The 68,798-nt window shown below is 42.9% G+C and overlaps 5 protein-coding genes and 1 pseudogene across 15 annotated transcripts; 3 read left to right on the top strand and 3 right to left on the bottom strand.

Moving 5' to 3' along the window:
- Nucleotides 1–446: 446 nt before the first annotated feature.
- On the bottom strand, nt 447–6,171 carry C18H17orf67 (chromosome 18 C17orf67 homolog). The gene is made up of 4 exons (XM_010121744.2): nt 6,064–6,171; nt 5,296–5,396; nt 2,079–2,218; nt 447–940 (listed from the first exon to the last, which is right to left on the bottom strand). The coding sequence occupies exons 1-3, from the start codon at nt 6,116–6,118 to the stop codon at nt 2,102–2,104; spliced, it is 273 nt and encodes a 90-aa protein (XP_010120046.1). The 5' UTR covers nt 6,119–6,171; the 3' UTR covers nt 447–940; nt 2,079–2,101.
- A 2,012-nt stretch (nt 6,172–8,183) lies between these two features.
- Nucleotides 8,184–41,807, top strand: DGKE (diacylglycerol kinase epsilon). 8 transcript variants are annotated; one of them, XR_015260537.1, is made up of 15 exons: nt 8,184–8,877; nt 10,463–10,622; nt 11,128–11,247; nt 12,175–12,318; nt 14,261–14,418; nt 14,715–14,766; nt 14,918–15,031; nt 15,525–15,596; nt 16,133–16,260; nt 18,341–18,452; nt 18,756–19,609; nt 26,147–26,365; nt 27,182–27,259; nt 31,388–31,447; nt 41,734–41,794. XR_015260537.1 is itself a non-coding variant. In XM_086762149.1 (11 exons), exons 1-11 carry the CDS (start codon nt 8,420–8,422, stop codon nt 18,945–18,947), a joined length of 1,710 nt encoding a protein of 569 aa, XP_086618275.1. In that variant the 5' UTR covers nt 8,184–8,419; the 3' UTR covers nt 18,948–20,321. The 8 variants fall into 8 exon arrangements, 1 of the variants encoding a protein (XP_086618275.1); XR_015260539.1 differs by lacking the exon at nt 26,147–26,365; XR_015260538.1 differs by lacking the exons at nt 31,388–31,447; nt 41,734–41,794 and adding an exon at nt 27,546–27,799.
- On the top strand, nt 28,375–32,734 carry LOC104484179 (meteorin-like protein; annotated as a pseudogene).
- On the bottom strand, nt 35,687–45,974 carry TRIM25 (tripartite motif containing 25). Of its 2 annotated transcripts, XM_086762144.1 has the most exons (9): nt 45,327–45,974; nt 44,102–44,197; nt 42,931–43,164; nt 42,275–42,431; nt 41,564–41,647; nt 41,104–41,169; nt 40,387–40,413; nt 39,942–40,037; nt 35,687–39,251 (listed from the first exon to the last, which is right to left on the bottom strand). In XM_086762144.1, the coding sequence occupies exons 1-9, from the start codon at nt 45,948–45,950 to the stop codon at nt 38,725–38,727; spliced, it is 1,911 nt and encodes a 636-aa protein (XP_086618270.1). In that variant the 5' UTR covers nt 45,951–45,974; the 3' UTR covers nt 35,687–38,724. The 2 variants fall into 2 exon arrangements, with proteins under 2 accessions (XP_086618270.1, XP_086618271.1); XM_086762145.1 differs by lacking the exon at nt 40,387–40,413.
- Nucleotides 45,975–46,245: 271 nt separating this feature from the next.
- On the top strand, nt 46,246–66,960 carry SCPEP1 (serine carboxypeptidase 1). Of its 3 annotated transcripts, none has more exons than XM_086762152.1 (14): nt 46,246–46,669; nt 46,824–46,942; nt 57,366–57,511; nt 58,480–58,569; nt 59,460–59,615; nt 60,098–60,172; nt 60,381–60,453; nt 61,233–61,270; nt 61,432–61,560; nt 63,045–63,129; nt 63,959–64,069; nt 64,688–64,825; nt 66,320–66,483; nt 66,607–66,960. In XM_086762152.1, the coding sequence occupies exons 3-14, from the start codon at nt 57,437–57,439 to the stop codon at nt 66,670–66,672; spliced, it is 1,200 nt and encodes a 399-aa protein (XP_086618278.1). In that variant the 5' UTR covers nt 46,246–46,669; nt 46,824–46,942; nt 57,366–57,436; the 3' UTR covers nt 66,673–66,960. The 3 variants fall into 3 exon arrangements, with proteins under 3 accessions (XP_086618278.1, XP_086618277.1, XP_086618279.1); XM_086762153.1 differs by lacking the exons at nt 46,246–46,669; nt 46,824–46,942 and adding exons at nt 55,321–55,338; nt 56,402–56,497; XM_086762151.1 differs by lacking the exons at nt 46,246–46,669; nt 46,824–46,942 and adding an exon at nt 55,241–55,338.
- Nucleotides 48,450–55,155, bottom strand: COIL (coilin). The gene is made up of 7 exons (XM_086762146.1): nt 54,905–55,155; nt 53,142–54,336; nt 52,725–52,811; nt 51,629–51,676; nt 50,960–51,035; nt 50,134–50,222; nt 48,450–49,627 (listed from the first exon to the last, which is right to left on the bottom strand). The coding sequence occupies exons 1-7, from the start codon at nt 55,153–55,155 to the stop codon at nt 49,538–49,540; spliced, it is 1,836 nt and encodes a 611-aa protein (XP_086618272.1). The 3' UTR covers nt 48,450–49,537.
- Nucleotides 66,961–68,798: the final 1,838 nt, after the last annotated feature.

Below are 68,798 nucleotides of genomic sequence, written 5' to 3'. Positions count from 1 at the left end.
AAATTGTTTTTTATTTTGCTACCAGTCCTCAGGCTCTTAGTGTGACTGCAGTGAGGAACTCTGAGGGTTACTTTGGTCCATTCGTAACTGATTCTATTGCCATTACAGATCATAACGGTCATGTAAGAGCAATCAAGACATTTTTTGTGTTGTTTTGCAGATATCATAAGTTTACCATCTGACTGTACAAGTTGTTCTATACCAAGACTTAAGTTACAAAGGTATGCAGGCAGAAAGGGGTGCCTGACCTGGCAGAATTGCAAAGGAAAGGAAGAAGTTGTGGAGAGAAACTACAGAATTATTAGACTGCACCATAGTGCTTCCCAGCTGCTGATCCTAGAAAGCCCTCTGACATCTCCTCAGTACTTCACAATACTGAGCCTCACTTCCGGTGATTTTTGTTGGCATGTAGTATAGGAGATTAAGGTAACAAAATCATCTGAAAATGGATTTGAATCAAGCTTTTATTATGAAACAATACATGAAATATTCATCAGGGAATTAAACATAGATTAGTGTTGCATAAATGTTATATCTTCATATAATATTGTTATTTAACCTACAAAACAAAAGATTTCCTCCAAAGTCCATTCTCCAATTTCCTATGGACCTCTCCCTCCTTTTGCTTCAGTCAGTCTAAAGCTGTACCCTTAAAAAGCATACTCTAGAACTGCTCAGTGATTTATTCTTGCCGATACCTCATAAAGCAGTAGAAACTTTTGACTTATTTAGTCATGCATGCAGTCGTTACTGGTAGAAAATATATGGTGGCTGGTAACATATCTAGGCACATATAGTTGGAAGCTTTGCTGTATCGCTAGGATTGCACTGTATTGCAAAGAGGTTCAGCTCTACAATGAGCACATAACCGATGCAGGAATAATCTTGTCCTCATTAACACAATCGTAGTATATATCTTCTTCAGTGCCTGTGAAGAGATCTACAGAAGAAAAAAAAAAAAAAGAAAATAATATTTGAAAGCATGCTGACATTGGCCATACAAATAACATACAAATCATTTAAGCGCTTTCCTAACATTAATTCTTCACAATAGCCTGTGAGCAGGGTAGAAGTGAGCCAGCTTTCAGCTGTGTCTCAGCTGGAAGATTTTTTGAAAACTGCCAACTTACCTCCTAGGGCTAAGGTTTGGGAATTTTACGGTTTTGGTTTTAAATAAGTTTCAGGCCTTTGACTTATTGCGGATTAACACAGCTCCATTGAAGTCTACCCCAACATCCAGCTTTTCAAAGGTATTTAGATATATAGAGGTACAAACAGATCACAGAATTTTAAGCAGATGAACTTCCTGTCTTTTGAAACAGATCACCCCTGGCATCTCTGTATTCTACTGCTCAGATGCTTTTGAAAGTATGGAGTGAATCTGCAGCTTCTGTGTTAAAAAGTTACCTGAGTGTTAATATATCACTGTTATGGTGATGATTCAGATGTATCCCAGATGACAAATTTCATGTCTGTTTAATGAATGTAAGTAGAAAGGCTTATCCTGTTATAAAAATGTACAGATATAGGTATATCTTCTTTTTTTTTTTTTTTGGCATCACAAATGGCTATTGGGTAATTGGAAGAGTTTATAATTAATACTTCTGTTTTACAATCCTATACATTCCTTAACTCAAATCACCACATTTTTTTAAGATAGTGATAAGTTGATAAAACTGCATGTAAAACACACAAGGGAAGAAATGATGACCGTATCACAGACCTAACGCACACTGAGTACTATTGGGGTGTGTCATTTTGTCACCAATTGGCTTGTGAGTAGCGCTTCATTTGTGAGCTGTGCTTTGGAAGTTATTTTCCCATTGAACTCTATTATGCATGTGATAAATACTTGCAGCAATAAAGCAAATGATGCTACTATACTGATGTTGAAAATCATAAACAGAACTAATGATCCAGGCAAGCTCTGTGAAAATGTTCTATGTTAATGTTTACCAGCATTATGTATTAGATAGCAAATTCCATTTTAAAATGGTTATTCTCTCCTCTTCCAGTTTGTGGCTCCGCCTTTTGTTACGAAGAAAGACATATGCACTGTAAAATAAATATATATATACCGATTGCAGAATAGGCAAAACCATTAGACTGGATGGACTAAATCCCTGTTGCAGTGTGGGAAGCAATGTGGATTCAGCCAGTGCTCAAGGAACTGTTCTTCTGATCTCTGCTCCCAGCGCTGGAGGTAAAGCATATACTCCTGTTTAAAGAAAAAAAAAAATAAGTAAATTATCACTCAAGTCCGATGTCAGGCCAATGAACTAGAAGAATTTTACACTTATATAAGAGAAATTAATTTACCCATTAAAATTACCAAATATAGTGAAATGGTGTTGCTAGTCAGCTTGCCCCAACCTAGCAGTATTTAATGAATGACATCACTAGCCAGATCAGTAAAGGTGTTGAGCAAGAATTTTGCAACAATATTCATAAATTAGGAATTCCTAATACACATTTCTTATTTGCATATCGACACAGAAGCCTCTGTTGGTCCTGAGAGCACAAGCGGTTTCTCATAGATAGGTCTGCTGGTAGCCTCTTTTGAAAATTGATTCCTGCTGATTAAAAAAACATTAACCCCTTCTACGATCATGAGGCAGTACTCTGAAAGGTTCTAGTAAGTAGTATACATCAGTGCTGACTGAGCTTTCTGTGATGCATAAAGCAATGTGAATAATGTGAAATAATTTGTAGGGGTTTTGGTGTAAGCAACAAGTTATCAAACTAAAGTGGGCTGTGTACCAAAAACTTGACCTCCATTAGGAACACAATTTACTTTTAAAAAGTTACAGTCCCAGTGCATGCAGGCTCATAAGCTTTGTGAACACTGGATAATTTTTTTCAAAATGTACCCCCATTGCTTTGCACAGAAGGCACTGCAGGAATGGAAGCTGTAGCATAAACCTTTTGCGCTGGCCAAGTGTTCCCGCTGTCATCCAGTTCTCTGCTCTTTGTGCTGCCCAGAGGGCTGGCACACTGGGTGCCAGCAGGAAGCATTAGTATCCTGCCTTTTACTGTGCTTTTTGTCCTCGCTGCGCAGGGAGACTTGGCTGAAATCCCTCTGTGAGACTGCATTAGGAACTTGTGGAGAACAGGACTGTATGACTGAGAAGATGCCACATGATAAAAAGCAGGGTCTCAGTCAAAGTACGATTAGAACATGTTGATAACATAAATGACATTTTTAAAATAATTGAAGATGGCAGATCTTGCTGTATGTAACTAGCTTTTTGACTGAAACAGCACTGTGGAAGTCAAACAGTGTCACGAAGAATTGCAAATTAAATTCCTCAGCTCAGCATGATCTGGCCTAGTACAAACAGCTTTTGCTTAAAAACAGAGGTGGGTTCATCCCAGCATTCATTTAATTCTGCTACAAAGAACCCATACAGAAGCAGTTTTTCTCCTTGAGCTGGTGGTAGAACTGCGCACAGGGATAGAGCAGCCACGCATCTTCATGCACAAGGGAACATCTCCATGTTCCGTGTGGTGGGGGAGCGTAGTATTTTAATCAGAAGATATTTCCTTTTCTACTGAAAACCTTGACATTTAGTGAGAAAAACAAATATTCTTAGGTTTGGATTTTCTTACAGAAAGGCAGCCGCGCTATATAGGAAAAAAAAAAAAAGAAATAAAAAGAAAGTTGGAATTTCTCAACAAAGGTTTGCCACAAATCATGGTAGGATGGAAAGAAGCAAGGACAGAGCAGCACAGGTCAGTAATCAAACACTTCTGTAGTCTTCGCTCCCTCTACACCCCACGTAGAATCACTGAATATCTCGAGTTGGAAGGGACCCGTAAGGATCATTGAGTCCAACTCCCTGCTCCTCGCAGGACTACCTAAAACTAAACCGTATGACTAAGGGCCTCGTATGTATGCATGTAACTTCCTGTAATACAGGATTTAACTCAATCCAACTTCTTTGCTGTTTTATTTATTTGTATTTAATATATGTTATATTTACTACATAACATATTATATAATCTTGGTGGTACATTAAGCATAGGCATAGGAGCTGTATTCCTGCTAATTTTCCCAAACGACAAGGCTCATTTAACAACAGCTTAGGAATCAACTCAGTCCTGAATGTTTTGGGCAGCAGTGGAGCCCATGCCTTCTGGTTTTTGGCTCTGTTGTGGGGTCTGTTTGGCTCTGTGTACCAGATTGTTAACAAGCACGGCGCAATATTCTTGCGACAGCTTTCATTTGTTGTGGCTGTCACACTTGACAAAGTGGTGTGTACATTGGGAGTGGGGTATGGCCAGGTGGATTCTTTCTGGCTGGCGTGCAATAACCATTGGAAAGGGAAAACCGCGAGCTGCTTCCACAAGCCTGGCACGCGCTGAGCGCGGTCCCGCAGGGTACGTAGCACTCTTTGTCTCCTTCGGAGTTCAGAAGTGTTCAGCGCTTGCTCAACTGAGCCCCTTGCATTCGTCATACCTGCACAATCTATTGTGTGCTTTCTAGCTTCTGTGGGTTTTGCCTCTTCAGAACCATGTAATTTTAGCACAGTTTATTTACTTTGGAAATAAATAGGCAGTAATATTAAAATACTTTAAGTACCTCTTGAGAAGTGCAGAATTATATGTTACATCGTCTTGTCAAAGCAAGTAAAACAGAAGGCTCCTTAATTCTTTTATTTTTTTCTTTCATGGCAATATGGTTTAAAAGTAAATAAATGTACATATTGCATGCAAAAACAATGCTGTTGCATTAAGCAAGCGACTAAAAACTTCTACAGCGTTATAACAAACCATCCTATCTGTAGCATTCCTAAATAAGTGAAGAAAGTAAGTGATTTTAAACGCTAGGTCGGAACTACCTCAATCTCCACGCTGACCACTGACACCTACATCTCCTTTCTGCCTTGAGTGCAGAATGTTCTGTAAGCAGAAGACATTTCCTGTTATTTTGTTTTTCAGGAACAACCTGATGAAATCCACATTTCTATAAATGAAAAGCCACTTTCTTCTCAATAATTTAATCGGCAGTTTTGAACTGTGATAAATAATTTCCACATTCTGCAAGTATACATTTCCTGAGCAATATTCGGCACTTACACAATGCTACTTAACAGTAATCGAAAGAATGTAAAGGGAGTTTTTAATATTTCATGGAAGAACTCAGCTGCTTAAAAGGGTGACATTCATAACATATTGCTTGGAATTAAATCTCTAGAAATTTAATAGTAAGCACAAATGTTTTGTGGGGTTGGCTTGGGTTTTTTTTGTTTTGTTTTTTTTGTTTTTTTTTAAGTAATTGAAAAAATAAATCACCCTCATTGGCTCATCAGGGAAACCAGCTTTTCTTGGTCTGTCTTCACGACGAGTTCTCAGAATCTGTTTGGCATCTTTTTCAGTCAAAATTGGTGAAGTGTCTCAAGACAGAAAAAGCAGAAATTAGTTGTGAAATTACCAAAAAGTTAATATTTTATCTGTCAGTTGTAAAATGAAATGTCTCCAAACCTGATTTTTGTCTGTATACAAAGTGTTCTTTCATTACAGCCCCTTCCCAGGGGATATTACATTCCAGGAGATATGAGTGGAATTTTAAACCGCTTTTATACTTGTGCTTTCTATAGTTCTACCAGTATGAAGCAAACCCTACATATATTCACGTTACTCTCTAAAATGAGAAAATATAACAGCACCATCTAACCACTGGGGTTAGTAACTCTTCCAGTTCTTTGTTCTTTTCTGTATTGCTTTACTTTTTAGGATTATTTTTCAAAGTAATGAGTTAGGAGAGATTGCATTGAACATTTAGCTTGGAGGACCTTGGTAAAATAATGTTAAAATAGTAAGCTTATAAAATTAAACTTTTTGATTTTACAATGACTGAGTACAGTGTGATAATGCAGAGAGTAAAATATCTAATACAATAGCATGATTGTTAAAAATCAAATCATGTAAAGCCTGCAATATAAAACCAGTTAAGTATTAAAAATTAAAGATAAAGAAACACAAGGGTAGAGATCTAATACCATTATAAAATGCTCTGCAGCTCTACATGCATACACAGGTTTGTTGTATATAAACTCCTACCTGTAAAAGTGGTCATCAGGACCAAAAAGAAGACCAACACAGGTAACATCTTCATTTTGATTCTGCTTTCTCTCAGTCTGTTCCAAAATGAGTAACACTGTCTGAGGCATTAGCCTATTTGAAGTAGCTACGTCAGTCACAAATGTTTGTTTATGCTTTAACTAATTTGAGTGATAGTATGATTTTGAAGACATCTGGCCTGAAGTTTTGAATATGGCTATTATCTGCTTACACATTCTCAGCATAACTCTGTTCCTGAGGGAAATAAAATAGAAGACTTTTTTTTTTTTCTACTTCAAGCTTCAGAGTTACACTGGATATTTTAAATTTGTGAAAATAAAACACATCATCTTACACTTAGCATAGCAAGCAATGGTTTCAGGTGTCTAAGATAAACAATTGGTTTTTAAAAGAAACAATTGCTCACTCCTGAATGTTAATGTCAAAGGCAGCTACAAAGGGGCCCCTTTTTCAAAAATTGTCTCTAACTTTACTCCAGCACAGAAGTTGCATATTAATGTGTTTTAACTCTAGCAAAGCCCAATCGTCACTGCTGAAAAACACAGCAGAGAGACTGCTATCACATTAATAGAACCATACAAATGAAAGCTCACGTAATTCTTCTATTTTCAGGACAGTTTAGTAGAAAACAGAATTATAAATGTCCTTACTAGCAAATACAGTGTCAGGTAAGAAAGTAGGTTTAAGAAATGTCGTTGCAAACAGCTAGTTTCTGCCTTGAGAAATGCGACTGCACCTCTGCCGAGCAGCGCTGTGCTGGATGTGCAGCACCAGCAGCACCAGTTTGTAGGGAAAGAAATAGGTGTTCCTTTGAATATAGCATACAGGCACTCAGAATTCATCAGCGGCTCTCGCACTAACGATGTGAGTAATTAGGATTTCCCCTCCGAGGGAAAGGTGCAGCAGGTCCCCGTACGTCCCGCAGCACAGGGATTCACCCGGGGTTTGCCAGCCTGGCGCTGAGCTGCCCTTCTCGCCTGTGAGATTCTTATTTCCTAACGAAGCGGTGTTTATTCTGCCTGCGCCGTTATGTCCGCCAGGTCAGCCAGTTTCAGTGAAATTTGGCAGAGAACTCTGAGTCTCTGAAACGTTAAGATGCAGAAAGGTTCAAGAAATCCAACAGCAGGTCTGAGAGAGGGGCTCTGCGAATGCCCCTCGGCCAGACATCTCAGGGTGGGCTTGGCCTGGCAAACCCCAGCGAGACACCAGCCGGGCTGGGGTAGCTCGCACAGTTATTTATGGGTTTATAAAAATCTGACGTGGGCTAAAATGGAGAGTGCTGGAGGTGTGAGGGCTTGCCCAGAGGGCAGGCAGGTGATGGAAACGAAGCAGTTCAGGGGTTGGGTGGTTCTGATGTCCCATTATGGGGCTTTTCTTGGAAATGTAAGCATTGCTGACCTGTGGGGTATTTGCATTTTTCAAGGTACCGACAGCCTGAAATGCAAGAGATTTTATGTATACTCTATGGATTTATGTAATTCTTCAAGATACTGTTTCGAAAGTGCAAAACCTGTTGTTTCTAGTAGCGGCAACTATTTATTTTTAGAATACACTGTAATACGCTAGGAAACACTAACCTGTGAGGGCAGAACGAAATGAGGGGGGGAGAAGCATTTAGGGCTGGGGTAAGAAAGGAACAAACAGTCGGACAGTTTGGGCCGGGGCCCTCCGCCTCGGCTCTGCCGCCCCGCTTTGCGGCGCACTATCGGCGATAAACACAGAATCGCGACAGACGGCTGAGGAGCCCGCCCGCCCCGTTTCCGGGCGGCGCCCGTCTCCCGGCAACCGCCCTCGGCCGCTTCCGCTTCCGCCGCCCCGCGCATCCCCCGGCGGCCGCCCCTCGCCTGCTCCCGCGCTGCAGCCGCCCCTGGGCCCGGCGCTCGGGGAGCCGCCGCCGGGAGCCCGCGCCGCGTTGGGCGAGGCCCGAGGGGTGGCGGTGTGAGGGGCTGGGGGGGCCGGCCGGCCCCGTGGAGGTGCCCGAGTGGAAGCGGGGCGTCGCGGGGCAGGCAGGGCCCCGTACCGGCTCCCTCCTGGAGCCCGAGGTCAGCGGGCGAGAGAAGGCCCGGGCCGGGAGGAGGCCGCACGCCGGCCGGCCTTGCGCTAGGCCCGGGCGGGCAGCGGAGGAGTCCCTCGCACCCGGCCGGCAGCGAGGGCCTTCTGGCGGTTGGTAGGTCAGATGTGGGGGCAAAGAGGTGCTTAGCCCTAATAGGGGATTAAAAGATGTTTCACGAAGCTGCGCGCCGGCTCATTGAACTAGGGGCCCGTCCCCGGGCTCGCCCTGCCGCCGGCCCGGCTGGTGCGAGGGGTTAGGCTGCTGCGGGTGAGCCGCTGAGGGATGGAAGGGACGGCGAGCGGAAGCGGCACGGCCTCCTCGGCGGTCGCGGACTGGAGTTTGGTGTTTTGGACGCTGTGCTCCGTGCTGCTGCCGGTGCTGCTCACCTTGTGGTGCAGCTTCCATCGGGCCCGGCGGCAGGGGATGATACGAGACATCTTTCGGAAGAGCAAGCACGACTGGCACTACACGGACCTCTTCGGCCAGCCCTCCTACTGCTGCGTGTGTGCTCAGCACATCCTTCAGGGTGCTTTCTGCAGCTGCTGCGGGCTGCGCGTCAGCGAAGGGTGCCTCAAGAAGGCCGACCAGCTTTTTCTCTGCAAGGAAATTATGATGAGGAGCAACGGTGGAGCCCACAGCTCTATGCCACACCACTGGATCAGAGGCAACGTCCCGCTCTGCAGCTGCTGTGCGGTATGCAAACAACAGTGCGGCACGCAGCCCAAACTCTGTGACTACAGGTACTGCAAGGGAATTCGGCGTTGTATGTGAAAGTATGATGCTGTCAGTATTGCATTTTCTGTAGGGTCACTGGAATGCATTACCCTGAAGGGAATCCTGCAATAGTCAAATATGAAACTGTTAAAACAACTTCAAAGAGCTGAAAATGGATGCTTGTGGGTAATTTCAGTCATAGATTAAGGGAACGGCATTGCGTCTCATGTCTGCTTGTTCTCTTAATTGCATTACTCCAGCATGATGCGTTAGCTACTGTATAGTTGCATATATGTCCGAGAGAGTTTATATTTTAGGGGGTGACCTTAAGAAGGTTCTAACGCATTTATCGTTTGTACAGTGAATAGCCTGAGCAGTCTGAGTAGCAAACAGCTCACTGTTCAGAGCACCAAAATGAGTGCGCAGCTCTGCAAAATTGGCATCCACTCAGTGTAACTAGAACAAAGAACTGTCCTGTAGCTGGTTTATGTTGTTCATTATGTTGTTCTGCTGTTGAAGTTTGTGGCAAGAGAGATAAAAAATTTCAAGGAACCGTTGAATGGCCTTGCACTGTCATCAGTAAGGCTCCTTGCAAAGTTGTCAGCATGACATGTAGTGGCATGTTATGCTAAAATATAGTGCTAGTGTGTTACTTCATTCCTCTCAAAGGATATTGCCTTTACAGCACGTACTTCTGCTAGCTTTTGCTTTGCTTCTGTGTGATACTGTCAAACTGCTTGGTAAGTAAGCAGAATTACAGTGTAAATGAGCATACTATTGGAAACAAAACCTTGAGAGAGACTGTGTGTGGGAGAGGAGGGAAGGACAGGATTTTGGAGGCAAAGTGGGAAGGAAGAAGAGGAAAAAAAGTCACAGTACAGGGCAAGTATCATTGCTGCTTTAGTTGTGTGCTGGATTAGTCAGAAGGACTCCAAAAATAGCTTTCACAGCTGCTTAAACCAAGGCTTTGGATGCAGCAAATGAGGATTAACATTCTGCAGAGGCTGGCAGTGGATATTGCAGTATTTCCTTTTGTTCTGGTCCATTTTCCAGGACAGCTTTTAGCATAGGTCAAAAGGCTGGGCAGTTTTGCATAACAAAATCCCATCAGTACAGTACTTTGTAACCTTTTAGGCTTCAGACTTAAAGGGATATTATCAATCTTAAGAAATTTATGAATGTTGTTAGTAACACTTTACTAAATTGAACTCTAGCATTTGTGCTCTTTAAGGATGGATAGGAATTCAGTTTCTCATACAAGCTTTCAGTGTCACTGTTTGTATTGCAGACAGTGCAAGAGAGTATTTATAGCATTTAGTTTTGGAATTAAGAATACAATTAATTTTGAACTGTTGGGGTTTTTTTTTCCACAGAATTCAAATACTTTTCTAGACTTGCAAGCACATGACCAAGTTATATATCTCTCTGTAGCCAATGCATAGTCATGTAAAATTCCAGGGAATGCTTAGCGTCTACTTAACATATTACTTATCGTGGTGCGTGGAAACATAAGTACTTTTCAGAAAGTTAGTCTATCTAAAATAAATTGGCAAAGTCAATGTGCCTGTTGTTTGGGGATTTTTTTTCCATGTCTTTTGGTCTTTTTTCCAGATGTGTGTGGTGTCAGTACACTGTACATGATGAATGCATGATGGACTATTTAAAGACTGAGAAGTGTACATTTGGAGAATTCAGAGACTTAATTATTCCACCATACTATTTATCTACCATTAACCAGATGCGTAAAGACAAAAGAACTAATTATGAAGAGGTAATTGTCTACTGCTTCTTGATTTTATAAGATGTTTTTAAAAAACAACAACAAAAAGCACACATTAAAACATGAACTCAGTGCATTGTGAGGTTAACAACTATCAGGTAAGTGTTCAGTATCTATATGAAGTACTTGCAGTGTTAGTTTGGAGGTGTTTGTCATTTTATTAACATGGTAGTTGAAGCTTGAGCAGACATTTGAATTTTGTTATTCCAAAACAACACTGAGATTTGAGTACCTTACTTCCTTGAATATTTTGTGTTTGGTTTTTTTTTTTCTAGTGTTGTGTTCATAACATTGTAGTATTTGTTGTCCTAGGCACTGTAGAGCAGAAATCTTCAACCTTGATGTGTCAGAAGTATTTGTTACTGTTTTGACTACTTCAGACTAGTTGGTAACTTCCTCATTTCAGCACTTACAGGGAACAGGTTTTGGAGCAAAGCTTTAAAGATTTTCAGACATTCAGTATTTGTGTGACTGACTTACTCTTATCTTTTTGCAGGTAGTACCTCACTGCAGAGAACACTGGATGCCAGTAATCGTACTGGCTAATACTCGTAGTGGAAACAACATGGGTGAAACTTTACTAGGAGAATTTAAAATTCTGCTGAACCCTGTTCAGGTATTTGCAGTGAAAAGCCACTATAATAAAATAAAAGTTTTAATTAGAGTAAACATCACTTTGCTTACACAGTGGCAGTAGGAGTGGAAGATCAATAAAGGAAACAAATTAATGCAGCTTGATCTTTTAGTTCTTTTAGAAAGAATAGCTTTATACAGAGAGACCAAAAGTGCAGAGGCTCCTCCCATCCCCAAGTCTGTTGTGGTTCTAATACTGGTCCAGTTTTCTCTGTGTAGTAATAGATGCAGTAAATCTGTTAATGAAAAGTATCTGGCTCTTGAAACAGTGTGCAATTTTTAGAAAATGAAATAATTAGATCTTCCTTATTTGAAACCTGTGTTTGTTTAAATTTTCCCTTTGCTTGTGAAAATGTCAGCGTTTATAGTTGCTGCTTTGTCTGGTTGCTTTCCCTTTAAGATCCACTGGGATGGCACAGGATGTTGACGTAAGGCAGTTGTTCCTTGGATTTCCTGGCTGCACCTTAATAATCTTCCTTTGAAGTTCAAACCCCAGCCTTAGAATACAGCCTAATAAAAGTCACTGTGTGTTTGTTTTAAATGCATCCCAATCAGGCTTTAGAGAATAAACCTCTTTGTATGCTGAGTATTTAAAAGTTAACTTTAATCTGAAGTCTTTAATCTTTACAGAATTCATCATAATGCCTCTAGATACAGATTTTTATTAGTACTCTATCAGTTCAACTTATCAATGGCATTTATTCCTAGTGAGGAAACTGGAGCTCTGTTGCTAATTTGGGAAGTCAAATCCTGCTCATAAAAGTCAAGACAACTCATTTGCTATGTAATGCTGTAAATGGTGAATCTTTGTTTTGCGTTAGAATGAGCTTCCTGAAGTTATTACACTGTGAGGCAAATCCTGATTCATGTTTTGTGAACTTACAGAACTCCTTATTTTCCTTTCTTCTAGGTTTTTGATCTGAGCAAAATTGCACCTGCTAAAGCACTCCAACTTTGTACCTTGCTGCCTGGCAGTGCGGTCAGGGTTCTTGTCTGTGGTGGGGATGGCACAGTAGGCTGGGTCCTGGATGCAATCGATGAAATGAAGATAAAGGTATTGTGTTTTAAATTAAAATATGTCTTACGGTGAAATGAGTTTTGGAGCTGCTGAAGTGCTACACCTAGTTTCTTACCTGCATTTATTGTTTTTATCTTCCCAAATAAGTCTACAAAGAAATATTTGCAGAATTGCTTATTCATATTGTGGAGTGGTGGGAAGCGCATCTTGTTATGAGTCCTTGTAGTTCAGGAAAAATAAGAAAGCTTTAGGTTTTAAATTATATTTAAAGTCATTCTTTTCTGTAGAACAAGAAAAGAACAAGCTGCAGAATATTTTATGCATTGTTCTTTCGTCTTTGCCTAAACAAATTTATTTTGGTGTAAATGGCATCGCTAATAATGGCTGATGTGCTCCGCCTGCTTATTTCTCCCAGCATGCTCAATCTTTTATTATAACCTCATAATTTTTATGGCTGTTCTGGTTATGTTGCCAGTGCATGAATGGGTGCAGTAATTTGCTTCTGCTCCTTATCATGTATTCTAAAAACTATCAGTTTGCAGCTTCACCTATTAACAGCAAGTAATGAAGGAAAAAATAAGCTGTGTCTTTACTGTTGTTTTGAAATGGAAGATATTCCAATTTACAAGGTACTACTATGAACTCCTGAGAATAAGAATGAAGAATAATTACTAGGGCTTTAGTACTTTACCTAAAAAACTTTTTCTCTCCTGATAGAAGGAGGAAAGTTACTCTTCTTGTTTCAACGTCATCGTGTTTTTGGTTGGTTTTGTTTTTTTTTTTTTCTGCAACTTTCTTGTTAGTACATGAAATGTTGTAGTTGAAGGCCATAGTTACAACTTCATGCGTAGTGAAACTGAGTGTCTTTGAAAATCTTTATGTACTGATAAAGTAGAAATGTAACAAAATGTAACTGTAAATGTTAATGAGTATGAATGTATGGCTGCTTGGTCTTGGACACTTGATAGTGTCCCTCAGAGCCAACATAGCTGATGAAATCTGGGTGGTTTTTGTTGCCAAGTGTTCAAATTGAGTCATTGGAGTTATATAAATACTACTGAGATTATCAGCAAAACCTTTTTATTATCAGCAGTAGGTTATTTGCTCCCTTAATTTATCTGGACTCAAATACAGATTACCTGGCTGGTTTCTGTTCTTGAAAAAATAGTAACTATAATGCCAGTTATTGCAAGTACTTTCCACAGCGGAATTTCGAAGGCCATAGTGCATCTGAAATAACTGTTCACCCTTCTGTGGTAAAGAGAGCAAAGACCTTTGCTAAGGTGGCCTTTTTGCATGTCTGCTTCTGTCGCTTACTCTGTACTCGGCAGAGGTGATTATCATCTGCTCCCTCTGTTGATGCCAGTTGAATGTGTGTGTCTGTGTGGCATTTCTGAAACTGACTTTCCTTATTTGAGTATGTGAATTGCTGTCTGTGGTTGAATACTCTAGTACTACCTGCATCTGTTATTTTAAACCTAACCTCACTTCAGTCTTCTAAGAGCGTTTTGGTGTCTTGTTATGGTTCACAGCCTTGTGCGTTAGGTCTCTCTCAGTGTTCACATCACCTCCCAGAGGTGTGTGCAGTAAGCGTGTTAGTAACTTACCCGTGACTGTAGCGAGTCAGCAGCACATAATCAGGAAATCCGATGAGAAGTTCAGGCTCTCGCTTCTAGATCCAAAGCATCATTGTTTGAAAGGAATGCTCTGCTCAGTATTAATAATACATTGTTTCCATATTGTGTTTGTATTCTCTTTTCTTCTCACAATGGTTTAACATTTCCTCCCTGTGCATTATTCCTGTGATAAGTACTTAAATGTGCCCTCTGCTTTACTAGCGCTGTCTGCTCTAATGCTCTGCACTGTGTAACAAGCTGCTGTGAAGATTAATGATATTAATCTAACCTGAACATCTGGGATAAAAGGGAGAAAATGAGTGCTAAAGAAGGAGCTAATACGCAGTGTTTCTGTATCCTAGGGGCAAGAACATTATATTCCACACGTTGCAATTTTACCTCTGGGAACAGGTAATGACCTGTCTAATACACTGGGCTGGGGTGGAGGCTATGCTGGAGAAGTCCCTGTAGAACAAATCTTACGAAATGTCATGGAGGCAGATGAAATCCAACTAGACAGGTAAGTACCAGTGAAAAGATAAATTCTCTAGAACCAAATACTAGAGTCACTCTACTGGTAGGCAGTGCAGCTGTATATGTAAAGAAACACAAGTACTGATGAAGGGAACTGCAAAATAACTGAGGTCCAAAATTAGTCTTCATTTAGTTGTTATACAAAGCCGAAGTCTTTCATAATTTAACTACAATTGAATCTTTTGACTTGATCCCAGTATAGATATTTGATTTCTAATGACAACTTTGATACTAAGTGAGACCAGTCTGTCACGAGTCTAAGTTGTGGCTGTTGTTTTTCAGATGGAAAGTTCAAGTGACAAACAAAAGATACTACAACTTAAGGAAAACACAGGTATGGTTTACAAGTATAAATATGGATTCTGTGGAATACCTGTATGTTTATACTTACTTTTACCGGTTACCTACTTCCCGTTAAACACTGTGACTTTTAAATCTTAATAATGATATGTAGTAAGACCATAACTAGAAGTCCTGTCTTGCAGGTATTCACAATGAACAACTACTTTTCTGTAGGACCTGATGCTCTCATGGCTTTAAATTTTCATGCTCATCGTGAGAAGACTCCCTCTCTGTTTTCCAGCAGAATTATTAATAAGGTGTGTTTTGGTACACTGACATTTTCTCCTTGTAGCTGTTGACTTGACTGAAGGCTATTTTTTGCTTTACATTGCTTTACTCCCCTACTTGCTTTTATGCCATTTTAGAGTTTGAACTCCTTTTTCTTGGAGAGGCGATTCCACGGGTAAAACGTGTTTCCAGCCTATTCACAAGTGTTCTGCCTTGTCTCTTGCTTACAGAATATACTGTTTGTTAGATTTTTATTTAGAATGTCTCATTCCCTTTGAAACTTAATGGATTGAGGACACTGACTATTTCTGTTTAAAGTGGAAAGCAATTTTCTCATGGAAGTTGTAGCCTATCTCATGAAGTAAGCTTAGTTGAAGGATGTGCAAATGTATTACATATGAATTTTAGATAGGTTTGCAGAACCATAACTATACATGAATATTTCAAATAGAAAGAGACAATGTATACAAAGACTAACAGTGTTTTTCATTCCCTCTCTTTTGTTGTTGTTTTTTTTTATAGGCTGTTTATTTTTTTTATGGAACCAAAGACTGCTTAGTACAAGAATGTAAAGATCTTAACAAAAAAGTTGAGGTAAGTTTTTTTTGTTTGTTTTTTTTTGTTTGTTTGTTTGTTTGTTTTAACCTCCTTGTTCTCTGTAAAAGCTTAGCTTGTGCAAGAAAAAGGGAAAAGCTTTACAGTTTACATCTATATGATATTTGTATAAGGATGGGTCTGGAATTGGAGTATTTTTTATGTTCCTTTTGCTATCTGCAGCTTACTTCATGGAATTCATGTCTTTGAGCTTACTGAAAATTCCTAAATTTTTTTTCTGGCCTTGACGCAGTTCTGTGAGTTTAAGTACTGATATTCAGATAAAATTTGCCTTTATACCGGAGACTTACGTAAGTGAGAGTTCCTTTTACTTTCTCTATTAACAGGAATTTATTACAGCTTAGGATATTTTTTGAAATCATAAGTCATTTTTTTAAAGTATGAAAAGAAAACATGTTCTGTTTGTACAGTTTTTCTTCAAGTGGAAGCCTGTTAAATGCATAAAGAGAATAACTAGCTTGCACTGAAGTACTGAATTTGATTCACAGTAATGAATGTCTGTTTGTCTTTTAAAGCTAGAGTTGGATGGCGAGAGAATTGAGTTGCCCAACTTGGAAGGGATCATTGTCCTGAATATTGGATATTGGGGAGGTGGCTGTAGGCTCTGGGAAGGAATGGGTGATGAACCTTATCCCTTGGCAAGGTACCCAGTGCATATTTTTCTTTTTTTCTTCCTTTTAACAGTTCTTGTAGTATAAGCAATTCCCTCCAGCAGGCTGTGCTTGTGTAGCCAGCCTTGTCTGAAAGTCAGGATTCCTTGTGACAGCAGGCTATCTCAGATTTTTTATTTTCAACATGTTACAGACTTGGACTAAGTGCATCTGTCGTAGTTCAGCCCCGATCGGACCAGACTACGCAGTCTCTCTCTCACTCCCCCCACCTTCCGAGAGAACAGGGAGAGAAAATATAAGGAAAAACGGCTCGAGGTTTGAGATAAGGACAGGGAGAAATCCTTAAAGTTACCGTCACGGGCAAAACAGACTCAACTTGGGGAAAACTATTCATTTATTACTACAAACAGCAGGATAATGAGACAGAGAACAAGATAACCTCCCCCCACCCCTCCGTCTTCCCAAGCTTAACATTATCTCTACTACCTTCCCCCCCCTCCGAGCGGCACAGGGGGGAAGAGGGAATGGGGGTTGCGGTCAGTTCATCACACGTTGTTTTACACCGCTGCTTCATGGTTAGGGGAAGAACTCCTCGCATTCCTCCCCTGCTCCGTTGTGGGGTCCCACCCCTACGCCACAGTCCTTCATGAAACTGCTCCGGCGTGGGTCATCTCTTCCACGGGTGCAGTCTCTCCAGAACAGCTGTCCCAGCGGGCCCTCCACAGGCCACAGCTGCCTTCAGGCATCCACCTCCCCCCGGTATGGGGTCCTTCACGGGCTCCAAGTGGATCTCTGCTCCTCCGTGGACCTCCATGGGCTGCAGGGGGACAACCTGCTCCACCATGGTTGTCACCACAGGCTGCAGGGGAATCTTGGCCAGGAGCCGCATTACTCCTCCCCCTCCTTCTGAACTGACCTTGGCGTCTGCGGCCGTTCCTCACAACAGGCTGGTAGATGTCTCTCAGGATCTTTTTTACATCTTATTCACTTCTCATCTCCTCTCCACTTCTTGCAGCCGGGCCGGGCCGAGTTGGGCCCAATCGGCTGCCTGGCGAGAGGCCAGAGGGTGAGGCCTGCAAGGCCCATGAGGCCTGCGCCTCCCCCTCTGCGCGTCTGCCCCCGCTCAGCTTCTTCACATCTTCTCTTCTCTTTTTTTTCTGTTTTCCCCTTCTTAAATACGTTATCGCAGAGGCGTTATCACGGGACATTCTGCTACCAATCGGCTCGGCCTTGGCCAGCAGCGGGTCCGCCCTAGGCCCGGCCGAGTCCACTGAACAAAGGGGAGCAACTTCTAGCAGTTTCCTACAGAAGCTGCCACCTTAGGCCCCCCCTTACTAACAAAACCACGACAGCATCCCACGCATCAGATTTTTTTTTTTAAGATCTCAAAATGCCTGGCATGATTAAGCAATAGCATTGAAGAGGCTATTAAAAATAAAGGTAGCCTTCAAAAAGTAGAAGATACATCCATTTCAGAATATAAAAGAACACATCATAATAGAGGTTAAAATATAAAATATGAACAAAGCAAGCCAAAAATTTTAGTCCCATGCTTGAGTAAGTTGGCTGGAGCAATACTAAAGAGGAGAATAGGTGAATACATTTGTTATTGCATCTTGTGACTTCCTTCTTCAGAAGCCATGTATAAATAAATAAACTTCATAAATCTGTTACAAGGCTTATAATCTTGTATTTCTAAAAACTAATTGGGCAAGGTCCTTTACAAAAATCTTAAAAATTAAACAATTAAAAGATTTTCCTGTAGATTAATAACTGAGTGAAAAGACAGAAAAGTGTATGAATTTATGGAAAAGAAATCCACTGTGTGCCTTAAATATGCACAGGGAGTCTTGGAAAGTCATATATCCATAATTTCCAGAAGCTAGCTAGGGTGTACCAGCTGGAGTATTGCTCCATACTTGTGTTTTCTTATGGCTTCCTTTGCCATTCAGCGTCGTTTGTTGTCCAGCACAAATGGATAGTTTAAACAGATTTGTAGAATAGCATTTGTCTTCTCTACGGGAATGGCCATAAAAGGACTGCGTAAAATTTGGACAGGTATTCTAGAGTTTATGAGCATCACTAAAAAGAGTGTCCTTTCTTAATTCATAGGCATGATGATGGACTTCTGGAAGTTGTTGGCGTTCATGGTTCTTTCCACTGTGCCCAGATTCAGGTGAAACTAGCAAATCCTGTTCGCCTAGGGCAGGCACATACAGTGAGGGTAAGTGGTGTTTATGAACCCAGTTTCTTTTTTTTTCTTTTAATACACTGTATAGAATCTCAAGCGCTGAACTGCCTGATCTGAAGTTGCAGTTTGCATTTGAGCGAGATGTTTCTCTTGCTTAGTAAAAATTAATTATGTCATCATTCAGTCCTGTGTTGCTGTGGTTAGTGGCCTTTGAGTGCAACTAATTATATACTAAGTTTTTCCAAAATGTGCAGCATTGGTATATGGTAGCTGTAAAAGGTATCTTCAGAGCTACTTTGAACTGCTATGATTATGTGTTCTTCTATTTAATACTAGCTGATCTTGAAGAGTTCAAAGATGCCAATGCAGGTGGATGGAGAGCCATGGGCTCAAGGACCCTGCACGATTACCATAACTCACAAGACACACGCACAGATGTTGTATCACTCGGGTGAACAAACAGATGACGACGCTTCCAGCTTGTCTGAGCAAGACCGCATGAGAGAACAGTCGGATGAAGATATATAAACTTTGTGGAATTTCACGCAATACAGCGATGAACTTCAGCTGACTGAAAACGCTGAGAACACCTAATCTAGATTAAAGTTTATGCTGTAAGGTTCATGCTTGTGAGTGAACTAGAGCTGAGGAAAAAGCCATGCTTTCATGTTCCTGAAAACTCCAGCCCTTCCTTGCTGTGGAATCAGATCTTCTGCACATACCCAATATAGTATGCCAAAGGTTTGATACCCTTGGAAAGGGGAACAGCTGGGAGTTTGGCTTGCTTCCACTTGCCCTCTTCCCCAGAACAGTTCCAGAACAGAAAACCAGACCAAGTCAGATGTGGGCTGGTTTTCTAACAGCAGCCTGCTTCTGCCCGCCGTCTCTTCTTGGGAGCAGGACAAATACTCTTTGGTACACCTGCCTCTGAAGTGCATAACTAATAGGCTTCACTGGGAGAGCTGAGAATCTGGGGACTCTTGGGAAGGTGGTTAGCGAGAAAGATGCTTTTGGACCAAAGGTTTCTGGAAATGTTCTGTTAGCGAATGACCTTTTTCAGTGGCTTTGTAAACCATAGATAGAGCACTGCTGAAGTCTCAAGTACCCAAGATACAACTTCAAAATAATTATACCGTGACTTGCACTGAATGATCCTGTGACTGACTCTGCTTCAGTTCAGTGAAGTTTTTGTAAGTAGCAACATCTAAGTTCTTGAGGAGGCTTTTTGGAGGAAAAATTGGACAAAGGAGCTATCTTTTTTAGCTATTTACAGGAGGGGTTTAAAGATAAAATGATGGTTGGCAAATGTATTTTTTAAAGGTTTGTTAAAGATCTTGCTTCATAATTGCCTGAAAATAATAGCAAGTCAGTCTGTTAACTGTTTTAAGTGTGGAGGTTGAGAGCTAAGTCTGCAGAGGTTAGCAAGTTCTGGTGTTTTGTGAAAAAAACATGGAAGCATTTGTTTTCTGAGTGGCTCTTAGGGGTCAAAGATACCTTGTTGGACCTGAAACTTCATTTCCCATATGAATATAGGGCAAGAAAAAGATTGGTGGGCTATACTGATAGTAAAGGTTAAGAACACATACAGCAGTACAGGGAAACTGTTCTCAGGTTAAAAGCTTCTCAGGTGAAAACATCTTCATGGTTAACAGAAGTAAAGATCTGCTTCCTTTTCTGTTCTCTTCTGTTTCCTTTTCTGTTGTAGGTATTTTAAGCCTGCAGCCAGGTGAGAGCTATGAGTTGAGGTTTAAAATTTGTCACTGAGTTAAGTCCAGTTGAGTTACTGAAGCTGATCTTCCAATTAGGAAGATAAATTACGCTGAATGTATTAGGCATAAGCCAAGATTATAAGCGAAGTTGAGAGCCTTGGCCTGAACTTTGAATGTTGCTGCTTTTGTCAGGAGTCCCTCAGTCTGTCTGTCTTTTTTTTTTTTTTTTTTTTTCTCCCCTTTTTATCTTTGTTAACTGAAAGTGATACCATGGGGTAAAGTAGGCTATGTTTCTAGGCTTTGTAAAATGAAACTGTTTTTCAACAATCTATAAAATTACATTTGCAGTAACAGTGAATGAACTATTTATATTTTAAAATAATGTATTGAAACGTGGGCAAAGTCAGTATTTTTAAAACCTTAAATTGTAATCCTCTTTGGAGAGCATTTTTAACTTGATGGTATTCGTTTTAGAAAGTGTATGTACCAGATCTTAAATGCTACTGATTATCAGTGAATTTATAGCTCCCTGACAATGTGATTAGAGTCTAATGAACTGTGAAGCAGAAGCCATTTGTAAATTCCATATTCATTAGCCTCTTCTTAATTATTTTAATGTATGTAAATATAGAGAACAAATTAATAGTATAAAAAGTGTTTAAAACACCCCAAAGTATACTGTGTTAGATAAATCTATTACCCCTTTTTTTATATAGTTATCAGGTTCAATTTGTATTAGCTTAAAAAAAAAACCTTACCAGGCAAGTTTTTTGTTTTGGTTTTTAATGTTTTTTTGGTTGGTTGTTTTTTGTTTGTTTGGGTTTTTTTTTAATACCTTGTAACCATCAGCATCCTAAAAATAGTCAAGTTCTTTGCTATGGTTCTTACATGATTATTGTTTACAAACAAATGACAAGTCTGGAAAACAGGGTATGTGCTATGAAAGGCAGTATTTTCTCAAGAGAAATTACCCCACTGGCTACTTGATCTAAACTATTCATAATACAGTTTAAAGAGTTACCTGAAGTTGATCAGATGATTATTCAAATTGTTTTATAGCCTAAGAACCTTTAACTGTTCAAAAATATCACCCTTTGAACTCCTAACATCTGGGGGAAAAAAAAAATTGATGCCCAGACTTTGAAAGCCTCCCTTTTTTACAGTAGGGGAGCTGACTTCTCCACTTGTGCTTGACCTCAGTGAGTACCGGTGATGATGTACTGTGTTTGTGCAGGCAAGATCCTTCCGCTTACTGCAGCTTGCTAGAAGTCCAGCCCTAAATGTGTAAAATCCTCTTTGGGAAGTGTAAATCCATTTTTCCTTTTGGGGAAACAAAAGAGAATTAGAAGTGAAAGTAGCATCTAATTGGGAGCTTATTTGGAAAACGCCGTGGTAAATGGTCCTGTTTGTATTGGACAGATCATCCCCTCCTTGCATGTGGAAGTGAAGAAGTTTGTGTTTCACAAACTCACTGTTAGTGATTGCAGGAAATGCTAGGTAGCAAATGTAGCCATTGGAAGCATGGGGAAGCCTCCTGTGAAACTGTATTTGTGGTATGGAGGGTATTCTGTAAGGCTGAAGTGTCCAGTTCCCAATCAGACATGGGGTCATCCTGCTATTGTAACTATATGTAGCTGTCATGTGCATGACACAGTTCTTTTTAAACATACAGTGTTAGCGGTAGAGTCTGATGGGAAGTCTTGCTGTTTCCAACCTGCTGTCCTTTGACTTCAATGTTGCAAATTGGATTAAATCCTCTTTTGAGTTACTTTTATGGAACTGTTTTCAGTTTTAGTCCAGCTGCAGAGAGCGAATGTCAGCAATGGGCTCCCAGATTCTAATGCTAACATAAATGAACTTTTCTAATTTAGCTGTAGCTGCTTAATGTTGTCATGTGTGTTGTGACTGTAAAACTGCTACGTGCTTTTTTATTGTTGTAGGTGCATAAAGCACCAGTACAAATAGCTACTCCGTAGCTCTTCTGACAACAGATTGGGAATCTGAAAAAAACCTGCAGACCTCCTTGTCTGTCCAGGAGAGGGTAGTCTGCAGCTGGACAGCGTGTCTGCACTGAAGACTTTTCCCTTACCCTGGTGATGATTAACATTGGAAAAATAGTGAAAGCGATGTTTCAAAAAGACAGATAATGAATAGTTTCTTCTGGCAGTCTTCATACAGTATACCTGTTGTGTAAAATGCACAGGGTGAATAGTAATTGTCAAGCACTTAAAAGTGAATTCACAAAGTATATTTTTAAGTTTCCTTGCTGCATGAACTAGCCTAAGTGAAGTTTGGTCAGATTCTGATATCTTTCTTTACTGTAGGTCCTCAATCCTGTGACATGCAATACAAAAAACTTAAACTTGTATGGAGAGCCTTTCTGGGCGTCGGCTTCCTGCCTTACTCAAACTTCATTTGTTTACACGCACTTTGAGAGTGTGTACGCATGTTTTCCTGTGTGTAGAACTTCTTGGCATAGGCTTTGTTTTACTTTCTGTTTTCACTTCAGCAATTCATAACAGGGTTAAACTGCTTCAAATGTCACCTGCATTTTGGGTCTTTCTCCATGTGTGGACTTTTTTTAAAAGGTGACTGAAGGCCAAACTTGCTTTCTTCATCTTCAAAAACAGTTGAGGTGAATGGCATTCACTGACATTTTTTTTTTTTTCCTAAGTATATCTGTTGCTCCTAGTGTTTACAGCAGGTTAGGGTAGTATTTGGAGCATACTTCTAACAACGCTTTGGCATTATTGCAGTTATTAAAGAACATAGTTTTGTGTTTTCTTTCTACCACAATGGTGATATTTCTGTTTCAAATTAACTGGGAATTATATTTGAACATTTTTCTCAGCGCTGTTATGCAGAACACTGTTATGAACATTTCATGTTCATAATTTAAAGATTGTATAGTGCAATTTGATACTTTTTTAATATATTCACTTTGGATGTTGCCCCTTCATAGGGTGGTTGTTTGGGTTTTTTTTGCCCAAGTCTATCTTTTCTTAGCCACTAAGTAATTTGAAACGCTCTTTACTTCAGTTAGAAGCTTTAAGTACTTGCTCTCTGAAAACAAACTTGAATTTCTGCCGGTTGCAAAAGAAAATGCTACCATGTTTGAGCATACTTGGAGAAAATAATCTCATTGAGTCAGTGCTTATGGCAAGAGTAAGTTAAGTTTCTTCTGTATAACCTCAGCTGATTCAGACCGAGAATTTGTTCCCCTGTACATTTGGTCTTGATAGTGTTTACAATTACTCAGTAAGTACTTCTTTCCCTCAGTCATTTAATTACTCATTTTATGCTGACTCACTTTCAGCTAAAAATGTTGGTTGGGACAGTATCAAAAGCTCTGCTGAAATCAGGATAGTGAGCTTCTCTTCCATCCACTTTATCCTTCATGCCATCTAGCTTGTCAGAAAGGAAAATTGGAATGGCTTCACACGGTTTATTCTTAGCCCAGTAACCCACCTGTTTGGCTTTTTCAGTCAGCATCACCACACTGGAAGATACTAGAAAGGATTCCAAAGGTTCCCGGTCCCCATGACCTATTTCGAAAGTACAATTTTTGCTTTTTGCTGCTGGGAGGAGGCTCCCCATTCTGTACAGGTTCTGAGAACTGATAGTTAACGGTTCTGGTTTCAGTTTGGCCAGTTCCTTCAGGTTCTGCATTATGTTGCACTGAAGCTCACGGCTTTTATAGTGTATGTTATTGTATCTCACGGGTTTGAAAAAAAAAAAAAAACAAACCCAAACATAAAGCACGATACCTTAGCTGTGAACAGCATAATGGTATCAGTGTTATAATTTTTTTTTATTTATTTATTTTTTTTTTTATTTGGCAAAAAATGCTTTTTGGTAGAGCACCACTGTATCCTAGTTAGTTAATCTATGGGTAAGAGTAGGACATTTAGGATTCTTTGCATGTGTTTTAACTGAAAATCCTTTCTTGTTCTGTGTTTCATACCAACTACTAGCAGTTTTCTTCCTTTTGGAAATGAAAGAAGATTTGACCCTTCAATTAGGAGTAAACTAGAATATCTTCAGATTTAAAAATACTGGTAGCATAACTGATCCTGTTGAATGTGAACCACTTATTTAAAGATGCTCTGACTTTTTTTTTTGAGAAATGATAGCTGCTTCCTGAACACAGGAATGAGACAATAGAGACCACTTGTTCGTTCAGCAATTAAGTATATTGAGAGAATTTACACGTTCTGTATTTCACCTTCATTTAGGCCACAGTTCTAAAATGATCAAAATGTCTTTATCTCACTAAGAGTGTTGAATACCCAGTTCAGGTTTTGGGCATCTCAGGGAGAGACTTCTAGATGGAGTAAAGCCACACGCCTTGACTAAACCTAGTGATGTTGTGTAGACTTATGGTAGCTGAGGATGCGGCCCTTAACTGTTCAAAAAATATGAATGTATTCAAAATTTTACTTTGTTTCTCGTTAATACTGCCCTGTTTACTGTGTTGTATACCCATATTACTGTATGTAATTAATTTTTTGCATTATTTCATTTGCAACTTGCTTATAGATTTCAGCATAAAAATAACTTTCTTGTTAAGAGTAAGTGGGAACTTATATTGTGAGTTTATTGCATTCTGTATCTTCAAAGTTTACATCCCTCAAAAGCCATTTTATCTGCTACCAACTGTTGTAATCCGTAGAGTACATCCAGCCATCTTCTCTTTCTAGGATTTTTATAGCTAAACAGAATGGATTTTTATTTTTGTAGCTTGTAACTTCAATATGTATAGTAGTTATTTCTATTTAGTAATTAGTGATCAGAATACTGTAAAAATGTTACTTTTAAGAGCTGTAACTTTAAATTAGTAATAACTACTTACAAGAAAATACCAGCATGTTAACAGTTTAAGAAGAAAAGTTATTCTTTAGCTTGGAAATCCTGTGACGCTGTGACTTGGGATTTGTATTGAATATGTTTATGCATATATTCTGAAGTTGCACTAAATAGGGAAAAATAAGCTTAAAATGCAAGTAATAGATCAAAAAGTAGAATTTATAACATCTTTGGTTTTTTTTTTTTCGACTAGGAAGGTGACATTTGAGTTTCAGGGTTTTTTTTATTTTATTTTCTCACAGAACAGTAAGGAAGAAGTGATCAGTGTGCTCTTGACAGAACAGAGATGAGATATACGTTTGAGACAGCTTTTGCGTGTGTTTGGGCACTAAATAATAGGTATCTGCACCATTCTCACCTCTCTTCTCAGAAAACAAAAACTCGGAGCAAACCTGAGTGCTCACAGCTGTAAGGTACATGAGATCTTACTTGCAAAGAAATAACCAGCCAACATGATATGGAACCTCCAATATAAATGTTTAAAGTCAAAATTTGTTTGTTTCTTCTTTACATCAAGTGATGCTTTCAAATCCCAAATTGCTTTTCCTTTGTTATTTCAGAGAAGGCAGGCTGAAATGAGAGGGGAAGGGGGTATTACTGTAAAACTCTTAGTCATAAAAGCTAGGACCTAAGTTCTTTATTTGCTGCATAGGCACAGGAAGTGTGCTTGTGGACATCTCGAAAGTCTGCTTTGTTTGCACCCTAATTGGCTTGATCCAATATTTATGAAGTGGGTGATAATACCATAAGCCCCTGTAATTGTGATATTTGCTCAAATTATTATATGTGAGTGATATGTATTGTATGAGTACTTGGGCCAGGTTCTGTCTGTAAGAAGCTGCAACTTCAGTTCTGTGGTGATACTCCACGTTAACTCAAGTGAAACTGAAGAAAACTTTTGTCTTCAGTTAGTTGTATCATGGTGTGTTTCTTGTGACTTAAGCTCCCAGAAGGCTCTTTTGAGAAACATCTGCTCCATATTCTTCATAGAAGTTTGTAAATACAGATTTTTCACAGCACTGACTCTTACTGAATTTCCTAATGCATCTTTTTGTTGTCTTGTTATTTGTACTGTATTCCTCTGTAGACTAAACTGTGTGGATTAAAGTATTTAAACTCAGTTTTTTTCCTGTTCCTCACTATGCATGAAAGCAAGCCTGAGTTTTCAACTCCGTAACAACCTCATGATGACAATAGCTGCCTGGCTGTTAGAGGGCTGCAGTATGATCAGCTTGGTCATTTGGAGAAGAGCTGTGTTTTGTTGAACACGGCAGATGTGTTCTGCCTGAGATCCCTGCTGCCAAGTCCAAGCATTTCAAACCCTCAGATAAATGGAAATACTCCTAGATGATACGGCAATGTCATTCAGAGGTAAAACCAATACTATTCGGTAGCCTACAAAGATGTCTCAGCAGCTGCTTGCCCACTTTTGGTTCATACTTCTCGAGATACTCATCCCTGGGGAAAAGCTGAGTTTGTATGGCTTTATAAAAAAAAAAAAATGTGTTTTTAATGGTTTTAAATCCCCAGGCTTCAATAGTAAGGTGAAATGTCCAGATTGTTCATTCTCACTGATGTTGTCAGTGATTTGGGATCTTAAAAGTTTGTGATGCATAACCTTTATTTAGTCTAAGGGGGCTAAACAGGGCTACAAATGTCTTACTTGTGAAGAGCAACTTCTAAATAACATTTTAAGCAGGAGATGTTTTGCTGTTGTGTGGTGTTTAATATAAACTGGAGAGGGGAGCATCAGTCAGCAAAATGCATGCAAGGCTTCCCATAGAAAGGGGGAAAAACTGCTGCTGGAAGACGTTCAGAGATCAAGTGGCTCAGTGCTTTCTCCTGATGACAGCAGATGGGTTCGTTTGGGCTTTTGGAAGTGAATAAATCCTCCCGTGGGGCCACTTCATCATAGTGTCAGTTCCCTCTCCAAGTCCTCTCCTCTGTTCCCTGATCTCATTTGCACAAAAGAGAGAACGAGTTCTGGCTTCTTAGTTCCTATATTATGCCACAATCAAACCCTTTAAAGACTATTTATGTGGTGTTTTCCATTCAAGGTGGGGTCAGAGTATTCAACAGTTTTTTTTTTCTTAGATGGGTAAGACAACAGTTTCACAGAGCTTTGAGCATTACTAGCACTAATGTTAATATAAGATCTAATTTTAATGTGTTTTTAAATGGTTTTAGAATGGTTGGAGTGAACTGTGCACAGCACCAACTTGAGCCAGACTTTAGCCTGAAGTTGTGACAGAAGTCACACCACAGGTATGTGTAAGGAAGAACACGGGATCTTAAAAAAGCGCAAGTCATGGCTGAAATTCTGTCTTTTGGTAATTAAAAGTAAAAATGTAAAGTATTTGGTGAATGAAAAGTAAAGTGGTTGCGTGGGGGTCCAAAGAAGATGCAAGGAGTCCAGCGTTGTGCACTTGAGGGCTAAAACTCTGATTTCAGGCTATTTTCTCTAGCAAATATTATGTTCCTCTTAAGGAAAAGCCCTAATTGCAGAAATGCAACGGACAGACTCTGCTTCTCTTTCCTTGTGCATCTGTAGGCAATGTGAGAACACGCTGCTAACCACAAGGTAACGGATGGCCAGGGAGTCCTGGTGACCACGGGCGCTGTCGCGCCGAGCGGGGAACAAAGCCCTGCGGATCTCGGGACGTGCCCCCCAGCAGTGCCCAGGGCCGTTGTCCCCGGCCTGCTGCAAAATCCCGATTCCACGCTGAACAGCTGCAGAAAAGAGCCTTGCTCTCTCAGACCTGCAGAAGAGCAGCTCCCCATGTCGTTCATTGAAAATACGGAAAGGGCAATGCATACAGAAATCTAATTATCGGCAGGCACAGCCTGGCTTTTAGCACGATAATTGCAGGCCCTTGCGCTTTCTTGTGCGGGGACCCCTGAAAGGTAACCGTGAAAGCAAAAGTTAAAACTATTGAATTTCCATCCATCATTCAACGTTTGCTTTGATGATGTTGACACGGTTTTCGTTTGTTCCTAAACTGCGATGAGAAACTGTTATTAATCACTTTTAAATATTTTACAGACAAGAGGGGGCTGCCTGGCCCTCGTCATGTAGAAAGTGATCAGAAAACAGTGAAATGGGGCGATCGTGATGGCAAAGCATCGCCCCCCGCCCTCTTTTCGAATTCTGTGGTGCTGCCCAGGCCCGCGCCGTGCACCGCGCCCGCCCGCGCTGACCGAGGGGGCTGCGGGGGGGGCGGCTCCCCCGCCTCGCGCCTCCCGCCCGCCCTTGCAGCCCGCCTCGCGCCTCCCGCCCGCCGTTACAGCCCGGCCCGCGCCCGCCTCGCGCCTCCCGCCCGCACGCCTTTATAGCCCGGCTCGCGCCCGCCTCGCGCCTCTCCGCGCCCGCGAGGCCCGGTATGGCGGCGGGGCGGGGCGCGCCCGCCCTCCTGGCCGTGCTGCGGCTGCCGGTGCTGGTGGGCGGCGGGCAGCGGCCGGGCGCCGCCGACTACTGCAGCTGGAGGGGCAGGTAGGCGGGGAGGGGCCGGGGGGCTCCGCGGGCACCGGGGCGGGCCCGGCCCTTTAACCGGGCTCACTCAGCCCCGCCTCGGGGCACCGGGGGCCGGCGGCTCGGCGGGGTCTCACCCGCCGCGTAGGGAAGGGGAGCAGCCGGGTACAGGTAACGAGGGGGCAGCTCGGCCTTGGTCTTTCTTTTGCAACTTTTGACAGGAAAATAGACAGCAACGCTTTATCAAAAATTATATCCTTTTCTGCTACATTTTGTTGTCTTTTAACTAATTCTGCTGTTACAGATTTGATTTTCCTTTACGCTGAAATAACTTTTCTAAAAGCTGTGAATTTGCACCAGCTTGAGCAAGAGCTCAGAGGCAGGGTCAGCCCAGCCTGCTTTGATTGGAAACATTTTCTTGAGAAGTTCTTACTGGAAACATTGAAAATGATTTTAGAAATTTAGGCTCTTACCCAGTTTTTCAGACTAATGTCAGTACTCATGCAGCTGGCACTGCGAGTCAGGGGCTCTCACCCCGACCCGCCGACAGGTGGGATTTTCCAGAGAGCTGAGCACTGACCAGTCTGTTACACAGACAGTTTCCGCTGCTCTTCAGCAGAGAGAAGTTTCCCTCTGTCCTTTTCCTGGATGCTGCAGGCATCCAGGCATGTATTTGCAGGTAGGCAGAAAGGGCTGAGGCTGTTTTCCATGCATCCCAGTGCAGCACCAGGTGTGAGCAATCCCCCTCCCCATGGCACCCCAGCTGTGGTCAGAGGGGAGGGAGGGCAGCCCAGCTGGTGGGAATTAACTTAAAAGCAGTTAGAGTAGAGTCAGGGTTGGGAGTAGGACCTGTTTCTCTGGGCAGCCAGTGTGGCAGTGGCTCCTGTCCGTCGGTATTGTTAGTGACAGACTGATGGTTTTGTCTTGGCAGCGGTTTGAGCTGGGAGCCCCATTCCCGCACAGTGGCGCAGGTCCATCTGCGCTGCACTGAGGGCTTCCTGGAATGGATGTACCCAGCATGAGCCCTGCGTGTCGTTCTGGAGCCCAACCTCTCCAGTGCCCCGCACACCACTGTCTGCATCGAGCCCGCCAGTGACTTCCAGGATGCCAGCATCTACGTGGAACGTGCTGGGCAGCTGCATCTGGTGGTAAGCGAGGCAGAAGGGGCTCGACCCCACCACGTCTCTTGCTTCAGTGCCCACACACCGCAACGAGTGGCCCTCTTCCTGCAGGCCAGCCCCGCAGAGGGACATCAGCCGCCGGACAGCCAGCTTCCAGTATGAGCTGCTGAGCAACCAGAGCGCTGCTGGCCCTGACTTCAAAAAGATGGCACTGGTTGAAGGTAAGAGCAGGGCCAGCCCTGGGGCTCCGCTGCCGGGGCAGATCCAAAGTGGCATCCGATATCCATGGACCTTGCCAGTGACTCTGTAGTGACAGAAGCTGTTTTGGGCTGAGGCGTTTGTCATTGTAATGGAGATCCTTTGCTGACTGTTTAGTGGATGCATTTTGTTTTCAGATTTCCACTGACTACAGAATGCCCCTCTGTAGGAGGGAATGTTGCAATACAAAGAGAAACTCTATCCATTAGCAGCTGGCTTGGTCCTGGATGAGTGCACTGCGATTGTGGGTGTGCCCAGCCCCTGGCAGTACCATTGCTGAGAACACCTGAATGGGTTTAGGAGCCTAAATACCGTATACAGAAGTTTAAATTCATCAGGAACCGAACACCTCAAGACAGTCACTGGCAATCTTTTGAAAATGCGATTAGCTGTCTAAATTGCTTGAAACGTCATTTACCTTTCTTTCCTATTCTTACAACATAATCCTGCTCCAAATAACACTTATCCGCCCCACACACACATTTGTGTATCTGAGGAGCACTGAGGTTGAAGAGGGGTCTTTTCCATCCCACTTCTGAAAAGTTAGGACCCACCTACTGCTACCATCGTACCCCTGCTGCCCCAGTAAAGAAGACTCTAAGCAGACGTGTTAAAAAGGAGAGTGTTCAAGCCATGTTGCAATGGCAAGAAGCTACCCTTAAAAGGGAGAGCTTAAATAAGAAGAGCAACTGTAGCACTTTTAGGTTGTCCTCTCCTCCCTGTTAACTTGTCTGAGGTGCTGCTTTCCATCGATTTGCTGTTTGCTGGAGCTTCATGGCATTAACTCAGGGAATATGCTTATTTTAGGGAGTGCTCGAGAGGATCACTGGCCAGATTGCCCAGTAGTCAGGGCGGGAGCTTTTGATAACAAACAGGGTGTATGCCAAGTGTGTGGATAACAAATTACATTCGTGGGGGAACAAAGCCCAGTTGATTCAATGAACCCTACAACCTGGTGTTAGACTCACGAAGGCTTCAGATGTGGCATGGGATATTTTATCACTAATATATTGAATTACTTATGCTGCTACCCCACACTTAGGATAAAATTCAGCCACATCTATGCTGGCTAACTAACGTTTCGGTAGGCGATACTGGAGTGTTCCCTGGTCATGGAGCTGCACCTTGTCTAAAGTTATCGTAGCTCCCAGCACACACAGATGCCTGTGTTTATTCTTGTCTTTTGTAACCAAGAAGTAGTATAGGAGGATTTTCTCCTCTTTTTGTCAAAACAGAACCAAATATGAAAAGGCTGAAAAATGATGGAGGGTAGGTATGTGCCAGGTGCTGTGGCTTCTGCTATATTTTTTGTATGCTTCGTCAGTTGTTAAAGGAATTAGATGCTGTCAGGCCTTGTTGTTGCTCAATGGCTCCTAGAAATCCTCTGCTTGTTTCTTTGCTTTGGTTGTATTTGCATAACAAGAATTTTGGTTTGCTCTTTGCACAATGCTCTTTAAGCTGCCCCATTTCTCTAGTAATTCAGCAGTCCTTTAGCAATAATACATTGTACAGGATTATAAGTAACTAACTGTTCTTTTTTTCTAGCTGTGTGCCAACCTTGTGACAACGTGGAACTTCTTATGGCCATTTGCAGCAGTGATTTTGGTAAGCTGACTAAAGGGAAGTCATTCTGCCTTTAACGATGCATTGATTATTTGGATTTATTTGCTTCTTTTCTTAAAATAACATGACTGTGCTCTCTGATCTGAGAAAGAAACTAGCTGTGTGAAAAAGAATTTGAATGGGGGAAAAAATGGAACCTAGAAGGAGGGAGTTTTCTTTCAAGGTCCTCATTTGTTGCGGGCAGAAAGGTTACAATCTAAAACTGAACTGAAAGTAATGCTCACAGTTGTGTTGCTGGCTCTCTCACGTAGCGAAGTCACGTGTGTGTAGACACACATACACCCACAGGTTATACATGCTTGGTATGTTCCTTTTTTTTTCCCCCTTAATCTGCTCCCCCCCGCCCCCCAGTGATGAATATACCCTCTCTCTTCCCTCACAATTTGAACACTTCCCAGTTCTTTTTCTACAGAGGTGGTGAGTTGTTTGTAACTTAGCTAAGGATTTCAGGTTGTTTAAACTTCCATCAGTGATACACTGTTTGAGTTTCATACCTTATGAGAAAACAGTGCAGCTACTGTCAGATGCGATGTTTCATTCTCTGCACGGTTGATGCAAAGGATGCTTTCAGTCAGAAAGAGGCTTATTATGCTTTCACTTCCGGAAAACAGCTAGGATCATTTTGGGAGAAGGAAGTACATGTATGCTATGTGATTTTTAAATAAGGCTTCAAATAAAGCCACTTTAAGAGTTCTGCATGTGGTTCATCAACTCCCAAAGTATCTTTTGATGGATGAACGCCATTTTATTTTGAGGGGAAAAAAATCTCAAAACTTTAAATGAAAAATGTTTAACAAGCTCCTATTTTTTCAAGTCAAATCATATTCTAATTCTTCTTGGATCGACTCTGTTACTGCTATCAAAGGAGAAACTTGTTTAATTCAGTGAGCTCCTGGTACCTGAACTACTTTCCTGCTACTCCATAACCAACTCCTGTCTTCTTCACATCTAGTGGTGAAAGGATCTATCCGAAATGTTTCCCATGATTCAGAGAACCACATGTCACAGGTTGATGTCAGTGTCCAGAAAGTCTACAGACAGAAAAACAGAGTTTTCCAGCAGGATGAAGCAAGTGGTGAATGGCGAGGCCCTATCCGAACCCTACTGCAATGCAAGGTGAAGAAGGGAGGCGGAGACTTTCTTTTCACTGGAAATGAGCATTTTGGTGAAGCTTGGTTGGGCTGTGCTCCTCGGTTTAAAGATTTCATGTTCATTTACCGGGCAGCCAGAGAAAGAGGAGCCAACCCGTGTGAGTTCCAGCTCAACTAACAGGAGTGACGCTGAAGTTAAGAGTTGAAAAATTTCCGCCCAGCTTTTGGATGCTGAGTCCGAAGTACAGTTAACACCAAGGACAAGTAACAATTTCACCAAAACTGGGGCCTGGAGAATTTCCTGAAGATAATGGCTCTGTGAGCCCTGTGAACTGACTTTTAATCCACGTTTACATTGCTCACATTAGTTTCTCCTTATTCACATCTTTGCCTCACAAAACAATTCTGAATTTTGAAAAGATTGAATTTGTTGTGATTACAAAGCAGCTTGTGCTCAGTATTACAAAATTCTCTCTAATATCTTTTGCTCTGTGTACATACTATATGCTTTTTCTCTAGATTTTTTTTCTCTCCTCCCCCATCTCTACTTGATTTCCCTTCTGAATAGCTCCTTTTAATTTTTTTTTTCTCAAAAATGAATGCTAACTATAGTCTTAGCCATAGTTATTAAACCTTCAGGCAATTGGCAGGTGTGCTGGGTTTTTTGCCTTCTGTGTGTTAGTAGAGAGACAGACTAATGCTGTGGGGCAAAATCACAACTGGTGTAAGTCTGTAGCGATCTGTTGATTTCTGCACAGTTGACCGGGGGCTCCAGGTTTGCCGTCAGACCAATCCTTACAGCGTGCCACAGAGCAACAGCCCTCTTCACTGTGAACTTGAAAAGTTACAGCAAAATTGCCACGTCCTTACCTGTTACAGTGCCATGCTTAAGGATAGCCGAACTGCTTGAATATGTTTCACACAAAATAAAAGCTTGACTTGAATCTCAGGAGATTTACTTTTGCAAGAATGATATTCCTGACTCCAGAAGAGAAACTGTTACACTTCATTGAAAAGCACTGCTGATAATTTGATCTAAAACTTTGTTTTCCACTTGGTATAAATGGAACCATAGATGAATTATCTTGCTGCAGCCAGGAGAATAGAAGTAGGATTTGCAGGATCAGGCTTCTAAGGCACAACATTCCTTTACAGACAATGGAAACTCTCTCTAAATTGAGGGGAAAACCTAACCATGAAGCAAAAAACCCTTTCTTCCTCCACCATGAACTATTTTATTTTTTAGATGGAACATAGGTGCTGTAAACAAACAAAACAAATTATTTTCTTATTATTGAAAAACATTAGGAAGTTTAATACAAACACAGACAAAATACTAACTGGCCTCCTTAAAGTTCTGTTGAACTAACTTAGGATCAGCAATTGCTCATGATGGTATTTTCACCTAAATTATTTGCCTCTTTTGAATTAGCTTTTATTATTTTAATGGTGGCTCCTCCCACTCTCCCTTAATGCTTTGGCTTGACTCACATAATTGCCTATATTTTATGTAAATTGAATCGTTACACCGTAAAATTGTATACAAATATGTCTACCACACAAAGTCCAATAAATGGTGTGAATAAACCCATTATTTTCAATGTAATGGCATCTGATAGGAACCTGGGAAACATGGGGCTGACAGCTGTGAGCCTGTGACAAACCCTGGAAAAAAACTGAATGAGGAGCACTCTGACAGAGTACAATTAATTGACTCTTGAAATAACTCCTTTTTTTTTTTTGCCACAGTTCTACTTGGCTGAGCAAGATTCACAAATTGCTGTCTTGAACTTTTTAATGTGACAAAATAGCTGCCAATGAAAGTCTAAATGGCATGAACTTTGAATAGGAGTCATATAATGACCACACCGTGACATGTTTTTAACTGACATGGATTATTTGAGAAGTAGCAGCCACTCAGTTGAGAGGGAATTGGGAAGGATGGAAGAGATGGGGGGAAGTCAGAAAACTGGGTATAGAAACACAATCTGTTACATACTAGCCAGATACGATTTTCTTTTAGGAACAGAAACAAGTATTAGGAAACATCTTGATAAACATTTTCACATATGTTCCCAGAGGATATTATTTGGAGTCCAAGTCTGTTGTTCCTTTTGCTGTGGAAAAGTGATGACAAAGCTAAATCAAGAGGAAATTACATTAGCAAGTAAGAAAACAGAGTTTGTTTGAGTAATGAACGTGCCAGCCTTCTCTGGAGTTTCAGTACCTGCTCAAGACTCGGGCTGTAGTCGCAGTCAAGTTTACACAGTCTCAAAAGATCTGTTTGTCTTTCTTTGGAAACTGAGGTGAAACTCTGGCAGACCTGATTGACCTCTTAATCCCAGGGACATCATGGGACAAGTAGTTAGTGAAAATGAGGATGATTTTTTTTTCCCATAGTTTTTGTACTACCTGCCACTGCTGTTCAAGTAATGCCATTGATTGACTTTCAGGGAACAATTCAGAGAGTTTATTCCCCAAAACCTTCATCAGCCTAACTCACTTCAAGAACTTTTAAGTGGAAAAGTCAGTTTGTAACTAACTTGTTTTGTGGGTGCCTTTGTTTTGGCTAATTTTTAAATCTGCTGAGCCCCCAGAGCAGCTCCCTGGCGAGCTGCTTTCCGCTGGCCCCATGGGGAGGCAGCAGCTTGCAAACCATAGGCCCTTTAGTTTGATTTCACTGAGTAATATTAGGAATCATCGCCCACTGCTGCTTCCAGATGTAACAAGCTCGCAGATGCTGGACATCACCTAAGGCTTTTTTAAGCAATCCCATTGCACATATTGAGTCCCTGGTCTTCCTCCAGCAGATGAGTGTGTTTTTTGCTTATCTGAAAAGGTCTCCAGTTTTGTTTACTGGATGGGATGTTCCCCTCAACTTCAGCTAGGATGCAGCATTACTGGTAAAGGGTGTGTAGCTTAGGTGAAGGAGAGAGTTAAGGACAGCATTTCACAGTCGAGAAGATACCACAGCCTAGGCAGTTCTCCTTGTTTTCTCTCTTCCCCAGTCCTTGTATATAACTCGGTGAGTTACGCAGTGAAAGGCCTGTTAGTTGTACACTATAGCATCTTTATTTCTGCCTTCCTTACTGCTTACTTCAACTTTGAACACAGAACAAAACATTTAGAGTTAGGGTTTACCATGAATATTTATTGATTTAAAAATATCGCAATTCATTTACTTCACAGGTGAAAAGATGAACAACAGTCAGTTTCTAAAACAGCATAAAATCTATGTCTGTTGCCCTGACAAGGATGTCTAGCTGACAGATCTGGGTGAAATAACATAGAGTATACATACTGAAATACATGGCTGATAGGTCAATACAATCAACAGGTTTATAATTGCATAAGCTTTTATTTTTCTAACTGCAGTATTTCACTGATGTGTTATATTGAAGGTTAAATTTAGAAAGATCAGTGTATTTTCAGTGGGTACTCTCACTTGTACACTAATATGCAAATCATTCCACATCCTCATGACTTTATTAACACCAGAATGAGCTATTTTTCTAGACTTTATAGTAAAAGAGAAGCATAATTAAAACACATGTACAGCTTTGATAGTTACTGGCCAAGCAGAAACACTATAGTTGTGCTGAAGAGACTTTTGAACCATTATTATCATGCTGTAACTAATATTTTTTTCCTGATATCGCCCCAGTATTTTGACATATCCAAGATATGTGACACTAACCAAAGTAACAGTTTTCAGAAGTGCAGCAATTCAGTTATGCATTTCTCACTTCATTCTGAATGAACAGAACCTCATTCTGTCATTTCTAGTCATTCATAGCAGAGAAGAAAAACAGAAAAGAGAATCGGGAATAAAGCAGCAGGCTTGTTTCACTGCCTGTGGTAATCCAGAACACCTTATGTGTTATGTACTGTTGGTCCTACACCAGGGTCACACTGAAAGAATCCCACCTTGTCCAATGTGGCAGAACAAAAGCTGTTCTTTACTTTGCTTGAGTATCACTCCAGACTATGGCTAAAGAAGCCTATAGACTTAGAAGTTAATATTGACACCCATTTAAAGTCAAGAAGCAAGCAACAGAAAACGTGGACTTTCCCCACTGCACAAACGGCCAGAACACTTTTTTCTCCATGAACAAGCGGACAGAGGACTCCTTCAGCACTCTACTGGGTTGGATTTGCAGCCCTGTGGCACAGCCAAGCAGCTAAAGGGAGAGGATTTCTCAGAGGAAACTGCTCTTGTCCCTCACTGCTGAAAAACTGGAAGTGCAGAGAAAAAAAGTTCTGCATTCATTATTGGCTCTTAGCAGGACACATCCTCCTTCTGCACTTTTAGGAGTGTTCTGCTTAGTTTGGTAGTTTTAGTGCTGGCTGTGCTTTGGAAAGCTGAGACTCTGGAGATAGTACAACTACTCCAAACACAGCCTTGGCACTTTCAGGTCCACCATCGATTCCATATCCTATTCTGGCCAAAGAAATGGAAACATCTGATCAGACTTAGGCTATCCTTGACAAAGTACTAAGAATTTACAAACCACGTAAAAATAGAGACACCAAGCCTGAACTCCTGCAAGTCTTTCTCTAAGGCACTTCGGGCTAATGTGAAATGTGGTCACAGGGGTTCTTCTGAGCCTTCTAACAATGCCCTTCCAAAGTGCCAGTAGTAGCTTTGTGTTTTATTTCACCAAGTCCCATAAGGGGGAGTTTTACAGATCAAAGTCCAGGAAGTCTCTCGTGTGAGCTTCCCTGTTCTTCATGGGCTACTAAAAGAAATAAGAGCTAGCATGGTAAGTCCAGAGGCATCAACAAGATACAGGCTCAATAACTATGAGATCCAAATACCTTGATGGCCTACTGATTGTTTTGAAGTTGTATGTAAGAAATGCAGAAGTACAGATCCCTCTGTACATGGCGAGGACTTCTGAAGACACACCACAACCCAAAGCAAAGAACACCAGGAGAATTAAAAATCCATTCCAGTGGGAATGGATGTATATTCTCCGTTGTGCTAATTCCCTGTGTTTCAAAAGACTCACCTGTCTGCCTGCAGGCTTAATGCAGAGAGGAAACAGCATTTTCTATGTACTGTGCACACTGTCTTGAGATTCCTCAAATCAGAGTCCAAATAACAGGTAGGAAATCCAGTTTCTACCACCTGAACAACTAAAGATACACCAAAGAACATCCTGCCTCAACAAAGAGGAAGAGCTTTATGACAGCAGACCCTGTTTTAAGTGAGCAGCACATTTATGCTCCCTATGCAAGCCAAAAATGCACTCCTGGACTCCTCAATGTGCACACGCACACCAAAAAAAATATTTTTTTTAAAAACTGAAGAGCCTTCAGTGTGAAGATGTGAAGCATGTTCTGGGTCAGAACATGAGACAGAATGCTTCATCCCACAAACTACATTATTTCAGGGTACACACTACTGCTCTGTAGGATGTCTTCCTGAAGACTCTCTGGTGTATTCCCAGTCTCTGAATCAATGCCATTTATTTCACGGTGATTCTGACACCATTTCTAATCCATCAACTCTAAAAGTCTCTGCATCTCCACTCTGATGAGATTGGCCATATTAGCTTTATAACTTAGCATCATAAGGCCTGAACTTACTGATTGTAGTAGTTCATTCTGTACCATCTCATGGAGCCATACACTGAGAACACGTGTATTGCATATTCTGACTACAGAAAACAGTCTGCATACAGAGAAAAAGGCAACACTGGGACCTACCTCAAAGCCTGGAACCTGAATTTGTCAAGGAATCCTTCCTGTTTCTTTCTCAAAGGTGCTATTGCTACCTGTGAAACACATTTAGACCTGAAAATTAATTCTGGGGATCCTTTACAGCAAACCATAGAAGCCACAGCAGCTACTGAAGACATTTAACAATGGTTCGTATCATAACTTCGCTTTTAGAAGGACAGTCAAAGTCTCTGCCAAACTCTTCATTGTACACTTTACTATCAATCATCAATGTTTTACTGAATCACTATCTAAAGGCTTTAGCAATTCAGACCAAAGAATCATCAGATTTCCCAAACTGCTTAAAAAAGCTAATAATTTTCATCTCAAACAAATAGTTTTTGAGACTTCTTATACTAAGACATACAAATATGATTTGCTGCAGGACTGATTATTTGCATGTAAGTACCTAGGTAAACTAAATTAAGATAAGAGGCCTTACTGTTACACTTTCCAGAGAGAGAGAACAGTGCCACTGGAAAATAACCAGAAGGCAGGGTACAAGGCTTCAGTAAACTGGGCTTTGAATTTATAGATCAAGTTATTCTTCTCCCCAACAGCCATGAAAATCACAAACCCTCCCTCGCAGTGGAGCAGCACACCAATCTTAGTAGCCTTCACATTGGGTAAGCACTTTTCAACATCATTATGCCAGGATGATATTTTGGAATTAAACCACTCAATACACCAAGAACTGCTGTTCCTCCCCAGGCGGCTCTCTGGCCCATGCCGGTTCATGCTGCCATAGCAGATGCCAATGCCACAGAAGTTGTTCTGCTGCAGTTCCACTTCCCAGTAGTGGATGCCTCTCTTGAAGCACTGGAAGCCCAGCACTTGGGAACAATCGGTGAAGCGCTGAGGGTGGTGGTTATAATTCATGGAGGTGTCTGAGACAGACATCCTGGTATATGTGTCAGACAGAATCACTTTGTTGTGAGCTGTGTTGTAATCCAGCATGATGGTAGTAGCATCTGCAATGACATGAATCATTTGAAGGTACTGAAGAGCAAAGCACTTTTATTCATACTGTCCTGCCTAGGCACTTGCTCATACGTGCATTTATCTCCCTGCTCTGCTCTCCTCCACAGGGCAGGCAGTTCTTAGGGCCACAGCTGCAGAGTTCAGCTGCAGCTCTTTGTTACACAGCAAGCAAGCAGAGGGCAAGTTTCCTTCCCTCCTGCATGCCCATGGGATTCCTTCACCACCCAAATATATGCTGGCAGAAGAAGGGGATTGCTGATCTGGCAGTGAAAGGTATACCATATCGTATACCATCTCAAGCAAGCCATCATGGGCTCGCATAAAAGCCTGCATTTCATTTCAAAGAAAAATCCAGCACGTTACATCATATTTCTAGGCTACTCTAATGCAGTCATTTTGGAGGAAACCAAAGCCACTACTGAGAAAACTTCACTTACTTTTGTAAAGATACGTGAACAGTAAAGATAAATTTGATTCATCTGGCAAAAGAACCACTTAAAAACCTCCTGCTCCCTTTTCCTCCAAAAATTTCCTTCATTTTTAACAACCAATTGATAACCTACTAAGCTAACTAAACCCCCTCAAAAGTATTTCTGTCAGGTAACTGCAGAGGACACAAAATAGCAGTACAGTAAGCGCAGAAAGTTAATCTTTAAGTAGTGTAACGTTGGATGTCTTACACTGCAAAAGCTCCTCTCTGGATTTCTTCAGAAAGCTGTCAATGAGCTCTTTAGTTGAAACTGGAGCTGCAGCAGTTGGTGTTGCTATGGTTGGTGCTGTGTCGACGGAAGAAAAGAGCGTTAAGCCAGTTGGAAAGAAACCCTGCATGCTTAACACACAGTCACAGACACCCTCAGGTGCCAGGTTATCTAGTTTAGCCTCTTGCTCCAAGCAGGGTTAACTTCAGTATTAGCTCAGGTTGCTCAGTCTTGTCAAGTTTTGAAAACCCCTTGTTGTCTCTGGGCAACCTCTTTCAGTGCTTGATCGCTCTGACAGTGACTTGTAAGAGTCTTCTCAGAGCAAGGGCTGAACTTTTGCTTAATACACCAACACTAGTGACCATTACCTATCGTTTTAAGAGCAGTCAATGAAAATTAGAATAAGCATGCTGAAGTTTGGACTCACCAACTTTAACGGGTTTCTTTTTCTCCTCTGGAGGAAGAAAAAAAAATAAAAAAGTGAACTGTGAGTTCTACTGAGACTGAAAAGCCACTGATTCATAGACTATACCAGCTGTAACACTATCACCATGGCTCTTCTGAAGCTGTAGCTGTAGATAAAGCTCACAGTCCAGCATGCTGAAGCCATGTACAAGTACACCCATACTGGAAAGCTACACATGAAGCACAACGTACTATTTGCTTCCTATTTCACAGGGTCATAAGCCCAGAATTCCAGAGCTTCATCTCTACCCCAGGAAATAGTATGTTAGGGCAAGTGGCAATAAGCCTGTTCCCACGGGGCACATAGACTATTCCTTTTCTTTTTACAACAGAACTTCTAGTGCAGCAGCAGGAGCTGCAAGTCCCTTCAACTCCAACTTCACCAACAGACCTGCTGAGTGCCCCACACCCAGGACTTGTGAATGGAAAGGACCGTTCAAGAGCTCAGTGGAAGTAACAGAAGTAGTTTCTGAACACTGGGATTTATTTCAAAAAGAGAATACGGAAGGTCTTGCAAACAGGCTAGGGCGCCACATTCGTACAGGTACCTGGGCAGAACAACACTGAAAGGCCACAATATAATTGGCACGAAGACTGTCTCCATCACCCCAGCCTTAGACTGTAGACAAGATGTGGCCAGTAAAATGTTTGAGTAAGGCTGCTGTTAATCACCACTTACTGGTATCTGCCTCCGCCTGCAAAGTGGCTTGAGTCTGAGGAAGGATCTTCTCTTTGTGGGTATGCTCTGTGGGTATGGGAAGAAAAAAAACCAGAACATGAACAGCTCATAAGTAGGATTCAATAGATAAAAATCCATCAATCAAGCCAACAGATGTTTAGTACAATTGAAAAAAACCAACCCTGCAAGAACCAGAGGGTGAGGAGGCTCTGCTTTGCTTTACAGCCCGCGCTGACACCACCACAGGCGCACACTGAGGCTAACGCACCGCCGTATCCAGGCAGTTTGCTGCTCTACAGCTCACAAGGCATCCCTCACTAAACAGCCCAAAACATGCCAAAGTGCTCACTACAGGTAACCACTACATCACCACTGGAGCAAACAGCTCTTGAGTAACTGCTTGAATTCCTATTTAATGGTAAAACCATAGTTAGGGAGGATGATGTTCTTTAGTACTTACGTGGTGCCACAGGCTTTTTCCCCGAAACAGTACTGTTTGCAGAAGTCACTCGGGAGGGCTTGGTTTTCCCAGGTATTGGTTTTGCTGCAATGGTGTTATTTTATGTTATGGTTTGTATTGCCAGGAGCAGTAATGCATTAGTGAGGACATTTTTCAATCTTATTTTTCAGTCATGTGAATAGAACTTAAGTGATACTTGGCAGAGATGGAAACTGCATAGAAGACCCCCGCACCCCAGTCCAAAAGATACTCCTGCTTAAGCCGGTAAGTAGGGCTTTGTTCTACAACTCTTAGATAATAAACCTTTACCGCTGGGTAACCATAGTCCTGTCACTCTAAAGCATTTTATGTGTCCCCTCAAACCCACATCCTAACTGCATCCAACCCTGCTACATGATGAAAGTATGAATCGCTGTAAGGAATAAAGGCTGAGCTGTGCCAGAAGGGCATAGTATCACCACACTCATCAGCTTATCCAAGCATAGATAAAAGTGGAGAGACACTGGCATGTTTTTTCTCATAGTTAAGCCCAGACTGTAGCATTTTTGTGTGGAAGTGGAGGACTGCAGAAGTTGGAAGACACAATTTATATTAACCAACTGTATTTGCTGCACTTTTTTTTTTAAATTATATTTGGATTGGAGGAGGAAGATCCCTCATTTGAGCTCAAAGCCAAGGCAGGAAATGCCAGTTCTCCCAGTGATACAGTACCTTCTGCTCTTTTCTCCCTACACTGAGTCACGGAAAGTTTCACAATGTCTTTAAGGTTAATGGCAGACTGGTAAGCGGAATGTATCAAGTTTTGGTCCATTTCAATTAGAGGGACGAAAGCATCTCTTGTTGATGTTTGTTGGAGTGCTGTTGCTCTCTGAAATGAGAAATAGAAGATCTCATGCAGACCAACTTGTATAGCAGACAGAAAAAATACAACCAAGTTACTCTGAATGGGGTGGGTTTTATGTACTCATCTCAAATTCAAAGGAGCAAAGGCTACAGTCAGACACAACCCATGGCAAAATTTCAGCAGTAACGCATATGCATTAATTCTCAACTGAAACCTGGAGCGGTGAGAAAGATCTACTAGACAGAGTCACAGCATGGAGCTGCAACACCTCACAGAAATTAATTCTCTCACTGGCCACAGCAGGGGGTGAAATGGGGGGAGTCACCAGACACCACTTCATTTCAGCACTCTTTCACTGATAGTTGTGTGCTTATCAGTACATCCTTTTATGGCAGGTTTGTGCACACGACTGCGTTATCATTTGACTGAAAGCGTCTGGAGAGCAGGACTACCACAGCAGCTTTTTGTGATTCTACATTCTAGAAACACAAAGAATTGGCTTTGTATCTAAAGGACATATTACCTTCAAAAACAGAATGTCGTCATGTTCATTCAGTGCCATCTCAATCTGGTCTCTGAGGGACTGAATTTCATTCTTCTTACTTCCCAGAATACCGTAAATATAATCAAACTTACTGCAAACTCTTTTTTCTTCATCTGAAATTACTTTTAAGCTCTGATTTTCTCTTTCTTCAATTAAAGCTTTAATTTCTGTAAACTCATTTCTGATCAAATCTTTCTTTCTGGAAGCTGTCTCCTGGAGTAGGCAAGAGCAAACAGACACTTGTTTCAAAAGAACAGTTTGTGGACAAAGCACTGCTTACAACTACTACACAAAAAACCCCAGCCTTTGGGGAACACGCAGGCTTCAATTACTTGGAACAGGCAATAGAAGAGCTGTGTATTTCTATGTAGTTTGGGAAGAAAACTCAATTTACTCCCAAGAAATCATGACAATTCTTGGTCTCCAGACCCCTGTTGCGGGGGCTGCTGGGCAGAGGCCAGGCCAGCTGTGTGGTCTAGCAGTTATCAGCGCTGGGACAGGGCTGTGCTGCTGTGAGCTCAGACACCGCACACCCTCTTGCGTGGCTTTAGCTGTTTCTGCCTCCGAGACATGGAATCTCTACTTAATGCAAAGTTATTCCGGATTCTCCAAGAGATGTTCCAGAGGAGCGCAGAAGTTCCAGAAGCCACAAAGGTGGCTTTTCAGTTTCTTGGTCTCTACCACTTGGTTCAGAAAGGATGGTACAAGTGGGACATACTAAATCCAGCCGTCAGCACAAATGGCAACCCTGATCATCAGCTAAGAGCAAGGATTATTTGTGGTAATTTATGGGGAAGACTCATCCCAACTTTCTGTGCTGGTGCAGCCATTACAGCTCACTAATCCTTTAGCTTGGGCTGCACAGACGCATGCTTTCTGGTGCAACAGGAAAGGATGGGTTTGAGCCGCGTCACGGGCCGAGTGTGTCACCGCGTGCAGGTATAAAGCCCTTGCATGGGGGTTGGATTGCTCCCATCTCCCATGGAGCTGCCTGGCTCTGTCAGAACACCTCCTTTCTGTTTCTTCCCAATAACATCTTCTCCTGGCAATGCAATCTCAACACTACAGCCATTGTCACAAGACTACAACCATCAACAACATGCAGTGGCCAAGGAACCTGACAGCATTTTGAACAGAGTTGCCCACTTACAGCAGCTTGGCTTTGGTTTGTTTTCACGGTATTCATCGCTTGGGCAGCTCTCTCACTCTGATTATGCAGCTCCATCAGTCTCTTCTTCAGCGCCAACTGCAGTAGAAGAGATCAGAAAGTGTTTCAGAGAAGCAGTTGCCTTGTCTGCTCAGTCAAGTCATACTTACTGGATTAAGAATCACATTTACAGAAAAAAGTTTTAAATAACTCCTGTAAGCATTTAGTACTATCAATTTTAAACCTACTGCTCCTTAAACCTTACAGGATGTAAGGGTACTCTCCTGCACGTGCGTGGCTTGTGGAGCCAGCACCCTCCTCACAACTCCACCTTGCCCAACAGCAAGATGCACGCTGCTGACTCACTCTTTTGATAAGGACTGAGTGCTTTCATCAGCACAGCAGTTCCCAGTGCTAAGAATAAACTCTGCCTTAGCTCTCAGGTTGGACTTTGGGCACTAGGTTAATGCTACTGTTCACCCCTCTCATTTTAATTGAGAATTTTATTGCTCAGATGTGAATCAGCTGTTCCTTTAGTTGAAGATGCTGTTTCTGCTAAGCTAAATCAGGGAGGACTTTGTAGGCTAAGCAGTATACGTGCTTATGGAACAGATGAGAGTTTGGCCACCTAAACTTTTCAAGTGCGCTTTACTCACCTACCTTCTGATTTTCAGCTGCACTGTAAGATACGCAGGACAGGTTTCCTTCCCTTCCACTCCAAGAAGAACCTGCTCCTGGCTTTTATCTACATGCTAGAGATCTCCCTAGGCTACTTTTACAATCCTTTGCTTCATAAGAACATACACAGAGCAGTGTCTGTCTACAGTCCCTCGGTCAGCTTGCAGCGAGGCCACCCAGCAAACCCCGTGCAGGGAGCAGCCAAGGAGGCTCGGAACTGGGGGCGACACTCGCAGAGGCGGGCGGCCTCGCCAGTCAGCCCAGCCCAGGACAGGATCAATAGCACCTTCCCAGACCCTCGGAACACCATCTTGGAGAGAGGAGGAAAATGCAAGGTGCTGGAGCACCCCTTGGAGAGCGGATAACCGTTTGCCAAGGCCAGGCATGAGATTTCTAGCCCAGGTCTTGGTCCAGCCTCCTCCCAGCACTCCACAGCCCACAACCAAGCACCCAGGGACCCAGCGGGCCCCAGAGCAGCGGAGGGAGCCCCTGGGTTGCCCTTCAGAGGGTGCTCCAGCCCCAGGCAGAGCCAGCCGCCCCCGCCGCTCACCTCGGCGTTGGCTTTGGCCAGGTGCAGGGGGCTGGTGTGACACAGCTTGTGGCCAAGGAGGCAGAGGGAGCAGATGCAGCTGCCGTGCTGGCTGCAGAAGAACTCGAAGAGCTTGCCGTGGTGCGGGCACTTGCGCTGCTGGAGGTCGCGCAGGGGCGGGCAGAGCTGGTGGTCGCGGAAGGCCGGGCTGTCCTGGTGCGGCCGCAGGTGCTCCAGGCAGAAGGAGGCCATGCAGGTCAGGCAGGTCTGGGCCGCGGGGGCCTGCAGGCAGCTGTCGCAGTAAATGGGGGCCGCCCCGCACCCCAGCGCTTCCGCCTCCTCCGCCCCGGCCTCGGCCTCGGCCCCGGCCCCGGCCCCGGTGCCGCCCTGGAGCTGCTCCACCACCCGACACAGCACCGTGTTCTTCTGCAGCTGCGGGCGGCTCGGGAAGGTGGCCCGGCACTGCGGGCAGCTGAAGTTTCTGGACAGCCCGGCCCAGGAGAGGTCCAGGCAGGAGGCGCAGAAGTTGTGTCCGCAGGGCACCGTCACGGGGCTGCTGAAGAGGCAGAGGCAGATGGAGCAGGTCAGCTCCTCCTCCAGCGCTGCCAGGCTCGGCTCCGACGGTGACCCGGCCAGCGCCGCCATCGTCCCGACCCCCGCCGCCTTCCAGACACCAGAAACGAAACTAGGGCCGGGGCTTTCCGGGAATCGACGCGGCCCCGTCCCCGCCCCGCCGGGAGGGGCGGTGGCGCCGGGCTCGGCCCCGGGACCCTCCCGCCCCGTGAGTCGGCGGCTGCGGCAGCTCTGGGCCGCGGCGGCTCCCCACCTTCCCCTTCCCCGGGGATGAGCGCAGCCGCCTTCCACGCGTGGGTTCACAGGTGGGCCCAGACGCGAGGGCGGCTGCCGTGACTGGGGTGAGGGCAGAGCGGCCCCGCTGTGCCCCATCCCGATGGAGGCCCTGGGCCGGGTGAGGCCGGGGCAGCGACCCCGACCGCAGCCACCCTGCCCAGGAGGTCTCGGGTTTAGTTCCTAAACCCAGGTGAATAATTTCGGATGCGAACATGCACCCAGGCGAAACTGCTTTCCCGTCCCGAAACTGGACAAAAAGAAAACTCCGGACCTTCCAGCACAGTCTGGCAGCTGCCCGCCTTGTTCGCCGCTGCCAGCGCGTGCGTGCTCGACGCCAGCCGAACGTGTGAACCCGGCTCCTGCCATGCCCAGGGCGAGCTGCCGCCAGCCCCGGCTGCTTTCCTCTGAGCTACGGCCAGCCTGGCTGCTGAAGGTCACATCAGCTGTTGTCGATCGAGTGTTTGCAAAGCGCAGAGCTTACCGCACTGTGAATGTGGAAACCATCTCAGCAAAAGGTACTTCCTCAAATTTTTTTTCCCTCAATCTAACTGTTGAATAATTGCTGTTTCTAACAGAAACATTGGATGCTTTATTGCAATGTGTGCAACTGCCACCGGAGAGGGGACCAAAGAGCAGCTCTTAATGTTTGTGTTTCTTACTTTTCTGTAGGTGAACGAAGCACTTCTTCCTGGGCTTATCTGGACTAAGCCACCATCGTCTTTCAGAGGCTCAGCACCTTCGCTGCATTTTCTGCAGCACTCATCTTGTATCTACTGATGCAGATGAAGGTATGCAAACATAAAGGGTGAATACACACCCTCACAATGGTAGCTTTTGCTTCTGGAGCAGAACACGGGATGTTTAGAGCTCAGATGAACGATTTAAGTTCTCCATTGTCAATGAGGGCTTGAAATTCTGTTTTGAGTAAGCCCAACCACACCTGTTGTCTAAAAAGCAATGTTTAACATTAAAAATTACTGAAGAATTTTACTATTTAAATAGCTACTGAAGTTACTACTCTCTTGCTTCCTTGCAATTACTTGAGAACTTCTTCATATGTTTTTGAACTAAATCTAAGTCTTTGCCCAGATATTGCGGGTTCAAAGTGCCACTCGGACTCTGAGCAGGAGGTTAAAAGCACAACAGAACAAATTGTTCCTCCGTATGTGTAGCTGAGCAGTGAGACAGGTGTTCTGATATTCTTTGACATTTTTGGATTTAATGTTCAAAGTGGTTTAAGTAGGTACAGTTTTCCCATTATATCCCCATATAAATAACCCCAAATTCCTAAAGAGCTGACACTGCCTCAATGCATTTTTGCAAAGTCTGTAGTCACAACAGCAAACTTTAATGTCTTTAAGATCTGTTGAGCAGGTTCTGGCTGCCAGCCTCTAGCAGCAGGTGCTCATCGTGTCTGTAGGCCTATAGTGTGTTTGCACGTGTGACTGTAGCTTGCCAGCTCAAACATGGCCTCACATTTTGAGTCATGAGACTGGAATTTGTTAAAAAATTGTAACAAAATTTTTAAACAAACCCATAATGCTAAATGGCATAGAGGATGCTGGCAAGGAGCCCCTGTGACTGACAGCTGGGGCTGCCCCAGAAAAGGGGCTTGCAGGAGACCCCAAAACTCTAGGGACAGAAAGCAAGCAAAAAGAGTTTGTTTAGAGCATCACCACCTCCCTGGGATTCACGTACAGTCTGTCCTGTTCCGCATTTCTCACCCATTTAGTGCCGCAGCCCTTCCCTGGCTCCCGGGTATGAGGAACTGTGTGTGCGGCTCTATCAAGAGGTGGATGGGTGTGACAGGAAGGGCAGTCAGCCAGCAGCCTCAGACTGCATTTGCTTGATTTAAATTGTGCATTGAAACAGTAGTTTCACTCTAACTTGATAACAATGGATAAATGAAACTCAAGATTTTATCTTCAAAATGTCCTTTCTGGGGTATATTTGTTTTCAACCATCGTCTGTTTGTCACAGCCAGGACTCTGTATCCATTTGATTTGTAGCCAAAATGCACTGTAGACAATAGAACAAGAGAGGAATCCTGCTCTAAAATCCTGTGAAATACTTGCATTTAGTTTTTGCAATTTCATAAGAATTCAAAATTAACAATTTCCTTTAGAAAAAAAAATATTTCCATAATCTTTAAAATTTTTTTTCTCAGCATGACTGTGCTAGAGTGTCTGGCATTTTCTTTGTTGTCTAGTTTGCAAGAATATCCACACATGAATCTAACTGTCCCTTTCTCTAAAAAACAAATTCTAACATAAAATAATGGCCATTAAAGAGAACCACAATACACAAATTAGTTTTACTCATATAAAAATGCTTCCTTCACAAACAGGACATTGTAATAGGGATGATACAAAGGTGTGCAGTATTTTAATGTAATCATGCACTAGTCAGAGTACTTGCTAGCTCAACTATTATGTACAATTTCTCATTTTTTTTTTTTATCTGGGTTTTTTTTTTCTCCATGTCTTCTGTTTAAAAGTCAACTACCTGGCACAGGGATTATCTTAAATTATAAGACTTGCCAAGATGCAAGCACTACATGGTACGAGGTGCTACCTTAACACTACTTAGCAGGATGTCGGTGCAGCACATTGCCACCACCTGGTGACCCATTCTGCTGTTAGGAAGGAAAGAAAGGCAGCACAGAAACTTCAGCACTTAAAGGGCAAAATGGTTTGCTTTAAAACAAACAAACAGAAAGGTTTTGGAGCCTACAGAAATTAGCACACTGGGACAGTTTTGCCAGGGATTTGTGTTATGTTCCACTCATTCTAGGCGGAGCTGACAGTTACCAATACTATTTATCTGCCTCTCAAAATTACACAAGCTTGAAATCCACAAGCTTTTCGTGACATACTCAGGTGAACTTTGAACTGCAAGGTCATGGCATTTGTATCATGCTCTGCAGCTGCAGAGGAAGGGACATGCACTTCAACAATATTTATATTTCATTTTTAAATGTTCTTAATTACCCTTACAGCAAGCTACCTCTGCACGGCAGTTACATGGCTGTAGCCAAACCCAGACATTGAAATGGAGTTACTGACAGTACAAGGTCCTACTTTGTCTTTTTAATCAAACCATTCCAGTTCTGCAGCTTGCAGCAGTAGGATATAAAAAATGCTATTACGCTTCTATTAAGAAAAAACCCACCCAGATCTGTATTAAAGACTTCCTATAATCAACAAAGTATTCCTGTATACGTAAAAACACAACCTAAGAAAAAAGTGTTTCTTTTCCTTTTGGCATAATTTCATTTTAAAACCATTTATTAAAAATATCTACCAGTGCATCTGCTGCCCTCAGAACTAGAAGGCAGCATTTCACAAAACAAGTCCGTACAAGTATTTACATTTGTTCACATCTTAGATTGCTCCATTTTCAGTGCTGGATCCGTTAACTGGAGGCTCAACAATCAGTCTTGGCTCTATCAATGCATCCCAACTTTCAGTAATCTGAAAACAAAACACGGGCAATACTTAGCACACACAAACTATACAGGCAGATGCAATTTCTCCGACATTATGCTCTGTCTAGACTTGAACAGAAGGACCACAGATCCTTCCTGTGACTCGTCGACCTTCTTCATGACCCTCAGCCTGCCTGACGGCCTGGGTAAGGAAAGACGCAGGCAAGAAGAACAGTGCATGAAACGAGTAACCTTGTAAGAAGTGATACTCTATCTGGCCATGGTATTGTTTATTTTATTAGCCAAAACAAAGAGTTACACAGTTTGATGACTAGTTTGAATCTAGTTCATTGAATAACACGCAATAAGTGTTTCTTATCTAGTAATCATGCACATTCTTGCTAGAAGGGAACAATTATTTTTGCTTTCATTTATTTTAATTGGATGCATTATTATAAAGGGAATGTCACTGAGATCAATGGAGGCATAAAGCAGGGCACACATCAGCGGTGCGAAACTTCTAACAGGCTTCAGAACAGGACACCCACGTACCTTTGTATCCTGAGGAACAGCGTACTCTATCAGTTCTGCTCCATCTGCAGACTGGTAAACCAGATCGAATTTCCCCGGCTCTTTAGCAACTTAAATACAAACGAACAACTCCATTAACTATACACAAAAAGGTTTAAATGTTTGCCATTTTTAGAAAGCTAGTCAAAAGCAGGGGCTTTTGGGGGTGGGTGTTTGGGTTCATAACTGTAACAAAAAATCCGAGGTAGACTTGAATACTACACACCAAAATTAAGGTAATTATCTAATATAACTATATGGATGAAAAAGTTAATCAACAATATGCTACCTAAAGTTGAGGAAAATGCTCATATGATGATGATTCATTAATTCTGGCTTAAATGGCAACTGCAGTATACACATTCAGTTTCAGAGCCATTCATCATTTCAGGTGTCTGAAGTGCACTTTGTCACTGCAGGGACTCGGTTCCACATCCACTGAAGACAGTGGCTTCACTGACATAATAAAGAATGGTATTACGAGCTAAGATTTTCTCTGCAATTCCATACAATAATTTTAATTTCTTGAGGAAATAAAACCACAGTAGAGATGAGTTAGTGACTACTCATACTGACTGGACGATTTTCATTTCTTAAGTACCTACAAGCATCTTCAATGCAACTAGCAAGTGTTAGAACTTCTCCATTTAAATAACTTTTTTTGGGGAGGGAGTGGAGCAGGGGAGCAGTGTGTTGAGAAGGAACCTGAAAAAATTGGAAATGCTCCTGAAACGTGAAGTGTGCCTCGGACTACGTGTTCTCAAGTGATGCGCATGACAACAAGCATTTGGTGTCCCAGGGTACGTACACTGTCCTGCTGACGATGAGAGGATCTCAAGCTCGATCTGTTTTTTATCAGCATTCCAACTGATTATTTTCCCCTCCTTCATAAAGCAACGAGAAAAGAATCAGATACGATACACTTCAGCACTGGATAACTATTCCACATTTACAACCACTGTGGTACTTGACCACAGTTAGAGGAAGTATATCTCTGTGTGTAAAATCTGCAAAGTATTAAAGCTCAACAATCTGCAGTTATTGACATCAACAAACCAAAGTAATTCATTGTCACCATCCTTGTCATTTAAGTCAGTACTTATCCAGAAACAAAGTTACTTGAAGTACCTACAAAATTTTACTTGCACCAGTTTCAAGAATTTGCCTTGACTTCAAACAGCAGTAGACTTGAATACACCTACATTTTTCTACTTGACGGTCAGAATTTTTTGCCATCTCTAAAATATTAATGATCATTAATAATGGTTGCAGGTTTTTTTTTAAAAATAACTGCTACACCTTTCCATTTTTCCTTTAGTTTTGGTTTCTAGAGTTTTTATTTTTACTGCTGCACCAGGAATAGCCTGAGGAGTCAAGTGGACAAGAAGAAAAATACTGCACAACCTCAAAATATTTAAGCCTTACCTCACCTATAATAGTTTTGTGAGTGAATTAAGGGAGGAAAGAAAAACAGTACCTTATAGTCTGAAACTTCAGGACTGTAATTTTCAGTTAGTTCCAAGCGCTGTTCAAAGAAACACAAATAACAAATTACAACTTTTCCTGGTCCTTGGTGATGCCACCTAGACACGGTTTATTCAGCAAGAGGGAAGTGCAAGAACCAAGTCTCCCACTCCTGGATCCTGATGCCAATCCCAGTCCCCAGTAGCCTCCTTCCAGGACTCCCTGCTCCAAAGGATTTGTGTTCAGGTCAGGCTGTGAGAGGAGATCAGGGAGACGGATCCCAGTCTCTGCAACTGCAGTGATTTCATTTTCACTTACTTTTTAATGTAATTATTTGTATGCTAAGATTTGCAATAATGTTGTAGAAACGCTATAGGCAGAAGTAACAGCATAAAGAATTTTTTTTTCTTTTTATAACATCTAATTTTAATGCTCTTTCCTTGCACATTGGAAAGAGAGGGGCAGCATGCTTCTTTCTGGCATTCTTATTTAAACATAAACCTTCAAAACATGCCCACCGCTTCACTTTGTGAAGGTGCAACCAGAAAATTCTATTATTTGTGAACTGACTTGTGTGCCAGCTAAGAGAGTAATTGTACAAATGTACATGGAAATTCACACTGAAATGACAGCGGAGACAGCAGTTCTTCGTGTTATACAAACAGAGGAAGTCTAAAGAAATGCATTTAACCTATGCACATGCTCCAGACCTTTGTAAAAAATCAGTCAGGCTTGATAACAGAACAATTTTTTCAAGCCAAGAACAAAAACCATAACAATTTCCATCGTGTTATTAGATTAGAAAGACAGCAAGAGGAGTGAATGCTTTCAGAGATGCCTACAGACATTAGACACAAGACATTTTAGGTGCTGAAGCATTTGCCTAAGTTTAAAACAACATTTTTTAAAAAGAATAAGTAGGATGAAGACTGCTCCCTAACTCTTACACTTCTAGGATAACAGCCCCAGAATAACGTAAGAATCAGTTCTTCAGTACAAGCTTTTGGCTGTCAGGACTGTGCTATCTGTAGCATGTACTGCAAAACTTACAGTGGCCCAAATGAAACAATTATAGCCTGCTAACATTCGGTATTTCACAAGTTCTTTACCTTAAAGGCAATTCTTTCTCCCACTTGTGGTGGGGCAGCTAGAAGAGGTAACACGCTATAGTCTCTCTTGGGGACCTCCACAGGATTCTGTGAAACAAACAGTAAACCCATTGATTTAATTACTGTATTGATAGAAACAGAAGACAATGTTTGTGCTGCACCGATTGTAAGAAGTTCTGAGAAGCATAAGGTCTGTATCCAAGTGCTTGTTTTGAGATATGTAATACAATCACTTAAATATTGTTTCATAAATGCTTCCTCAGGCTGCTAAATGGAGCTACAGTAAATAACAGATTTACTATCAACCTTTATTCTACTAATCTATTTCTGCTTCTGTGAATTACTCTCATCGCACACATTTTCTGTATAGTTCAAGCTGCAAGAGAAAGGTGACCTATGACTGCGTAAGTCACTCACCTGGACAAGGACAGAAGTGTTTGTCGCAGCTTCATTTAACTGCCTCTGTTTCTGGCCTTCGCTGCTGTAGTTATAGAAGAAGCCAGGGTTTGCTCCTCTCCCACGGCCTTGGCCCTTCATCATCCCACGAAACCCATGGCCCCTAGGTCCTCTCCAGAAGTTAGCCTCTCCTGTTCCACGCCCCCTGCCACGACCTGGGCTGGCAAGTGGTCCTTGAACACTGGTTGTCAATTGCTTAGTGCTGTTTCTTGCTATGGAATTACTCAGTCCAGCATTTGCTGCGGGTTTTTTAATAACAAGTGTTTCTGAATCTGAACCATCAGACTCTGAAGAGGAGGTCTTTGCTTTGGGAGCCTTGGTGGTACTGGTTTTTACAGCTGCAGCATTGTGGGGCAGTGACTTTTCCTTTGCAGTACCGTCTTGTGCTGTTGCCACTTTCTCATCCTCTGTACTCGAGTCAGAATCTGAACTAGAGGATGAGGATTTTTTAGCATTTTTACTACTTGCAGTCTTAGTAGAATTTTCAGCATTAGACTTTACAGTCACTTTATTAGAAACAACGGTTTTCCCATGAGAATTTGTAGCAGCTTGGGATTTGTCTTTGGGAAGTGTTGCCCCTACAGCTTTATGGGAAGATTTATTTTGCTTTATGTTTAGTTCACTGCTGTCACTGTCAGATGATGTGCTGGAGGAATCTGAAGAGCCCACCCTCTTTTTTCTGGACCCTGTTGTGATATTTTTGGTGTTATTTTTACCAGAATTTAGAGAAGACTTCTCATTTTTCTGTTCTAAAGCCATCTTTGCTGCAGGGGCCTTTGTCTGCTTTTCATCCTTCTTTTTTGTTGCCAACTCTTTCTCCCTCTCTGCTTTTTTAAGCTTTTTAGATTGGTCAGTAGAGCTCTCTTCCTTACCTTCTGCGAGTCTATTTCTTCCGCTAGCTTCTTCCTTTCTTTTTCTTTTCTTGTACTTTTTTTGAGAGTCCCAAATATCTACAGAGGTCTCTTCCCTACAAGAGGAATACTCAGGATTATTCTTATTCTTTTTCTTTTCCCTTTTATGCCTGTTTTCTTCATTTCTAGAGAATTCTTCCTCGTCCTGCTTTTGTCTATGCCTTTTTTTGTCTTCTTTTGGTGTATAAGAGAAGCCATCATCTGTCTCTTCATAATCATCTGCGACTATCTCTTCCAATTTTACTCTGTCAAGAAAACAAAAGCCACTGTTCAGCGTAATTAACACCTTTTCCCTACATGTTAGCGACTCAGGTTGTCTTTTGGGAGTGCGGGATGCGGTTAACCGGACAGTTCCGCATCGTTATCCTAAACCAAGGCTCAGAGCCCCAGCCCTCACCGGGGGGCGCGGCTCCGGTCGGGTCTTTTAGAGAGGCGGGCCCAGGCGGTGCAGGGGCCCGGGGCAGGTCGCGGAGCACCGGGGGTGGAGGCAGCGCTCTCCTGCCAGCCCTGCCGTTTCCAAGCCCTGGCTCTCTCGGCCGCTTTCAGACGCCCTGGGGTTTCTCAGGCAGCGCAGGCTTTGCGGAACGGTGTCCGCGAGCACACAGGGAGCCGCGGAGGGGGCCCGAGCGAGCCCCTCCGCTTCCCCGAGGATGGATCCGCCAGGCCCCGTCCGTGTCCGTGTCCCGCGGCGGGGTTCGCGCTTCAGGACACCACCCCCACCCCCCCGCGGCGCCGGCGGAGGGTCCTGAGGAGACCCCCGCTCTCCTGCCGGCGGCCGAGCTCGGGCCCCGTCCCGGGCAGCCCCCGCCGTACCGGAGCGAGTCGTTGTCCCGCACGAGGCGGGCGCTCTCGGTGGGGGGCAGCAGGGCCCCGTCCAGGAAGAGGCTGAGGCGGGCCCGCCGGCTGAAGCCGAACCTGTGGCGGATGAGGCTGACGAGGTCGGTGACCAGGCGCACCTGGCTGGGCTCCAGCAGCAGCCAGCACAGCGCGCAGCCCGGGCTGCCCGGCGGCGGGTAGTCGAAGAGCAGCCGCAGCCGCACCGGGCCGCCGCCGGCCGCCGCCATCTCGGAGGAGAAGGAGGGGGCGGAGAGAGAGGGCGACGGCGCCGCGTATGGGACAAAAGGGGCGGGCGGCGCGCGAACTCGGGCTGATCCCCCCGCACGTGACAGCGCGGACCGCGGGCGCTGTTGGCGGGATGGAGGCGCTGCGCGCGGGCGTGGGGCTGTCGGTGCTGCTGCTGGCGGCAGGTACGGGCCGGGACGGGCGGTTCTGCGGCCGTGCCCCGGGCAGTCCTGGAGCGACCACCTCCGGGCACGGCCCGGCCCGCGGCCACTGCCGGGAAGAGCCGGGGCTGAGCCGCGGGAGCTTTCCGAGCCTCGCAGCGGCCGTCACCGCCGCGCCGGGGGCGGTGGCCGGGCGGGACGCGGCGGAGGGGGTGGAAAAAGCGCCGGGGCCGCGGGACCCCGGCGGGAGCAGCTCGAGCTCGGGGCTGGGCCCGGGGGCAGCCCAGGCCAGGGCTGTCGGCATGTCTCTGCTGGGGTCCGTCGTGACCTTGGGAGTCGTCTCCTCCTTCCCCGGCTGGTGGGGGGTCTGCGCTCCCCGGAGTCCCGGGAACCCTTTGGGGCAGCCAACCGCACCCCGGGCTGTATGGAAAGCAGCGTGGCCAGCAGGTCGGGAGAGGGGATTCTGCCCCTCTGCTCCGCGCTGTGAGACCCCACCTGCAGCGCTGCGTCCAGCTCTGGAGCCCCCAACATAGGAGAACATGGACCTGTTGGAGCGAGAACGGAGGAGGCTGCGAAGGTGATGGGAGGGCTGGAGCACCTCTCCTGTGAGGACAGGCTGAGAGAAGAGAAGGCTCCAGAGAGACCTTATAGCCGCCTCCCAGTGCCTAAAGGGGGCTGGTAGGGAAGACGGGGAGAAACTCTTCAGTCGGGCCTGTTGTGATAGGATGAGGGGTAGTGGGTTTAAACTGGAAGAGCATAGATTTAGATTACGTATAAGAAATTCTTCCCCATGAGGGTGGTAAGGCACTGGCACAGGCTGCCCAGAGAAGCTGTGGGTGCCCCATCCCTGGGAGTGTTCAGGCCTGGCTTGGATGGGGCTTTGAGTGCCCTGGTCCAGTGGAAGGTGTCCCTGCCCAGGGCAGGGGGGTTGGAACTGGCTGATGTCTAAGGTCCCTTCCAACCCAAACTGTTTCCCTGATTCTATGAATGTGGAAATTCAGGTCCCAGTTGATTCACCTGGGTTAAATGGGTGAAAGAGGCTCCCTGCAAACCAGCGCAGCACTTCTCATTGCTGGTTTACCCCCAGCTGTCATCTGTCCTTCCTGAAAAAGACTCCCAGACCCTCCCCCATTCCTTGGCCTCTGCGAGGGATGATGAAGAAGCCATGTAAGCCAGCGTGCCTGTGAGCGTGAGATTATTGTGGCGCTGTCTGATACTGGCTGACAAGAGCACCGGTCCCCGGCTGCACTGTTTCACCTGTGAGACCCTTCGGCGGGCTGTAGGGAGCAAACCAGCCATATCAGGGTGTCACCGCTGCTGCAGTGAGGGCTGATCAGGAAAGTGTGATGTTGTCCACACCGATATAACCTGTTCAGCGCTGTGTCTTGTGGATCAGCAAAGACTGGGCACTGTGGCTTGAGGAAGCCTTGTTGCTGCTTCTCCAGTGGGCTGCTGCCTTCTTTCATGACCAAGAAGACTGAGGGATGTAGTTTCAAATGTCCGTTTCTGCAAAAGCATCTGTGTCCTAGGTGGAGAATAGATTGACTGCTTAAGCTGACAAGACTCTACTGACTTCATTGAGTTTAGGATGAGCTCTTGGGTTCATTTAGAAGTGACCCCTCTGTCTGTCCTGCATTTACTCCTCTTGGGGACTGTAAAATTATGTGATCTTCCCAGAGACTAAGATAAAAATGTTGGATCCCTGAAGGAGCCCTGGTGCCCCTGAAGCTGGTGTGGGTTACTCTTCAAATGTTTCCCTGATAGAAAGAACTATCGTAGCTATTGGGCTGCTGTTTTGGCAGCTGCTGTAACGTCAGGCCCTGATAAGTCAGCACTTAATTACACACTTAACTTCATTCATTGATGATAATGCAGCTATGTGTGGGTGTAAGTATAGGCAGATTTCTTACAGTATTTTTTTTTTTTTTAGTGGAAGCACTTCTAATTATCACACCCAAGATTTAAATGTAGTGTTTTGGAACAGATCTGCTGGGAAACTCAAAGCTGAGCCTTTTTACCTAGCTGATTTTTATTTGTGTTTCCCCCTCAAGGTGTAGTTCTGAGACAATCCCAAGAGCCCAAGGAGCTATGGGGATATGTGCAAGTTCGAAGTAAGGCCCACATGTTCTGGTGGCTCTACTATGCAAATAACCCAACAAAAAACTTCACAGAATTACCTCTCATCTTGTGGCTTCAGGTAAGGTTTGGTGAAAGACACTTAAACAATAATTCTTTCCATCTGTGCCTGGATCAGTCTGACAGGTATCCTGCAGCTCTGCAGAACTAGGGTTCAAAATTGTCCAATTCTAAATGATTCACCTTGAGAATGAGGTATGTGGGTTAGGAAGAAGTAATGAAAATACCATTCTGTAATAGTGAGGTGCCCTCAAGTGCTCATCTTCCATCAGGTTAAATTGCTGAAATGGAGGTTTGTTCTTATCTTTTATCAGCAGCAGTGCTTTCTGTGCCAGATGCTACAAGTTCATTGTAGCATCATAGCTCTTTTCCTGAAGAGCTTACAGTCTAAACAATGTTCAGAGAGAGAGAGAGTAGATAAAATAATCAGAAATTTAGAAAGATTTCTAAAAGGAAACAAGTAAGAGAGACAGTGATTGTTTAGAGATTGGTCCCATTCAATCACAGTTTGATAAAAGGCAGTGGTGTGTGCTCCGCATTCACCTCCAGCAATACATTTCAGAAGTGAATGTTGAATATAATCACTTGATGACTTGGTCTTTTTCTGGGTTATTTCTTCAGAGTGAGATGCACACACTGTACATGCTGATAAAACTGATGACTTGCAGACCTCTGTAGATAGCTAACTTCTGCATTGGGTATTAAGGGCGTAAGGGGAAGGCTTTGCTAACTGCGCTCATGTAGCATGTAACTCGGCAGAGGCTTTCACAAGTGAGTGACTGCTTCTCTGTTTAAATTCTTGCTTTCAGAAATGACACGTGTACACAAAATGGAAGATGATGAGGAAGAGAGCCTGTTTTGCCAATTAATATCTAGTGCAAAAGTTTTTAGTTGTTGTTTTTTTGTTTTTTTTTTTTTTAATTTACAACCTGTCATTCTACTTACTGGTTTGCTTTTCTTTTTGTCCTATCTGTCATATCTATACCGTGCTGCCTTTTAACTTATTTGTCATTTGGTATTTCCCCACAGGGAGGTCCAGGAGCTTCAGGCTGTGGATTTGGGAACTTTGAAGAGATTGGTCCGTTAGACAAAGAAATGAAACCAAGAAATACAACCTGGGTATAGTACAGAGTTCAGCTTCTAATTCCTGATTGCAAGTGTTTGCTTGTGTAAGAAGATGATTGCTACACAAAAATGCACAGAACAGTTTTCATTTAAAATTCAATAGAACTGTAATATTTTATCTTAAAATAGTATGGCTAATAAACTGGCTTACAGGAATTGCCTTGATAAGAACTGAAGAGTAGACTTATGAATTTTACTTGATGGAATATGTCTGGGCTTCCACGAATGTGTGAGTTGTGGAAATTCTGGAAAGATGTTATTTCAGGTCATAGCTTCATTGCATACAGTCATAGAGGTTTTTCTGGATGGCTGGCACTGGATAACCAGTGGCTTGTAATTACAGGTCCAGCCTGGCCTTCAAGGGAAAACAAATTACAGCTGCTTGTGAAGGTGGAGGTTTATTCATTGAAATGTATTTGTGCTCTGAGCTACCAATAGTCCAACTGCTCTGGAGTTCCCTAGATCGTGTGGGTGATCTGCCCTTGGATCACTGGGATTTTTGGTGCCTTTCTTGTTGCAGATTGGGCAAATTGAAAGACTTTGTTGTACCTCTTTCCTTGTGAGCCTTACTGCTTTGAGCCATGCTAGCTACCTGTGTGCTGATCTCTTGGTTTTATTTGTACACTGGTAACTATACAACTATAGCATTTGCTATAGAAATTTCACAGAAGGCCAGCAACCCAAAAGAAAAACCCTCTTATTTTACATTCTGACAGATAAGTTTCACCTGTACGATTTTCTCTTCTGGACTTGCACCTAAGTTTCTGCAAGTCCTTTCAGGGCCAGAGATTTGGTGGTTCAGTTAGACATTTGTGCCATCAAAACTAAGGTTTGCACTGGTGCTGAACTGAGGTTTCATACAAACCTTCTTTCTGCTTGTACAGTTGCAGGCAGCCAGTATCTTGTTTGTGGATAATCCCGTGGGCACTGGATTCAGTTATGTGGATGATTGTAGCTTGTTTGCCAAAAACCTTACCGCAGTAGTTTCTGATATGATGGTTTTCCTTGGAGAATTCTTCACATGTAGAACAGAATTCCAGGTAAGTGAACTGAATTCTTGGTTAGAATCATATTTTTCTCTGCTTTTAAACAGATCTCAAAAAGAAGTAGTGAACAGAATCCAGCTGGGCAGTGTTTGCTACTAGGTAGCATGCATTTGGTGGGATCAGTGCAGGTATAACCACTGCCTCTTATTTACCACAGTTCAGAAGTGGTCTCTTGAACTTGCTGCCAGTTAGATAAGCAATGGGGTGGAGAGATTATTATCTACGGTGCGATCCAAGATGCATGTAGGACATGGCTATTTCTAGTTCCAAAATACTGAAGTGCCTGCTTCAAAAGTCCCCACAGTAATTACACTAGGATGTTACAGAAATCTTATCTGCAGCTTAGAATCAGAAAAATATTCAGTGTTTGATAGTGAGAGGTGAACAGCCAGTGCCTGGGTTCTGTGGGATGTGGGAGACGGTTGGAGGTATCTTCTGCCCTCTGCCCAATGGGTTCATTGTTTCTCTCTCTCCAGACCGTACCGTTCTACATATTTTCAGAATCTTACGGAGGTAAAATGGCTGCTGGCATTGCTTTAGAGCTGCATGGGGTAAGTACTTGTAGGATATAGTTCATGCTTCACTTCAAACCGTGGTGTTCTACAAGTACTTCTATTTCCTGGAATACGCTGTCCCCATTGCTTAGTTCAGACTGCTACTTATTTTTTTCACGTAAAGAAAACTGATTCTAAAGTTATGAGTATCTATCTAAAAGTTTACTTTTTGTTTGTTTGTTTGTTTTTCCTCTTATTCACCAAGGCTGTTCAAAAAGGGACTATAAAATGCAACTTTATGGGGATTGCTCTTGGAGACTCATGGATTTCGCCTTTGGGTATGTTTAAAATCCTCAGACTGGGGGTAGTTTGCTGTTTTGTTCTGTTGGGTTTTTTATCATTCCATGGGTACCTTGAATCAAAAATGCCAGCACTTAAACTGTGGCCACCAGATGATTCACAAGGTTGCAACTGAGGTTTTCTCTTTCTTTACACAAGAAGACCTTGGGCTGAGGAACTGATGTGCTCGCAGACCTGGAAGAAACAGTGTGTGTCTAGTGGAGGACAAAAAAACAAATTAAAGGACCCTTGGCCCTTCAGTGAGATTTGCAAGGGCAGGCTTCACAGATTCTCTGCAGCATGGGACAATATCAAGCAGACTCCTATCTGTCCCTATCAGCTGATCCTTGAGACCTTATAAACAAACTTGTTATAAAACAGATTTGTTTTATAACCATTTGTTTTTTTTCCCTGTAACTTTTGCAAACAGTTTAGACAATGCCCATTCACTTGTCAGATCTCTCCTCGCGTTCTAGCAATGTGCTGCAGTGCTGGGGTGAGAACACTTTGGTAAGAACATGTCTGTTGCTTTAAATAAATTTCACTGATTAACATTCAGGGGGTTAATGACATTGCAGTGCTTTTACTAGTTCTCAGGATTTGTAAGAAACCTGCTCTGTGGTACATAACCTAAGCTAGGCTGAGCTGACAGTACATTTTTACTGATTAATTTATCTCCATATATTTTTGTCACAATCATTCTTGCTACAATAAAGGAAAAGTAAAGGAAATAGTATGTAAAAAACTTAGATGTTTGAAATTTGTTCTGTTTCTTTAGACTCTGTGCTGTCTTGGGGGCCCTACCTTTACAGCACTGTAAGTACCGTCTTAAACTCACTTAATTACTTGTACTGCCACACAGTATAAATGGATGTTGATTTTTAAGGTTAGCTCTTAGCCAGAATAAAACCTTGAATGCATGGAGAAATGAATCTAAAATTATAATCAAAGCTGTCCTCCTTCTGTTTGTCTTCCAGTCTCTCCTTGATGATAATGGTCTAGGAGATGTGACTGCTGTTGCTAAAGAAATCATGGATGCAATAAATAAAAATCAATATGGGCTGGCCACTGAGCTCTGGGGCAAGGCTGAAGGTGTCATTGAAGAGGTGAGATCTTCTGTGACCAGCATTAATAACTAACTGGTGCCTGGGGAGGTTATCCTTTCTGTGAGCACTGGGTTGGAATCCTCCATCCAGCCCCCTGCCCAATGTGTGTTTTATCCCAGCGCTGATGTAGAAGAGCTCTTTGTTTGCTGTGCGCTGCTGTGTGATTGTAAGAGGCAGTGGGTAGGACGACTCACACGGGCTTGCAGTATTGCAGCAAGGTTTCAACCTGGCACATCACTTAAATAGATGCTTAATTTTTAGCATGCAACTAATCCCATTGATTTCTGTAGAACCCAGTTTCAACTTAAATGAGCTATGTCTCCTTGAAAACTGCATCCAGCAAGAGACAAATTTCAAGTTAAGCATAGATTTCTAAAGAACTACCATAGGTGCAAAGGATGGAAAAGGAACCTCAAGTTATGTCCTGTTACTGTGGGTTATTGCACCTTGTTACTTACCAAGTTCCAGCTTAAAAGCTAAGTAAAGTTTTGCTCTTGTTTCTCCTGTTGAAGGGTTTCTCCAAAATCTCCCTCTTTCTTGTGTTTTCCTTTTAGTACAAGTAAGGCTCTGGCTTCCTTAAACTGAAAGACTAATCTAGAGTGTCTTCCTTTTCTTGCTCTTTTGTTTTGCAGCATGACTGACAGTGCCTTGAACGTAGCGGGTTTCACTTCTTACTGTTTAGAAGGAACTTGCGGTTCCCATTTGGCCTTTCTCTTCAAGCCTGCTTGTCTTCTCTTTCAGTTGTTATATCGCTGTCAGGGTGCAGGCGCTTCTGTTATTCTAGAGTTGCTGTTGTGAGCTGATTTCTGACCTATGCATCAGAACTTTAAATATTCAAAAATTGAATAAAGCAGGGCTTCAGGAATCACTAGTAACTTCTCTAATGACAACACTGTTCACACTTGTCCTTTGGATGCAGACAGTCTGCTGTCTGCATCGGAACTGCCGTTCTACAATTCTTGGACTTGTCCAGATGTCAGCAGTTCCAAAAGAGGGATGGTTGATACTTATCACCACATTTTTGAGGAAGCATTTTATATTTTGAAGGGCTGTAGGTTGAGAGGATGTTAAGCAAGAGGCAGAATCAGGCTAGACTAGATCTAGCAGAAGAGACCATCTGAAATAATCATCTGGCGTTGCAACTCTCATTATCGAGTAATGAGAATCCGCAGTCATTTGCAGGGTGTAAGGCTTCCTGTAGCTTCACATCTGTTTCAGAGAAGTAAATAGCATCTCTGGCACAGCCCATGTGTGAACAACACAGACTTGAGAAAACTCTTCCCCACTTCTCAATGCAAACGTAAACCAAAGTTTTTTCCATAAAAACTTCCAAACTTCCATGAAACCTTCCTGATGTGTAGGTGAAGTGGCAGGTTACAGGGTCCTTTACTTAGAATTTATCTCTTTTTTTTCAGAAAAGAGTCTGTTCCTCATATCTGAGAAATGATTGTGTTAGTGTTACTGAAATTATCTTGTGTTTCCAGAACACAGACAATGTGAACTTTTATAACATCATGACTAAGGAGGTTCCAGAAATGAAATCAAATGAACAAGAAAATCTCCATCTCAGTAAGTTGTATTTTAAGTTCTTGAGCTTCTGAGGCCCTATGTTTGTATTTGTGTACCTTCAGCTCTGACAGTTTAGTGCTCAATTTAGCACTTCCTTAAAATGGAGCCTTCAGATCCAAAGGATATTGATATTATCCTGAGCAGAACTTGTTTGCTCTTGCATAAATAGGGATAAATAGGAATGTGGAACAACCCTTGTATAGATTACACCTCCACCTTGTGACATCCTGCACAAATTACTCCAAGGAGGTAGTCAGTATAATTGTGACATAGTTTTATGACCTTTAAGTTACTTCCTCTTAATGTCTTTCATTTCTGTCTTCAAGCTAGGACACAAAAATGTCTCATCAGTATAAATAGTCTGATTGGACTCTCTTGCTCCATTATGTTCATGCAGCAATGTGAAAAACAAATGTGTAGAATTTCTTTCAAGCTCTTTATCTCTTTCTGTTGGCCTCAGCAGGTAAGGTGAACGGCACAATTACCTCCCAAAATATAAGCATGGCAGCTCAAAAATAACTGGTCTGCTGAGGAGAAGAAATGTCTGTACCAAGTGGCTAAAGCAGAGGCTGGTCCTCTGAAAAAGTGCTGTGTTAGCCAAAAGTAGAAGCGGATGGTTGGGTTCTTCCCATATCATCCTCTGACCTAAATAAGGGTTTACATCAGTGGTTTCTAGTAAAAGTATGCAAATTTCTCTGTGGTGTTGTATTTTTCATTAGAAAAGAGTTTGGCCATGACTGTAACACGGAAACACGGAAAATTGTTACCTGTGCAGGGTAACTGTCTTAAACATGTCACTAATGAAAGTGTGTTCTCCCTTTTCCGGCAGGGCTTTACCAACGCCATGTCAAAAATATGCATAAGGACAGCCTAAATGAATTAATGAATGGACCCATCAGAGAGAAGCTAAAAATTATTCCTGACTGTGTGAAATGGGGAGGTACTTTCCTGTCTGCTAATGTGGATCTAATGAGTGCATTATTGCCTTTTGCAGCATTGCAGTCTGTAGGAAGATACTTTACTGTAGTAAGCAGTCACATTAAATTGTCATTAACCTTGGGTCCCAGAGGACTTATTCTCAGATATGAACATGTAATGGGGCAGGCCCATGGGAGCAGATGTGATTATGAATCTGCTGTTTGTATCTATCTTTAGCCAAGCAGCTAAAAGTACAGGGGGAGGAAGAAGATCCTCCACATCTCCACAGCTGGTTTCTGTTTTTCATGCAATCTTGCTGAAATTCCTCTCAGTTTTTCTCTGCCAGAAGTCTGGTATCGTGCAGTGCTGCATGGCGTGGAGGGGAGGGCCTAGCACAGAAAGGAAGGCTTAAAGGGCTGATGCCAGCACCCTATATGTGTGTAATAGGAGCCAGAAGCTACAACGCTCTGTGAGAGCATGGCTGCTTTCCAGTTCTCTTTAGTTACTCAGACTGATAAATCACTGCCTGATGCTTTGGCCTAGAACTGCATTTTAGAACCCTTAGCCAGTTGCTTCTGCCCCAGCTTGGGGATGACGTTCTCCATCAGTTAAAATTTTTCTTCTTTCTGGTTCCAACCAGGCCAGTCCAGAGATGTCTTTGAGAACATGGCTGAGGACTTCATGAAACCTGTCATTGATATTGTTGATCAGCTTTTGGCAGCCAAGGTCAATGTTACGGTCTATAATGGGCAGCTGGATCTCATTGTTGACACCATGGGTAAGGAATTCCTGACTGGGTTGGGAACAGAACACGTAATGTGTAGAACATGAAGTTGTCAGTAATATTGGTACCTGGATCTCTCCAGTCTTCTGTGCAGATCTCCTGTCTAACTGGTAACGCTTAAGTACTACAGTCATAAATGAGCAGCTCTTAGTATGTTTTGTTTACATCCCTCTGAGACAGACAATTCCTTTACTTCCATTACACTGTTGGGAACTGGATCTGCAACATAAATAACTCCTTGTTTCAGTGAAGTCTGTAAGTAAGTAGGTAACTAATAATTCCCTAAATTCTTCTGGATAGACACATATATATGTATGTATGGTTATAAATGAGGACAGATGAATAAATATATGGAGATTATGGAGACTGTCTTCTCCTGCTGTGCCTTGAAGATCCTGTTCTCTGGGGCAAAGGCCATATCTTGATACAGATTTGTGTACAACACAGGCCAACCTTCACTGAGTGGCCTGCAGCAGAGAGCATGGTGCCAGGTGAGATGGAACGAGGGTGTTGGTAATTAATCAGGGAGGGTGCAGTTAAAGAGTGATCACACCTGCTGCTCAGCAACGTCTGTAGGCCCCTGCACGTCTTGGCCTCTCAAGGGCTTTGTTTGTCCCTTGCTGCTTGAAAGATGCAGGCTTGATCAAGTAGCAGTTTGGGGCCAAGCCAAGTGTTGCTGGAATGCCTCATGCTGTGAGACTGCTGTGCTGTCTTCCATTCATCTTTTCTTATTGATGTAAATAATCTGCAGTCACAGACTGCGCAAGCATCTTCCAGTGTTGTGAAAGGCTTTATCCTTTGTCTGTCTCTGCCCATTTAAATATTCAGATGCCCTTCGTGAACAACATAGCAATAAATCAGGAAACAGAGTATTTAGGCTGTTAAAACAGATTAGCAGTTAGTGGTGCTCCAGCTTATCACATTTTGAGCTAAAATTGAGCTGCATTTAACATGTACATTCTTCCAGTAGTTCAGAGGTAGGAACTTTGTCCTCCTTGGTGTCCTGGGACTGGTCTTTTTGCTGTCTTGATCTCCACCTTCTCTAGCAGGAATCTGCAAACAGAAAACCTTTCCAGGCTCTTCTTGATGAGCAACTGTAACAAACGGAGAAGCAGTTGTCTCCTCTCATTTCCAAGAGATGCTTCTCCATGGCAGGATGTTTAAAGTGTTTGAGGAGTAAAGCAAAACATGTCAATACATCTGCCTCTAAGAGGCACATGTTCAGCTTGTGCAATCGTAAGTCCCTTTCACTTGCATCTTCACTGTTTGCTTTTTCCCTTCTCCCTCCACTGGTTTGTTTCAGCTTGTCCTGAAGACAGCCTTGGTCACTTTCCTCGGCATAGCAAAATTGTCTTTAGAATCTGAGTACACAGAGACTTTCTGCTAACTCTACTATATTGATATACATCGGCGGGCATCCAGCTGAACTAGGACTCCCAAGTTGCTATGTCAGTATCGGTAATCGAGCATATCTCTTATCTCTAACAGGCCAGGAGGCATGGATCCGGAAACTGAAATGGCCTAATTTGGGCCAGTTCAACCAGCAAAGGTGGAAGGCACTCTATGTGTCTCCAGAATCCACTGAGACAGCTGCTTTCCACAAGGTGTATGAGAACTTTGCTTTCTTCTGGATTCTTAAGGCTGGGCACATGGTAAATAATACACTTCTTGGGGTGCGATGCACCATTATCAGCAAGAAAACTGAAGATGCATATACGTTTGCTATCTACTTCCTTATTGCAGCTGCTTACCACATGCTTTCATCTCTGTGCTAGGTACCGTCTGATCAAGGAGAGATGGCACTGAAAATGGTCAGGATGGTGACCCAGCAGCAGCACTAGGGAAGGCAAGGCCAGCTGGTACGGCTTCCTGCCGGATGTCAGTGATCTTGCAGAATGTGAGTCCAGAATAAGTCACCGCAGGAGGAGCAATGGCTATTTGGACACATAGCCTCTCTGACTTTGCTGATAATGTGCACAACCACTTACAGAAAGGCATTTTTTTTCCTTGAATAAGTTGTTGCTTTTGAATTTGTAAGCTGTGATTTGCTGCCTTAACACTGTTCATAATGACTCTTCCAGAGGGATGTCCACTGTCATAAACAACTAGCTCTGAGCCTTTGCCTTTGACTTGGAAGGATTTTGTGCTTTTGTAAAAAGTTGCCCTTCCCAGAACACTCTTGTGTCTGTTCACATAACAAGACTAAAACTGATTTGAGTCCTGATAGATTTCCTGTTTGTTCCTCTTGGAGAGCTGATCTGTTTCATGAGGCTGTGGCATGTTCCTTCCTTTGCCCTCTGCTTGAGTCACCTGGCTGGATTACAAGCTGAGGACATGGAGATGCCAGGGTAGGAGACATACCCTGGAGGATTTACAGTCTATCTCATCTTGCTGAGGTGCCTGAATTAGGATCAAAGATTTTTTTTAGGCTTCCTGTGCTATGGAGAGAAAAAAAACCACCCTTCTGAGAGGAGGATTTGACCTTTTTCATCTGTCCATTTTTTTCTTGTTTTCATTCTCTTTAATGACCATTACCTAAACTTTGCCTTTAGCCTTAACACTGAAGCACATCCAGCAGGAATTCCTGCTTTCCTGTGTGCTAAAGTGGGAGCCCTGTTAATACCCTCTTCTTGTGCAGAAGAGAGTCCTAGTAGACAGAAGCCTCTTACAACCTTCTGAGCCTAGCCTGGAGAGCAGCAAGGAGAGCATAATTTGAGCAATAATAGCATAATTCTGAAAAGTAGCAGTGTTTAAAAGAAGGATATGCAAGCTAGAACCAATGTCTTGATCCGTATTTTTGTAGAGCTTTTTCTAAGTCTTGCAGAGACCTATTATTTTGAAACAACTTTTTTTTTTTATATAGTACACAGTCAAGAGAAGACTTGGTCAGACATAATTTGACTTCTGCTATGGAGCACAAAGTGACCGTTGTTAATTAGTGGCTGATAGGGGACACAACAGCTTGTTCCAGCTGTCAGAATCCTAAATAGCAACACCTCAATTACTCCAGCAACTGAAACTGTCATGAAATGTCTAATAGTGTTGGCTTAGCAAGAGCTGAGGCATAATGCTGTGTAAACACAGATGCCATCACCCAGCAGCTGCAGTATTGTCACCTAATAATTGCTTTCCTTCTTTGTGTTCCCCGCTTGAACTCTTCTTGACAACTTTAGCAATGCAAACCCAGATTTATTTTTTTTTTAAACACATTTTTCAATAAATGCAATAGGTCTAATCTAGTTCTTCTCTTTTGGGGCATCACATTGATTTCACTGCTTGAAAATAAAATCTTTTGTGGTTTGGCTTTTCAGTATAAAGTCCCTGCCAACAGGAGCAGATGCAGTCACACTTGAGAGGGAAGAGTACAGAGCTGTGCTCTCCCCCATGACTGCATGGCATGCTGGGGAGCATATGCACTGGGATTGCAGCCTCTCCCATCCTTTCCACAAAATGCACTCCTTCAGAGCATGAAGGGCAACCCAGAATGGCTAGGCAGGATCAAACCAGCAAGTGCTTCTATTTCTGGTTGAACATGAGGTAAACAAGAATAAGAGGAGGGACCTAGAGGTGTGTAAATCGGCATATCTGCAATCTTGGAATATTTTAAAATAACTTGCCAAGCAAATAAGTATGTCTGAGCCTGGGCAGTTCGAGCTGACTTGTAGTCCTGAATCCTGTTGTAGACAATACTTTGCATTATGCCTAAACAACTAATACTATAGGGCTTGACAGAGGAATGGAGTTGGGGAGATGGTATCTCCAGAAAGCAGCATTTACTGCTGTTCTTATGCTGCTTTATCAAATGAGTCATTCATTCACCTTGCCTAGAGCTTGTGCTCCGTGATATGCCTGAGACATCTGTTTCTTGTCCTGCTTTGTTTTAGCTTCTGCAGGTTTTTCTGTTGGCAAAGAGATGGCTTATGAGGAAAAAAGACTGTTTCAAGAAGGCTGGTGCTGATGGATTTGT

The sequence above is a fragment of the Chlamydotis macqueenii genome, chromosome 18 (genome assembly GCF_036417535.1).
Source record: "Chlamydotis macqueenii isolate bChlMac1 chromosome 18, bChlMac1.mat, whole genome shotgun sequence".
NCBI lineage: Eukaryota > Metazoa > Chordata > Aves > Otidiformes > Otididae > Chlamydotis > Chlamydotis macqueenii.
Note: the sequence above shows the minus strand (reverse complement) of the source record. Positions and strands in the feature narration are given on the sequence as shown.

Bases quoted from the DNA above. Each gene is read 5' to 3' on its own strand.
- C18H17orf67 (XM_010121744.2), bottom strand. From the start codon at position 6,118: ATGAAGATGTTACCTGTGTTGGTCTTCTTTTTGGTCCTGATGACCACT. The intron at 5,397-6,063 runs GTAGGAGTTTAT...TTCTGTCTTGAG, and splicing joins CCTGATGACCACTTTTACAG to ACACTTCACCAATTTTGACT. The intron at 2,219-5,295 runs GTGATTTATTTT...TTCTTTAAACAG, and splicing joins TCCCTGATGAGCCAATGAGG to GAGTATATGCTTTACCTCCA.
- DGKE (XM_086762149.1), top strand. From the start codon at position 8,420: ATGGAAGGGACGGCGAGCGGAAGCGGCACGGCCTCCTCGGCGGTCGCG. The intron at 11,248-12,174 runs GTATTTGCAGTG...CCTTTCTTCTAG, and splicing joins TTCTGCTGAACCCTGTTCAG to GTTTTTGATCTGAGCAAAAT. The intron at 12,319-14,260 runs GTATTGTGTTTT...TCTGTATCCTAG, and splicing joins TCGATGAAATGAAGATAAAG to GGGCAAGAACATTATATTCC.
- TRIM25 (XM_086762144.1), bottom strand. From the start codon at position 45,950: ATGGCGGCGCTGGCCGGGTCACCGTCGGAGCCGAGCCTGGCAGCGCTG. The intron at 41,170-41,563 runs GTAAGTACTAAA...CCATACCCACAG, and splicing joins GAAAAAGCCTGTGGCACCAC to AGCATACCCACAAAGAGAAG. The intron at 40,038-40,386 runs GTGAGTCCAAAC...CCGTCGACACAG, and splicing joins AAAGAAACCCGTTAAAGTTG to CACCAACCATAGCAACACCA.
- COIL (XM_086762146.1), bottom strand. From the start codon at position 55,155: ATGGCGGCGGCCGGCGGCGGCCCGGTGCGGCTGCGGCTGCTCTTCGAC. The intron at 52,812-53,141 runs GTGAGTGACTTA...TTTGTTTCACAG, and splicing joins ACACTTCTGTCCTTGTCCAG to AATCCTGTGGAGGTCCCCAA. The intron at 49,628-50,133 runs GTACGTGGGTGT...TTTTGTTTTCAG, and splicing joins CTGTTCCTCAGGATACAAAG to ATTACTGAAAGTTGGGATGC.
- SCPEP1 (XM_086762151.1), top strand. From the start codon at position 55,287: ATGGAGGCGCTGCGCGCGGGCGTGGGGCTGTCGGTGCTGCTGCTGGCG. The intron at 60,454-61,232 runs GTATGTTTAAAA...CTGTTTCTTTAG, and splicing joins CTCATGGATTTCGCCTTTGG to ACTCTGTGCTGTCTTGGGGG. The intron at 63,130-63,958 runs GTAAGTTGTATT...CTTTTCCGGCAG, and splicing joins ACAAGAAAATCTCCATCTCA to GGCTTTACCAACGCCATGTC.